The sequence below is a fragment of the Oncorhynchus clarkii genome, chromosome 3 (genome assembly GCF_045791955.1).
Source record: "Oncorhynchus clarkii lewisi isolate Uvic-CL-2024 chromosome 3, UVic_Ocla_1.0, whole genome shotgun sequence".
NCBI classification, from domain to species: domain Eukaryota; kingdom Metazoa; phylum Chordata; class Actinopteri; order Salmoniformes; family Salmonidae; genus Oncorhynchus; species Oncorhynchus clarkii.
In genome coordinates this window covers 53,195,865-53,267,953 of record NC_092149.1, presented here as the reverse complement: position 1 = coordinate 53,267,953, position 72,089 = coordinate 53,195,865, and the positions used below count along the sequence as shown (strand labels likewise).

The 72,089-nt window shown below is 41.3% G+C and overlaps 1 protein-coding gene across 1 annotated transcript; it reads left to right on the top strand.

The window, feature by feature from the left end:
- The first annotated feature begins 18,213 nt into the window (after positions 1–18,213).
- On the top strand, positions 18,214–53,405 carry LOC139406015 (fidgetin-like). Its single transcript, XM_071148477.1, has 2 exons — positions 18,214–18,371; positions 48,392–53,405. The coding sequence occupies exon 2, from the start codon at positions 48,400–48,402 to the stop codon at positions 50,620–50,622; it is 2,223 nt and encodes a 740-aa protein (XP_071004578.1). The 5' UTR covers positions 18,214–18,371; positions 48,392–48,399; the 3' UTR covers positions 50,623–53,405.
- The last annotated feature ends 18,684 nt before the right edge of the window (positions 53,406–72,089 follow it).

Genomic DNA, 72,089 nt, shown 5'->3' with positions numbered 1-72,089 from the left:
TACAGGACCTTCAATTTATAACGACGCACATACTTCCACACCAACCATCAAATCCGCCCGCCAATAGAGCCTAGGGGAGTACGTGAGAATAGTGTCTTCCTACCCTCCCCTAAGATAGGGAGAGTCCTGGGACTGGGAAGTTCTCAGTGTCCCAGCCAAGGTCTCCCCGGATCTGGTTCAGACAGATAGTCTGTTCTCAAAACACTAGACACATTGTTCCCAAAACGTTGATTCTGAATAAAACCACACACAGTATTTTAATATAATCATCGAATGAGTCTAACACTTACACACGTATTATAATAATCTAATGATTCAAATTAATTTCATACAATCACATAGTATCAGACCTATGGTTTCAGGACTGTAACATTCTAATAATTTATTAAAACACATTTCCTTATCAGAACCAGCCAGAGTAGGGATGCTTGTCAGGTGGGTGCTGGGCAGCAATCGGTTGAAGAGCATGCATTTAGTTTAACTAGCATTTAAAATGAGTTGGGTGGCCCTGAAGGAGTGTTGCATGGCTTTGAAGCTCGTTTGGAGGTTTGTTAACACAGTGTCCAAAGAAGGGCCAGATGTATACAGAATGGTGTCGTCTGTGTAGAGGTGGATCGGAGAATCACCAGCTGCAAGAGCGACATCATTGATATAGACAGAGAAAAGAGTCGGCCCGAGAATTGAACCCTGTGGCACCCCCATAGAGACTGCCAGCTGTCCGGACAACAGGCCCTCAGATTTGAAACACTGAACTCTATCTGAGAAGTAGTTGGTGAACCAGGCGAGGCAGTCATTTGAGAAACCAAGGGAATTGAGTCTGCAGATAAGAATGTGGTGATTGACAGATCAAGATAAAGCCTTTATCTTGGCCAGGTCGCAATTGTAAATGAGAACTTGTTCTCAACTTGCCTACCTGGTTAAATAAAGGTGAAATAAATAAATAAAATAAACAGAGTCGAAAGCCTTGGCCAGGTCGATGAAGACGGCAGCACAGTACTGTCTTTTATCGATGGCAGTTATGATATAGTTTAGGACCTTGAGCATGGCTGCACCCATGACCAGCTCAGAAACCAGATTGCATAGTGGAGAAGGTACGGTAGGATTCGAAATGGTTGGGTTGTTAACTTGGCTTTCAAGGATTTTAGAAAGGCAGGGTAGGATGGATATAGGTCTATAACAGTTTGGGTCTAGAGTGTCTCCCCCTTTGAAAAGGGGGATGACCGCGGCAGCTTTCCAATCTTTAGGGATCTCAGACGATATGAAAGAGAGGTTGAACAGGCTAGTAATAGGGGTTTCAACAATTTCGGCAGATCATATTAGAAAGAGAGGGTCCAGATTGTCTAGCCCAGATGATTTGTAGGGATCCAGATTTTGCAGCTCTTTCAGAACATTTGGGTGAAGGAGAAGCGGGGGACAATATTTCCTAGCCTCAGTGCAGTGGGAAGCTGGGAGGAGGTGCTCTTATTCTCCATGGACTTTACAGTGTCCCAAAACGTTTTGGGATAAGTGCTAAGGATGCAAATTTCTATTTGAAACAGATAGCCTTAGCTTTCCTAACTGACTGTGTATATTGGTTCCTGTCTTCCCTGAAAAGTTGCATATCACGGGGGCTATTCGATGCTAATGCAATATGCCACAGGATGTTTTTTTGCTGGTCAAGAGCAGTCAAGTCTGGGGTGAACCAAGGGCTATATCAATTCTTAGTTTTACATTTTTTGAATGGTGCATGCTTATTTAAGATGGTGAGGAAAGCACTTTTAGAGAGCAATCAGGCATCCTCTACTGAAGTGATGAGGTCAATATCCTTCCAGGATACACGGGCCGGGTCGATTAGAAAGGCCTGCTTGCTGAAGTGTTTTAGGGAGAGTTTGACAGTGATGAGCGGTGGTCGTTTGACCGCGTGCCCATTACGGACGAAGGCAATGAGTGATCGCTGAGATTCTGGTTGAAGACAGCAGAGGTGTATCGGTTGCTAGATCGAATACCTGAGCTGACAAGGTAAAGATCTGTTGTTCCCCTGAACAAGGCAGTTAACCCACTGTTTCTAGGCTGTCATTGTAATTAAGAATTTGTTCTTAACTGACTTGCCTAGTTAAGTCAAGGTTACGGATTTAGGGTTGTACTTGATAGGTTCCTTGATAATTTGTGTGAGATTGATGGCATCTAGCTTAGATTGTAGGACGGCTGGGGTGTTAAGCATATCCCAGTTTAGGTCACCTAACACTGGTCACCATTCACATATGGTGCCTAGGGCACAGCTGGGGGCTGAGGGATGTCTATATTAAGACTTATTTCTGGAAAGGTGGATTTTTAAAAGTAGAAGCTCGAATTGTTTGGGCACAGACCTGGATAGTATGACAGAACTCCGCAGGCTATCTCTGCAGTAGATTGCAACTCCTCCCCCTTTGGCAGCTCTATCTTGTCGGAAAATGTTGTAGTTGGGGATGGACATTTCTGAATTTTTGGTGGTCTTCCTAAGCCAGGATTCAGACACAGCTAGGACATCAGGGTTGGCGAAGTGTGCTAAAGCAGTGAATAAAACAAACTTGGGGAGGCTTCTAACGTTAACATGCATGAAACCAAGGCTTTTACGGTTACAGAAGTCAACAAATGAGAGCGTTGGGAAATAGGTGTGGTGCTGGGGGCTACAGGGCCTGGGTTAACCTCTACATCACCAGAGTAACAGAGGAGGAGTAGGATAAGGGTACGGCTAAAGGCTATAAGAACTGTTTGTCTGGTGCGTTGGGAACAAAGAATAAAAGGAGCAGATTTCTGGGCATGATAGAATAGATTCAGGGCATAATGTACAGACAAGGGTATGGTAGGATGTGAGTACAGTGGAGGTAAACCTAGGCATTGAGTGATGATGTGAGCGGTTGTGTCTCTGGAGGCACCAGTTAAGCCAGGTGAGGTCTCTGCATGTGTGGGGGGTGGGACAAAAGTGCTATCTAAGGCATGTTCGGCGGTGCTGGGGATTCTATTGTGAAATAAAACAATAATAACTAACTGAAACAGCAGTAGACAAGGCATATTGACATTAGGGAGAGGCATGTGTAGCCAAGTGTTCCAATGAGGGGCAATAGGTGAGTTCAGTATTCGCTACTATGCTAGGCGAGCTGGAGACACGGCGATTCAGAAACCTAGCTGGCCGGGGCTAGCAGATGGGTCTTTGGCGACTTCGCAACGGAAGAGCCTGTTGAAACCACATTGGACGATTACTTCGGCAGTCGTGATGGTTCGGCGGGGCTCCGTGTCAGCAATAAAGGGTCCAGGCCAATTGGCAAAATAGGTATTGTAGCCCAAGAATTAGCTGGTAGACATCTTCGGCTAGCCGGGAGATGGACCTAGCTCGAGGATAGCTCAAGGCTAACTAGTGCTTGCTTCAGGACAGAGGCATTAGCCAGCAGTAGCCACTCGGTTGCAGCTAGCTAGCTGCAATGTTCTGGTGTAAAGGCCCAGAGCTTGCGTCAGGAATCCGGTGATGTGGAAGAGAAAAAGCAGTCCGATATGCTCTGGGTTGATATCGCGCTGTGCAGACTGGCAGGTATGGACCAAGCTGAAGCTGGCTGGTGTCCGAGTTAACGGTGAAGACCGCTAGCAGTGTCTAACTGACTACTAGCTAGTAGCTAGTTAGCTGTCTATCTTCTGATGGAGGTTCCAGTTCGAAAGTATAAAAATAGCACATCCATACCACATTGGGTGAGGCGGGTTTCAGGAAAGTATATTCAGTTCATAGATGGAAAGTGAGATTCAAATATATACAAAATATATACAGTAAAAAACAAGGAAATTTTCCCGGGGACAAGATGGGACAAGACAAACACACATCAGACTGCCATGCCATCTTGGATACGATCAACTTGGATTAGCTAACACAATGTGCCATTGGAACTCAGGAGTGATGGTTGCTGATAATGGGCCTCTGTACGCCTACGTAGATATTCGATTACAAAAAAATCTGCCTGTTCCAGCTACAATAGTCATTTACAACAATAACAATGTCTGCACTGTATTTCTGATCAATCTTATGTTATTTTATAGTGGACAAAAAATGTGCTTTACTTTCAAAAACAAGGACATTTCTAAGTGACCCCAAACTTTTAAACAGTAGTGTACGTGATCATCATGTATTGTCAATGATGTAACTATCTGACTTCACATCACATCCCTCATTTCTTGCTGAGGAATCATTTCTTCTTTAGCATCTATAGTGCTAAATACTTGGAAATCATTCATAGAAATAACACATTTCTGTTTCTGCTTTCTGAGACCAATATCCTTACTATTATGTAGAATTAATACTATGAATATTTATTTCATTGGTCATAACTGTGAGTAGTGTAATATAATGCTTCACTGTTTGCAAATACAGTAGGTTGGTCTTTATTTGTATTCATCAAGTAAATTAGTTGACCATACACAGTGGCTAAGCTGAAAGGCATTCATGTTGATTTGATTACATAACAGACCTAAAACTTGTTCAGTAATTCAAGTCAATGCCATCCAGCTTTGTCCATAAGAATGCTATGAATAAATTAACACAATCAATTCCTTGCATCCAGCAATGTCTCATATACATACAGTATTCCCATGCCTGAATATATTAAGTTACTTTAATCATTTGAATGCAGGAGAAGTAGAAAAACCACATGGACTCATCATGGTGGGTTTCTTTCTATTATGGGCAGAGCACTTTAGTGTGATGGGCAAAGTGTGGCTCCATCACAATGGAGCTACTAAAGCTGATGAAAGGCCCAGACATTAATTGAATGACCTTGGCATCACGAGTTTTAATGAGGAGATCCACTTCAACGTAAAAGGCATACAGCGGGAGAAAATTGTATTTTAGTGGGCAGTTCAACATCTCTGTCTTTGACCATGTCTCTCTGAACACTGACCATTGTTGGCCTAAATAACATGAAACAGTTAACGTTGGTGACCTTCTTCACAGCCCTGCTCCTATGGAGTTTTAAATAAATTACATCACACTTTGTAGGTCAAAAGATATGTAAGTGATGTCCTTCCACTTTGGGAAAAACTTTCATTTTGTGGAAATTACTGACTATAGCGTGTCTGAAGGCATGCCTTCATAATGTATCTCAAGATGTCCTGTGATGTCTTGAAAAGTCTGTTTCAAAGGGTCTCAACTCAAGATGTCTAAACTTGATGTCTCAATACATTTTGTGACATCGAAGGTGAGGAAGGTGATGGCTGAGTATGTACAGTATATTGCTCAGATTTTGTTGGTCTGCTGATAATGTACATGTAAGGTAAACAATTAAACATATACTATATATATACACAAAAGTATGTGGACACCCCATCAAATAAGTGGATTCGGCTATTTCAACCATTCCCAGTGCTGACAAGTGTATAAAATTGAGCACACAGACATGCAATCTCCATAGACAAACATTGGCAGTAGAATGGCCTTACTGAAGAGCTCAGTGACTTTCAATGTGGCACTTTCATAGGATGCTACCTTTCCAACAAGTCAGTTCGTCAAATTTCTATCCTGCTAGAGTTGCCCTGCTCAACTGTAAGTGCTCTTATTGTGAAGTGGAAACATCTAGGGGCAACAACTGCTCAGCTGCAAAATGGTAGGCCGCACAAGCTCACATTACGAGACCGCCAAGTACTGAAGAGCCTAGCACGTAAAAAAGCAACACTCACTGCAGAGTTCCAAACTGCCTTTGGAAGCAACGTCAGCACACAAGCCTAAGATCACCATGCGCAAGAGTTGGCTGGAGTGGTGTAAAGCTCACAGCCATTGGACCTAGGAGCAGTGGAAATGCATACTCTGGAGTGATGAATCCCGCTTCACCATCTGGCAGTCCGACTGACGAATCTGGGTTTGGCGGATGCCAGGAGAACGCTACCTGCCCCAATGCAGTGGCAACTGTAAAGTTTGGTGGAGGAGGAATAATGGTCTGCGGCTGTTTTTCATGGTTCGGGCTAGGCCTCTTAGTTCCAGTGAAGGGAAATCTTGACGCTACAGCATACAATGACATTTTAGAAGATTCTGTGCTTCCAACTTTCTGGCAACTGTTTGGGGAAGGCCCTTTCCTGTTTCAGCATGACAATATCCCAGTGAACAAAGCGTGGTCTGTACAGAAATGGTTTGTTAAGATCGGTGTGGAATAACTTAACTGGTCTGCACAGAGCCCTGACCTCAACCCCAATGAACAACTTTGGGATCAATTGGAACGCCGACTTCGAGCCAGGCCTGATGTCACAACAAAGATAAGAAAAGCTACATGTACAATCTGTCTGATCAAGGTGGAGGTCTATGGCTTACGTGCCATCCCTGTAAAGATAGACATTTAAAACATACTTTATTTAGTGTCCTACTCTACAGCTCGGGATAGCTTGTTTGTTTAATTATAATTTGTGTATTCCCTTTCCATTTTTTTCTCACTTTTGAAACATCTAACCAACAACGTAGCTTGGCACACCTTTATTTGGGGAGTTTCTCCCATTCTTCTCTGCAGATCCTCTCAAGCTCTGTCAGGTTGGATGGGGAGCGTCACTGCTATTTCCAGGTCTCTCCATAGATGTTAGATCGGGTCCAAGTCCGGGTCCTGGCTGGGCCACTCAAGGACATTCAGAGACTTGTCCCGATGCCACTCCTGTGTTGTCTTGACTGTGTGCTTAGGGTCGTTGTCCTGTTGGAAGGTAAAGTTTTGCCCCGGTCTGAGGTCCTGACAGCTCTGGAGCAGGTTTTCATCAAGAATCTCTCTGCACTTTGCCCTGTATATCGTTCACTCAATACTGACTAGTCTCCCAGTCAGTACCGCTGACAAACATCCCCACAGCATGATGCTGCCCCCACCATGCTTCACCGTAGGGATAGTATTGGTCAGAGGATGAGCGGTGTCTGGTTTCCTCCAGACATGACACTTGGCATTCAGGCCAAAGAGTTTCATCTTGTTTTCACCAGACAAGAAAATCTTGTTTCTCCTGGTCAGAGTCCTTTAGGTGACTTTTGGCAAACTCCAAGCGGGCTGTCATGTGCTTTTTACTGAGGAGTGGCATCTGTCTGGCCACTCTACCATAAAGGCCTGATTGGTGGAGTGCTGCAGAGATGGTTGTCTTTCTAGAAGGTCCTCCCATCTCCACAGAGTTAACTATGGAGCTCTGTCAGGGTGAGTATCGGCCTTTCTCTTAACAAGGCCCTTCTCCCCCCATTGCTCAGTTTGGCCGGGTGGCCAGCTCTAGGAAAAGTCTTGGTAGTTCCAATCTTCTTCCATTTAAGAGTGATGGAGGCCATTGTGTTCTTGGGGACCATCAATGCCGCAGACATTTTTTGGTACCCTTCCCCGGATGTGTGCCTCGACACAATCGTGTCTCGGAGCACTACAGACAATTCCTTCGACATCATGGCTTGGTTTTTGCTATGACATGCACTGTTAACTGTGGGACCATATATAGACAGGTGCGTGCCTTTCCAAATCATGTCCAATCAACTGAATTTACCACAGGTGGACTCCAATCAAGTTGTAGAAACATCTCAAGGATTATCAATGGAAACAGGATAAACCTGAGCTCAATTCTGGGTCTGTATCCAAAATAGAAATAAGGTTTTCTGTTGTTTTTAATTTTTAATACATTTTCAAAAATGTCTAAAAACGTGTCTTCATTGTGGGGTATTGTGTGTAGGTTGATGAAGGAAAACAAATATTTAATAAATTTTAGAATAAGGCTGTAACATAACAAAATGCAGAAAAAAATGAAGGGGTCTGAATACTTTCAGAATGCACTGTATGCAATAGTATCATTACTGTTTAACTCACAAGAGCGACTGTGTCAGTGCTAGGGTTGCACATTTTGGGGAATATTCAGAGGTTAATTTCCGTGAGAATTAACGGGAATATATTGGAATTAACAGAAATATATGCAAATTAATATTAATACCATTTATTAATACCATTTAACTTCTTCAGGATCGGTGTCACGGACAGAAGAACTAATGTAGGCTAATGTAATTAGCATGAGGTTATAAGTAACAAGACAATTTCCCAGGACATAGACATAGCTGATATTAGCAGAAAGCTTAAATTATTGTTAATCTAACCAATTTACAGTAGCTATCACAGTGAAAGAATGCCTTGCTATTGTTTGAGGAGAGTGCACAATTTTGAACATGAAAATATATTAATAAACAAATTAGACACATATGCGCAGTCTTGATACATTTTGAACAGAAATGCAATGGTTCATTGGATCAGCCTAAAACTTTGCAAATACACTACACAAAATCTAAATTGCACCTGGGCTGGAATAATACAATATGGTTTTTCTCTTGCATTTTAAAGATGATGGTACTAAAGAAATACAAAAGAACAGTTGTTCTTTTCTTTGTATTATCTTTTACCAAATCTATTGTGTTATATTATCCTACATTCCTTTCACATTTCCACAAACTACAAAGTGTTTCCTTTCAAGTGGTACCAATAATATGCATATCCTTGCTTCAGGGCCTGAGCTACAGGCAGTTAGATTTGGGTATGTCATTTTAGGCTAAAGTTGAAAAAAAGGGGTGGATCATTAATAGGTAGATGTGGATGTTTTTTGCATTGGATATATTTACAATATCATACAGAAACATAAACCTTTTACATTATCATAAGTATACATAATTGCAAATGATTAAATCCTTCCAATAGAAATGTACAAACAAACAATTTAGTTACGAATTGAACTTCAATTAAATGAGTTGACTCTTCACATGGGATGATTTCACTGGACAAAAAAGTAAGGGAATATTGAATGATCCCCAATGATCCATTGCATCTCCCAAAAACGTTTTCAACATACATCAGTAAAATTATAGTCTAGAAACTAAAGCTTTGGTTGTCTTCCTCTCAGGCTTCCATGTCTTCTCCCTGGACCTCCTCAATGTCCACCTCTTGAACATCAGACTCTGAGGCCTCATCTTCACTGTCACTTTCCAACCTTGTTGAGGATGGCTCATTGTCAGGCTCAAAAAGCCTCAAATTTGCCCAGACTGCCACCAATTTTTCAATCCTTGTATGGGTCAGCCTTTTTGCGTGCTTTGGTGTGTGTGTTCTCAAATAAGGACCAGTTGCGCTCTGACGCGGCTGATGTTGGTGGGATTTGGAGGATGATGGAGGCAACAGGGGAAAGAGCCTCAGATCTACAAAGTCCCTTCCACCAGGTTGCTGATGAGATATGTTGGCACGACTGCCATATTGCATCTCCATCCAAAAGCCCTTGCTTGGAAGTGTACTTCGCCAGACAGGCAAGAACCTTGCCCTCATCCAGGCCAAGGTGGCGAGACATGGTAGTGATGACACCATAGGCCTTGTTGATCTCTGCACCAGACAGGATGCTCTTGCAAGCATACTTGGGATCCAACATGTACACTGCGGCGTGTATGGGCTTCAGGCAGAAGTCTTCACGCTTTTTGATATATTTCAGAACTGCAGTTTCCTCTGCTTGGAGCAACAGTGAAGTAGGCAGGGCAGTACGGATTTATTCTCTTACATCTGCAAGCAGAGTCCGAACATTAGACAGGATGGCATTGTCTCCCTCAATCCGTACAATGGCTACTGCTATAGTTTTCAGGAGTTTCATGCTGCTTACCACTCTCCCAAAATACATCATCCAGGAGGATCCTCTTGATGGGGCTGTCCATATTGGCAGACTGTGATATGACCATTTCTTGGAGAGACTCCTTCCCATCCAGGAGACTGCCAAACATGATGACACCACGCCAATGGGTGTTGCTGGGCAGCTTCAATGTGGTGCTCTTATTCTTCTCACTTTGCTTGGTGAGGTAGATTGCTGCTATAACTTGATGACCCTTTACATACCTAATCATTTCCTTGGCTCTCTTGTAGAGTGTATCCATTGTTTTCAGTGCCATGATGACCTTGAGGAGCAGATTCAATGCATGAGCAGCACAGCCAATGGGTGTGATGTGAGGGTAGGACTCCTCCACTTTAGACCATGCAGCCTTCATGTTCGCAGCATTGTCTGTCACCAGTGCAAATACCTTCTGTGGTCCAAGGTCATTGACGACTGCCTTCAGCTCATCTGCAATGTAGAGACCGGTATGTCTGTTGTCCCTTGTGTCTGTGCTCTTGTAGAATACTGGTTGAGGGGTGGAGATGATGTAGTTAATTATTCCTTGCCCACAAACTTTTGACCATGTCACGACTTCCGCCGAAGTCGGTTCCTCTCCTTGTTCGGGCGGCGTTCGGTGGTCGACCTCACCGGCCTTCTAGCCATCGCCGATCCACTTTTCATTTTCCATTTGTTTTGTCTTTGTCTTACACACCTGCTTTCAATCCCCCAATTACCTGTTCATTATTTAACCCTATGTTCCTCCATGTTTGTTTGTGAGTGATTGTTTCTATGTAGGAATGTCCGTTATTGTGGGCTCTGTTTTTGTATTACATTTATTATATGTTGAGTAAAATATATTTATTTACTGCTGTCCTGCGCCTGACTCCTATACACCAGCTACACAAAGACCTCCTGACAGACCACCCATCAGAGATGATTGCAATACAGTCTGCTTTCTCTATGATTTGCTTGACCTTCACTTGAACTCTGAACTCTACATCCAGCAAAAGAGTAGATAACGCATGTCTGGTTGGTGGGGCGTATGCTGGGCAAAGAACATTCAGAAATGTAGTTTATGTGTCGGGGGGCTTGGGTCAGTTTGTTATATCTGGAGTACTTCTCCTGTCCTATTCGGTGTCCTGTGTGAATCTAAGTGTGCGTTCTCTAATTCTCTCCTTCTCTCTTTCTTTCTCTCTCTCGGAGGACCTGAGCCCTAGGACCATGCCCCAGGACTACCTGACATGATGACTCCTTGCTGTCCCCAGTCCACCTGGCCGTGCTGCTGCTCCAGTTTCAACTGTTCTGCCTTATTATTATTCGACCATGCTGGTCATTTATGAACATTTGAACATCTTGGCCATGTTCTGTTATAATCTCCACCCGGCACAGCCAGAAGAGGACTGGCCACCCCACATAGCCTGGTTCCTCTCTAGGTTTCTTCCTAGGTTTTGGCCTTTCTAGGGAGTTTTTCCTAGCCACCGTGCTTCTACACCTGCATTGCTTGCTGTTTGGGGTTTTAGGCTGGGTTTCTGTACAGCACTTTGAGATATCAGCTGATGTACGAAGGGCTATATAAATAAATTTGATTTGATTTGATTTGAGAAATGTCTTCCAATATGCATTGCCTGTGAGCATCAGAGGTGAACCAGTTGCATACACAGCTCGAGCAAGACCTTCATCAACATTTCTCTGACTACGTTCCTCCTTTGAGTCAAAAACACTTCTGATTCCAGGAGGGCCATGAGCTGTTGCTATTGATAAAGTGCCTGATTCATCATTTTCACCTCGAATAGAAGGAGAGGGACTTTGTCAGAGGTTGCTTGTTGTGAGCACTGAGGGAACTTTATGCACTTAGCCAGATGATTCTGCATCTTTGTTGCATTCTTCACATATGATTTGGCACAGTATTTGCAAATGTACACAGCTTTTCCTTCTACATTAGCTGCAGTGAAATGTCTCCACACATCAGATAGTGTCCTTGGCATTTTCCTGTAAAGAATAGAAAAAAATGTTTTTTTTTTTTTTTACAGATATCCATGTATAGATAAATAGTTAAGCAGTTAGATTAAACAACTCCTTTGTAAGATAAATGTTTTAAAATGAAACATGTATGGAAACAGGTGAATTAACACTCCTCAGTTGGCAAGCTCAAGCAAGCTAAAACCCACTTTGTAGCAAAAACTAACTAACAGAAATTGTTAAAAAGTTAGAAATTATTTAAACACACTTTGCTGTAGGCTGCTATGTACTAGTGAACAAAAAATCATGTATGTCATATAAAATATATTTGCCCCACCCAGAATTGTAATCAAAACTTACCAGAAAGCATGTAGTAGTGTGGGCTCAATAGCATCTCATTAGTGTTCAAGATCTTGAGAATCAGCTGTACATGTGATGGAAGAGTGCACTGTGCATGCAGAGGGTTGCAATTCCATTGCATTGGGGATAGTTTAACCAAAATATACCACAATACCTAGAATTGCCTTATGTGTATCCCACAAAAAAGGTTAACTGCTTTAAGCTAACTTTTTTGATGAATTTAAGCAAAATTCACAAAATTCCCGGGCTTAACTTCCCATGGAAAATGTCCTTGTCAGTGCTCTCAAAATCAAACAGATGGAGCTAGTCTGGAACAGAAGGTATGTAAAGCTGGGCTCACTAGTTGGAATTGTCATTCAATTATTTTTCCAATTGGCCATCTTTGAGTCTTCATAAGTGCTGTTTACCGTGTGTGTGTGTTGGCAACTTATAATGTTGAACCTGACACATACTACTGCTTGTGAAATTCACTTAGTGAATGAATGATTGGATATATTTTAAGAAGATGGCCAGAATGGTCACTGATACTGTTTGATACTATTTTTCAAATCCCAACTACTATCTGGAAATGTACATATTTCAGTTTCAATAATACTTAGCCACAGCGGTGTTCATAGACTGAAAAAAACAGACAAAATAAAAACACTGAAACAGTGACAAAGACCTAATAGTATCTAAATAGGCCTGATGCTTTTGGCTATACAATCTGAAAAGTAAAACAGTATGAAAACAGTATGGGAGATGTACGGTATGTTACAAATATATCGTTATACTGATACTCTGAGAGCATTCTGCTACAGTGTATGTTTAAAAATCTGTCAGAAGCTTTCGAGGCCCAGTTCAGTTTTACTCCTCAGAGCTTAGATATTTCATTGAGTCCATCCAACTGAAGTGCTATTGAATCTAGTGTAAACCATAGGGATTTTGTCCAGCCAAGTAATATTCCTCTCAACCTTGCCGCAGTTACCCTGTCAGTAGATCCATGATTACTGTACCCTGGAGTGGACCGAAAAAAGCGGCGTATTCTAGAGTTTAAACTTGTGGTATAGTCACAACTGCTATTCTTATCTGCATTCCATACAGAAACATGCTGTCCTTTGCAGATCTCTGCAGTGCTTTTTTTTATTAAACCAACCACTAATGTCAATAAGTGAATGCATTACCAGTACCATTGTATCATTCAGATTCATTCATAGTTGATCATTTGGATAAACACTACTTAGGTAAAACATTAAAACAGTGGTGTGGGAGTGGAGATTACCTGATTTTGTTCAAGTGTACATTTGATTGAGGGCCTGATGGCTGCATTGCAGTGGAGCGAGAGCATAGCTACTTGAATATCGAGCACAAACAGTATAATCTCATCACAGTAAAACTCCAAATGTCCCTACAACAAACTTCAGCTGTCATTTACACTAGATAGTTTTTTTGAACAGAAGTTAATGTGAGCTTGTATGTATGCTGGTTTCAAACCTAACAACAGGGGGTTTGGAGAGTGAGCACCAGCTAACTATGCCGGCCATTTCTAAAAATGTAAATTAAGAAGAACAAGTACAGTGATTTCAAGTAGTAAATTGAATGGATTGTGGCGCCCACTGGAATAGTTTGCAGCAGCAAACAACATGTGCTGTATTTAACATTGGTGCACAATGCTGAAAAGTGACAATTGCTTATCTCCATGGAGATCAATAATGGGTACAGGATCACTGTGTAAAGTGTCTGCAGGTTTAATGCAGATAGGATGTCATTATTATTTTCTTTCTCATAATGACGGTCATTATGCACGGACACTGATTGAATTCCATTTGTTACCTGCGTTTGAGCCTGGGTGGAATAATTACCATTTAAGTATCTCCATTAAAATTCATACATGAAATGCTCATGCCCAAACCTCCTGTTAAAAATAACTAAAATATTCTTTGCATGTGAAATGAATTCGATTATTACCCCAGGCCCGTTTTAAAGACCTGATTAAAGAATAAAGTCTAACTGTATGAAATGTGTTTTCCATGTGTTGCTTTTTTTGCTGTCATTTCTCAGAAGATGCACAAAGAACAATAAGAAGAAATCACTGGTAGACATTCGCCATCTTTCTCAGCCTTCTCACTTAATTAAAATGGATCTTCTGGTAAATGTAATCAATATCTAGCACCCAGTCTAAATTGGACATAGCAGTGTTGGATAAACCTAAAGCATATCCCATAAAGATCAGGCGTTCCAACAGTTCTGTGCACGTACCATTAGACCATTTTGACAACAATTGCTGTATATTTGGGAATTGAATGTGGTTCCATTTTGACAACAACTAAAGCCATCAAATTATGCCATCCATTTTATGCTGGTGATACTGGACAAACGATCAATTCAACATTACAATGCTGCACGGGGATGATGACAGGTGAAATAGTTTATTTTAAACATCTTAGAGTCATTGGTCTATACAAATGTGTTTGTTTATCCCTGGGCGCATGCATTCAGCACCAACAAGAACATGTCACTTCTCATTTCCTGTTTTATTGGCGTTCACCCCTGCACATATTTACCCAAGTGGAATTAAGTGTGCTTGTGTAGCAGGTAAATAAGGCATGCACTTCCCTAATACAGCCATCCTGCTGTAGCATTCTGCTGTGGCTGAGCATTGAGGTTGCAGAGGAAAACACGGTGGGGATCTGGTGAGACCCAATCAATCACTGACAGATTACTGGTAAAGCCACTTCCAGACCCATTCAAGAGGGACAAATGTAGAATTGCAACTGAACAACTTCTAGTTTTAAGCCAACAGTGGGTCTTCCTGGTTATTTATCAACGTCATTGCTGGTTAGCAGCACGGCTCGCTGTGCAACTGTAGTTCAACAGCAGATAGAGCCGAGTGGCAGCACAGCTTTGAAAGGAGTGTTTATGCCCTTAGCTGTGGCACTGTCAGCCTTGTGGAATTTACTGTAAATCACATTGCTTTTATTGCAAGATTTAGTAGCTTATCCTCTGTGGGCTCCATTCACTTCAAGCTTGTCCCCATTAGGATTTTAGCCCCAGTCCATAAAGGGACTTGGCTACACATCATGAAATAATGTGAGAAAGCAAACCTTTTATTTTTTTCATTTTTCTGTTATTTTCTACCTGGACTCTTCAGCAGCCATTGAGTTTTATTGTGGAGGTTGCTATAGACTTTTATTCTTTATCAAACCACTTCCTCCTCCCAAACTCTCTTATCAACCCCCCAGAGGGCCACACAAATCACGGTTACTTTATATTTCTATTCATGGACCTTGGTGATTTGCACAAGCTTTATTTGTTAAGATGCACCTTTATTTGTTAAGATGCATTTTGAAATGACACAGCGCAGTGCTTACTCTAAGTATAAGCGGTACAAGAAGGCAGTCAATTAGAGTGATATTAACAACATTTACCTCCCCCCCCCCAAAAAAAAGCTCAAAGGCAGCTAAATATTTCGTTTAAGGAATAATATTTTGTATACAGCCTAGACTTTAAAGTGAAAACTAATCCATCGGTGTTTTGCTAGATAAATGAGATAAGATGTTCTCATCTCTATTAATAGATTGACGTTAAGTTACAGATATCACGCATGTCAAAATCAAAGAGAACAGTCTAAATACAATGAACATAGAACGAGACAATTATCGGATTCCACAAAGCAGGGATCTAGGCTAAAACATTTCCTATTTGTTTAAAATATCTCGAATGACACAATCTCCTTCTTTGAGAGCAGCCGTTGTTTGGCTTTCTCCAAAGCTAGTGTTTCATGGCAGAAATAATAAACCAAGAGCAGCCACTTTGAAGTGATCAGAGGTGACATAAGAGGCTGTAGGCAGAAGGTTAAAAAACAGCCAGTCACATGCTTCTGCAAACCCCTAACCTTGTTCCTGAGGAGATGAACAATTTTACTGTGTGAGACATATCTTGAGCAAACATTCTAGCCACACTACATTCTCATTGCGTCAAAGAGCTACTTCTTGTTACAGGTTGTCTATATTATGTATGAACTATTTCATACATAATATGAACTATTTCAGTACATACTTCATATGTTGTATGAACTATTTCATACATAATATGAACTATTTCAGTACATACTTCATATGTTGTATGAACTATTTCATACATAATATGAACTATTTCAGTACATACTTCATATGTTGTATGAACTATTTCGATATGAATCATGTTGCAATTAACATTTTAGCTGATCATGTTACAGTGGTTCATTAATGCAATGTGTTGTAAAATAACATACAATTGTATCTGAATTGTAACAGCATTATTCCTCAACCTATGTGTTGAAAACACTGTATAATACCACATTTACTGGGTTTTGTGTATCGTATTTTGGGAGAAGGATGCATTTCTTTTCCATTAATGAATTATCTCTGAGGGTAATGAATGTTAATTTGGTCAATCCTAATGAATGATTAACAGTAACAGTCATGCACATGAACAAAGGTGAAAACAGGGAGAGAGAAAAAAAAAACAATAATTCCTGATCAATGTTCCTTTAAGTCTCTTAACTTGATCACCCACCGTAGGAGGTTTCAGATAGACATGAGCTGCATCCCTGATATGTGGGGGAGTCGAGATGATGTGTGTATCTACGTGCTGTAGCAAGAGTTCAGGGAGGCAGCTGAGCAAAATAATTTAGAATGTCCTACCTGCTGACACAAGGACAAAAGGCGCAGACAGAACATTCTCATATGAGGGAGGAGACAATGGACGTGGAAATGCACTGCGGTTGTTTTATCCCTGACCTCTAGAGCACACTGAGGCGATGTCCCAAATGGCACCCTAGTTCCTATATCGTGCACTACCTTTGACCAGAGCCCTATAGCCCTATGGGCCCGGTCAAAAATCAGGCACAATATAGCCTAGTGATAGGGTGCCATTGAGGATGCAAGCATGAGATTGTCAGAGGCTGTTCTTGGGAGCAGACAGAGTCTGGTAGCCATAGCATTAACTGGGCATTGTAACACTCAGGTAGCGCAATCCCAGCACTGATGAGCAGCAGCGTGTTCTCACTTAATTCCAGGGCTGGAAACATCTCAAGCAGGAGATTAGTACCTGATCTGATTACATCTACTGTTCTGTCTGTACTCTCGCTCCTCCTTTGTGTTCACCTTGTATGATCTAAATAGCTTGAAGCAATGAACATGAACAGAGACCAATGTTTGTAGTCTCCTTTCTAGAGACGTTTCTTTATCAGTAAACTATCTATTTATCTTGCTCATCCTTTTCTTTCAAATGAACAATGCCAAATTACCTTGCAAAAACCTTAAGAGATGGAATAAGGAAGGAATGATTGGAAAATTGACAAGCAACACAGAGCAATCAAGGTAGGATATTCTTTCCCACAGGCTGCAAGCTATAGGTATTAGCTTTGCACCGCTGAATCAGTGCAGTTATTACCTTGCAGTGTGTGTGAGCTGGAGCTGTCATTGGTCAGAGCGGCACAGCAGCTGAGGCTGGGCTGCCTATGTGTACGAATTCTCTAAAGAACTCAGGATCTGCTAAAAGTGGCATGGGGAGGTCTGTGGGGAGTGCTCAAGGCTAAATCAATGCATCACGCCAAGGCCCTTGCACATGAATTTGATAGGACATTGTGGGACTAAGGGTGCCAAGATCCAGATCACGTGTCTGACTGGGGCTACTCCTAGCCTGCCATCCCAATGGGCTAGAGAGACAACCTCCTCCTTTCAAGGAGCTGTGGAATGATACAAGAAAGATGGAATTGGGGATCTAATGATCAATGTCATATAATGTAACTAACATCATACTGAATTAAGTATTTAGTGAATACATTTCAGAATCAAGACAAGCAGGGAATATCCAGCATCTATTTCCCCCAAAGATACATTTGACGAGTTTGACAATGCATTACTGTATCCTATGTGTTGTTGTACACCAATAAACATTGTACACAGCAACTTTAATTATAATGAAATGTGTGTAGTATTATTGTATAATTACCCTAACAGATCAGTTTCAGATACTGGAATGCTATATTTTGATCACCAGTGCATTACCTATTTATTGCCTAATCATTATAGCCTTGGTTTTATAGCCATTTCTAATCATACAGGTGAATATATTCGTTCTTCATACTCAAGCTATATATTTCATGTGAAATGTATTGTTCATAATGAAGAGCAAATCAATTACCCAATGTTAACGCAGCCTACCAATATATACTGTCACGTCAATGTTTTTGGAAGCGCTTTGAATTTGCCACCTCTGCTAGAATACATGCGCAGTGCGCCGCATTATGCCTTCTGTAGAGCAGCTGTCCAGTGTTTGGAATTCCAACATGGCAGAGGCTGTGGTCAGTCTTCATTTGACTTGGAATGGTTTCAAATCGCAAACAGCCGCGCTTAACCTGAACACCCATTCATCAAGCATATCCAGTGGATCGATGTTACTCTAATCTTTGAAGCTGCACTGTCATATATACACAGGTAAGAGTTAATGTGTCTCTATTTTCGATATGAACAATTAAAAAGAAGCGAGGCTGCACTACGTAAGAGCAAGCGCTTTACGGTATGCCCCTGGAAGCGTTCTCACGCGTCATGCAGAATTGCAGGTTTAGAATCTCTGTGGTAGTCACATATACAGTTATAACGTATTTAAAATATTTTAGATTGGCATTTACCAAATACAGAAGTACTGCGAGGATGTGAAGTTTATGCCACCGCTGAGAATCACTCAGGCGCTTGAGCATTTAATGATTTCAGAATCAATCATTGTGTCGAGGGCGATACAAATTGTTTCAAAGTAATTTCCAAGTAAATGCATGTATGATAATCTGAAGATAACAAACTTTCCGCGATAACTGCTTGTGTGAGGTTAATAAATACGTACGTTGACATTGCGCTCTTCGTGGTGACAATTGACTGCATGTAATCTATTATTAAAAGTAATGGGACATCATGATGCTTTAATCGCTTCCTCTAATGGGGTTACACAAAAAAATATATATTTTTTTTTTATGTCATCATACGAAGCCTCAACAAGGAACAAGGAGAACTGACATAGGCTTTACACTCGTGGTCATGTGTTTTTCCTCTCCGCATGCTATCCAAGAGATTTTGTTGTTTTTTGTATTTATTTTTTAAATTACATGCATGTAGGTTCAAATGAATACCTGACGAAAGGGCCCACGTTTCAGGCAGTGATATTCGATAACTGAGAGGAAAAGTGAGAAGCAACCTTTGGAATTGCTCCTCGTGAAAATTCCGATTCTGCTGTTTTCCTTTTCCCTTGTTTTTAGGCTTGAAGACATGATCACTAGCACCGGTATTTATGGTATGTTGGACAATTTCACTTATTGATTACATGATAACTGGAAGACATTTTCCGGTGCGTTTATGGTGTATGCATGGCTCGTTTTAATGTTGAAAAGTTAAACACTGGATGAGGTAGCAATTTCAGAAATAGTTTGAAATAGAAATATCATGTTTATCATGTGGTTGCACTTGATCACATTTGGGATTTGCTATAATGTTATTTTAGTGTATGTGTTCAAAATTAAATGTTAACTAACCTACACTAGTATGCTACTACTGATAATGGTAATAATAACAATAGTAGAGGAATAGCATAATACTGAAACTAGCCTGTTAATAATGATATTAGCCTATTATCAGTTTCACATTGTGTAAATTAGAAGTTTGTGTGTAATTTATCTGTCTTTTGCATTCAAAATGCCTGGTTTTCACATACTGTTCCATCTTATCTATTTTTGCATGTGTCCTAAAATGTATGTTCTGATGTATTGTCATATTTAATTCACCATTTATCTTTACATGATGCAAAATGCTTCCCCTATCCACATAAACAAAATGATAGGGAGGGTTTCAGATTAACATAATTTAAAAGTAGTATTTGAGAGTGGGAGATCGGCTCTTATGTCATAGACAAAGTGATTGCCGGATGAGGTATTTCTTCCACGTATGTTACAAGATCTAATGTATTTTCTCTACAGTTTTGCCTGTCTCTGATTGAATTAAACCAACACATTAGACCACTGGCATTAGCTCCAAATTGAATGGTCATGCAACCAGCATAGTCCAGGGGCTGTTTCCTCATTTAAGACATTCATGCTTATGAAAGGGTTTGGGTTATTAACTCTGTTTTTGTGGTGAAATGAAGGGGCCCATCAAATCTTTACTTTTTTACATTTGAGCAGACTCTCCCTTCCAGAGCGATTCACAGGAGCAATTAGGGTTAAGTGCCTTGCCCGACAGATGTTTCACCTAGTCAGCTCAGGGATTCGAACCAGCGATCACTGGCCCAACACTCTTACTAGCTAGGCTACCTGCTGTGTCAACAGTCGACCTATGCACGTGTTACTAATCAGATGTTACTTTGTATATGCCATTTCTGATATGGAGAGTTGATAAATGATAGTTATTTAAAACCAATAAATAACATGTTAGCCTACGGTCTGCCTCACAGACAGCAAAAGGTTCGAATTAGAGGAAACGTTTGTGTGTGAACGTTCAGTACAGGCGTGTATTGTGAAGTAGGCCAATGTGTGAGTTAATCAATAAGGACAATGATCAGCAGCACAACTCCCACATTCTAAAGTGCTGTTTAGGACCCCTCAAATCAGTCTTGTGTTGTGCTGTCTTTTTCCGTTTTTTAACATTATGGGAAACTTTGCTCATTCTTTATTTTAATATCATAACATTCACATTCAGCATTTACACATTATTTGTCTTCACCAGAATTGGTTAACCTATTTCTATAGTCTACAGGGGCACATATTACGATCCGCTGCAATCCACAGCACACTCCACAAGTTTTAGCAGTTGTTTGGGGGGTATTAAATACATTTACTACAGATTCGTACTTCACATTATAATATTGACACATGAGGATACATTCTGTTTCAGAACTTCTTGGTTTAGCTGTATGAAGTTTTGATCCTCCAATTGAACACTTGTTTTCTCAATACAGTAATCCAAAATAGTTTTGTTCACACATCTCATTTGCATTTATATGAGAGGGAATTAAATCATCAACAGAGAGCTGAAGTGTGTTTTCATTCCTCTTCAGGAAAATGTACACCACAACCACTTCCATTATGCTGGAGTGTTTTGCTGTAATGTGTTTTCATAAAAGTGGACATGGCCATACAGTACATGTGTTTTTTTTGTATTTCTCGCTGCTTTTTCACATGCCTGATGGTTTTAGGTGAAACTAACTATTTGCATTCAGCACTCCCTCTCAAGATGTAGCTGTGTGGTTTAAAAAACTGTGAATTGAGCGTTTCTGCTTCCTTTCAACACATGAACATCTTACATTTCACATGTCACTTATGAGTACAGTATTCTTTAATTTGGCTATTAGTAGCTGAGGATAGAATAGAGAAGAATAGATTACTAGGACCTAGTCCCATTAATTACTATGTCCTAACATAGCACCGGCGCCATAGGCTGCTGATAGGAGATTTTCTTTAGTCCTGATTGAACCTTTTTTGGCTTCTCCAGTGTGTGTGGTGAATGCCCTGACAACTCGTGTTTATTTCTCATTTGGTTGCACTTCGGATTGTGGTTGACATGGATCCTCTAGTTGAGTTTTGCACTGCGCTTGATGACAGATGCTGACCACTCCCCTTTTCACCACTCTCTTTTCGCCTTTATGCCTGTGCATGTTGACGTATTAGCAGAGTACTTAATGAGCAAATACTGCAGCGTGATAGATCTTAGCTTTTGACAGCGTGACTACATTCTACTACAGACTTATTGTTTTTCATTGCATCCACATTTCTTGCGACACCCTTCATAATTTGGGGTTTTATATTGGGAAAGATACCGTATGCAACTGTTGCAATTAGGCAAACTACATTTGCAGTGTATATTTTTTGGGAAACATATAGTTAATAACTTTGTCATAAATAATGCAAATGTACATGCACACACTCCTGAATAGTTTAAATACATGTATGGCCATCGGTGTTCTGTGTTGCTTAAACAAATGTATGTCATTTTAAGAATTTTCGTTGTTTCTTGTTTTGAACTTTTCTCGACATTACAACCCTATTGATTTTGGACAGCATGTATACGAATCATAAAGCAACAGTTAAGCATGCTGCTGATGAAAGAAGAGTGAAACTAGATAACGTCCTTGAAGTCCTAAAAAGGCTTAACACAGATAAAGCTGTAAGTCTACACCAGATGTATTTGGCGCATGTGACAAAACATTGATTTGATTTGATAGTACATGCATTTGATCAGAATGGTGCTGAGCCAGTGAAATTGTATTTTTCATTGTCCACGAAAAGGTAGTCTTGACCATTTAGTACAATTCAAATTGTATTCTTCAGCAACCCTTGAGTGAAGAACATAGGATATATATTCTGGATGCTACTCAACAAGATTGGGATGCTAGTCAATACGGTGATCTGTTGTAGCTCAGTTGGTAGAGCATGGTGCTTGTAACACCAGGATAGTGGGTTCCACCAGGATAGTGGGTTCAAATCCCAGATCCACCCATATGTGAAATCTATACATGTGGGGCTGTGTTTTGCTTTGGATAATCATATACCTATAGTTAAGCATACTGCTGCTGAAAGAGATGTGAAACTAGGTAGTGCTTTGGATAAAAGCAACTGCTAAATGGCATACAGTGCCTTCAGAAAGTATCCACACCCCTAGACTTTCTCTACATTTTGTTGGGTTACAGCCTGAATTTAAAATGTATTACATTTAGATTTTTTGGTCACTGGCCTAAACAGAATACCGCATAATGTCAAAGTGGAATTATGTTTTTAGATTTTTTTTGTTGTAATTTAATTAAAAATGAAAAGCTGAAATGTCTTGAGTCAATAAGCATTAATCCCCTGTGTTATGGTAAGTTCAGGAGTAAAAAAATATGTTTAACAAGTCACATATCGCAGAGTGAAAAGAAGGAAGTCTGTACAGAATAAAATATTCCAAAACAGGCATCCTGTTTGCAACGAGGCACTAAAGTCATACTCCAAAATAATTTAGCAAAGCAATTCACTTATTGTCCTGAATACAGAGTGGTATGTTTGGGACAAACACATTACTGAGTACCATTCTCCAAATGTTCAAGTAGAGTGGTGGCTGCATCATGTTATGGGTATACTTGAAATTGTTAAGGACTGGGGAGTATGTCAGGATAAAAAATGATCAGAATGGGGCTAAGCACAGGCAAAATCCTAGAGGAAAACCTGCCTCAGTCTGCTTTCCACCAGACACTGGGAGATTAATTCACCGTTCGGCAGTACAATAACCTAAAACAAACCCATAATCTACACTGGAGTTGCTTACCAAGAAGACGGTGAATGTTCCTGAGTGGCCGAGTTACAGTTTTGACTTAAATCTGCTTGAAAATCTATGGCAAGACTTGAAAACAGTTGTCTATCAATGATCAACAACCTTTTGAAAATAATTATGGGGAAATATTGTTCCATCCAGGTGTGCAAAGCTCTTAGAGACTTACCCACAAAGGTGATTCTAACATGTATTGACTCAGGGATGTGAATACTTATGTAAATTAGATATTTCTGTATTTCATTATCAATAAATTAGCATAACTGTCTAAAAACATGTTTTCACTTTGTCATTATGGGGTATTGTGTGTAGATGGGTGAGAGAAAAATATATATTTAATCAATTTAGAGTTCTGGCTGTAACATAACAACATGTTGAATAAGTCAAGGCGTATGAAAACCTTGTGAAGGAACTTTATATTATTACTATATATGATACTACCACATTCTCTTCTTCTTGGAGCAACAAGTCCTCACAAAACATAGAAGGCACAGAGCCTTATGATATTGACATTTCTGTCCCCTCTCATTACGATATAAACCTCAGAATTCACTGGTCAAACATGTTGGATTTTTTTAGCCACTATTTGAGATACTTTTCACTCTAGCATTTTCTTAACCAACACCATACATGATGATATATCATACATATGCTGTATGCATACACTTTCATAAGTTATGCCGTTGAATTGTAGAATATAGCTGTTTTGAACACACTCATTCCACCTTGTCAGATGCTTGGGAACCCTGTCCTACAATAAATAGCCTCACTGCTTCCGATTAACACCAAGTATAGAGATCGTAGACTACAGACAGTCTGGTAGAACCATAATGAAGCAGTGGGATTTCACCGTTGTTTGTAGATAGTGTACCTTCCTCCCTCAGAGAGCTACAGTATAGGGTGCATTATGATAAGTGAGGGCTCGTATTGGCTTCAGTGGAAGATGTGACCAGAGTCATTTCCTGTGACATGGTGTGTGTATGAATACAGCTGACAGGTTTTTATTGTCCTTTAATAGTGACAATTAAAGTGAGCTTGTGACTAACTTAAGTAACTCCTGTGTAAACACCCCCTGGGAGGTCTGCGGGGCTGTTGTAAATTGATAACACGCTCATCCGTACTGACGGATACATTTGTCAGCAACGGTAACAAATCCCATTCAGTCTCTCCCGTCTCAATTCTAGACAAAGCCTTGTGCAAATGAAACCAGTACAAGGTTGTCATCTTTAAGCAAATATGTTAAGTGTTGTCTTTCGTGCTTTTCGTCTGAAAAGCGAGGGAGAGCCCAAGGGAGTGAGACTCATGCAAATAGAACAAATCCCATCTCTTCTCAGAGCAGCATCCCCCTCTTCTCTCTACCTCTCCCTCTCTCTCTATCTCTCTGTCTCTTTCGTCTCCCTCATGGCAGCTTGCTATGTTATCTTTGTGTGTGTCTCGGTGCGCTGACAATTTCTCCAGTGATCTAAGTTGGGGTGCATTAGAAAGTGGAAACAGCTGTCTGTTGCTATACTGAGAGACGTGTGTGCTCTACTGCAAAGACGAAGGATCATGAATCCTTGACATCATCCCCTCCCACCCCTTCCACCATCTCATTTAGACACAGGGACTGTCTGCTCACTGTGTTTTTTTTGTTTTGTTCTGACTGACAGCATAGCATAGACATTTTCTGAAATGCATGTGGGTCCATTATCAGTAGCTTGTGCTTACACTTCATATCTCCTTCCTTCTGCCCTGTTCTCTTATTTATGAACACTTTCTGGATCTAAAGACAAACGTTTCTATTGAGATCCTTCGTAAACTTAATACACTCACACAGGGATAACACTGGACATTAACTGACTCCGTTATCATACACCTGGTTTTATATCCAATAGATGTGGGTTAGTGTAGGCTACTTCTTATTGGCTATTGTGTTACTTCCATAAACTCATAGTGGTATTCGTTTGGTCTTAAAAGGCACTGGGTCCATTTATTTTGAAGCCCTTGTCTTTTAAGGGGTTTAAACCCCAATTCAGATATATGCTTGACATTTACTGTACGTGTTGTGGAAAGAGCAGCGTTTTTCAAACAGTTGCTTTATTCAACCTTTTCTGAAGATTAGTAGTTGACTGTTGTGTTTTAGTGTATTTAGAGCCAGGTTACCTCTAACCTTACCCTCACCGTAACCCTAGCCATCACCCTTAAAACCATAACCAGTGGCTTTAGAAAACAGTCAAATGAGGAACATTTGCACATAGAATTGTAATATGCATACGTCCTTCCAGAGAATAGTACGAATGATATCCTTTAGGCATGATACCAGGTAGCAGTCATTCATTAACACATCAATTGTTTGACTGACCAACATGTTAGCCTGGTCTTTCATATTGATCTTACTATTCCACAGTATGCTGAGCTTACTTAGTGAACGGTAATAACTTAAAATGATTTCGAAATTCCTACAGCAAAATTCAGGCCATGTATGTCATAGCAGGTAATTTAAATCATTGAAATGTATCGTAACGTTAAAGCCCTTTTCTTGCCATTTGAAACAATGAAATGTAGGGTTTTTGTTTCATCTCGTTCACATAAGCCTGTCTCTGTCTCTCTGCACTCATAAAGAGTGGAGGCAGCACAGAGCCTATTGGGGGATTGGTTAGAATAGACAATCCCCAGGTGTACAAAACTAGGTTTTAGCAGTAATGCTTTTAACCTGGACTTGTAGGAGATTCGTATGCATTCATAGATTTGCTTCAGTAATGATCATACCCCCAGTGGCAGTGAGAGAGACATTTTTCCTAAATCACTGAGGTCCTCATTACACTGTTTACATTTTAATTAGACATGCAAAAACTTTTGATTTCTAATGGCCATAATGATTGGAGATTTTCTCCTCTTTAGTTCAAGGGAGGCAGAGGCTCCATGCGGATCATACAGTTATACTGTAATGGCAGGAGGAGCCGTTCCTCTGATGACAGTTCACCATGCTAGGAAATATATTTTTAAAGGCCCAGTGCAGTCAACATTTGATTTTTGTATCATATTGTACAACATCTGATGAGACTAACATTGTAAAAGTCAGATTGTTTTCAATCAGTTTTAGTTCCTGATAGTTGCTGGTGGAAAGTAAAATCTACACAGGACCTAATCAGCAGGTTTGCATTGGGCGGGAGTTTTTTTGGCTTTCCATGGTGACATCACCATGCGGTAATATACCAATAACAAAAAGAGATCCAAATCTCTCTGCCAATAACAGCTAGTTTTCGGTTTCCACCTCCCTACTCAGACCATGCCTAGAGCTGGCCCTGAGTGCTCTCTTAAACATGTTTGGGTTAGGCAAATTATTGTCAAATTGTTATCATATCAAGAAATATTCAAACAAGTTTGATATTTTTAAAATTACAGTACATTCTTATGTGTTAAAAGTTTTGCTCTTGCAAGGACTTGTTTTTGTGACTGGATGTGGCTCCCTAAAGCCGATCTTGCCATGTGAGGTAGCCGATGGGAATGGCAGGAAATGTCAGACACTCAAGGATTCTATTCAACAAATTCTACAATTTAATGATTTTCAAAATTAGGGACATTTCAAAAATTGTTAGAGTTTATCATTCTGTTCTTGAATATGTAGCTTAACATTGAACATCCTTGGGGAAAAAGTGAGGCGCTTTTTCCTGCTTCAAGGTGTTTCCTTGCATAATGCTTTTAGAGTTTTCTGTAGCATTTGAAGTACCTCACAAGAGGATAAGAGAATATGTTACTGTATTGAAATTCCACTTGTCTTCTCACAAAACACATGCCTAATCATTTGAGCGAGGCCACCATCCTTTGTAGCCTCCAAGCCCATGTATTCAACAAGTCTGGAACAGAACACATACTCGACTCAAGATTCAGGTCAAAGCTTCCAATGAACATTTTGTCTCTTTTTAGAGCTAGGGTAAATCTAAGATCACGCAATAGTTAACATTCTTTTATTTACTATAAAATGCTCCTTGAGTGTTTGAAATGCATTGTATTATTCCAAGTTCATATTATTTGCTAGTCTCTTCATCTTGGTTAACTTTGTGTTGGATTGCAATTGGGAACATGGAAGGAGTCTGCATGTGCTGTAATTCAGCCTCCATAATCATAATTTGTAAAATGCCAGGTTGATTTCTTTTAATTAGAGATTTTGCCACAAAAGACATTAGTAGCTGTACAGCTTCTTACTGACTATACCAGAATAGATTCACATAATGACACAGTAATTGTGTAATTACTGTATTGAAATGAATGTCTCAATAAAGTTATACATTAATATTCAAGAGACTAGGCATGCGTTTCCGTGAATCTGAAAGTCAATGTTTTAGCTGCTTTTCTGTCTTGGAAATTCCTTCTGGAATGATGAATAGAGTCATCACTTTGACTGGTTAATTGTCTCAAATTGATATTTTGATGTTTCACTAAAGAACACATAAAAGAAGTCAAATCTTAATTAGGAAGATGATCACAGGGAGACGCGCTATCAGTGGTGCTCGCTAACTTCACAGTGATTCATTCATCCTCGGCGGAATTGTGTGGCTGACAGGTTGGCTGGGTGCCATGGACTGGCAGAGAGAACCTTGAGTGCCGGGGAGAGGATGGGTCTGAGAGGCCTGTCTGCAGGAGAGGAGAGCGGGTGAGGAGAGAGGAGAGGGAAAGAGAGGGGCTGGTACACTGCCATGGAGGTTTAAGGCATCAGGCTGCGGCGGGCAGGCTGTGTGTCTGCGGTGTCAGTGACGTGATGATATCAACCAGTGCAGGGGTGAGTGAGTGCTACTGGCCATGGCGGGTGGGTGGGTGGGTGGGGAGTGGGGGCTAGACTACGTAGTGTGATTATCTCATCCTGCCTTCTGCACTGGAGCGCGCCACTTTAGAGAGAGACAAACGGCAGACAACCCTGGCTCATCCTAGTCTTTTTCCAAGGCAAATTTTCTACGTCCTGGTTTTCTATTCGAGTTTAGACTAGGCTGCCTAGTTAAACAAAGTACACAATGAAGCAAATGCTTGTGTCTAAAGTTAGTGTTTTGAAACGGAAAAGATTAGCCTCGAGAACAAAGTGGTGCGTCGCTCTCCGTTGTTTTCATAAAAGCAGAAACGTTTCGCATGAGCAGATGCGAAAAGCAGCCTATTTGTTGCCTGTTGATTGATATTGCTTATTTGGTAGACCAGGTGCAGCAATATATTACTGAACAGTATAATGATCATCCTCAAAAGACTGGAGATGTATTTTATTGGTTAGGATATTGCAAACATCATCCCTCTTACTAACCACCTTCTTCAACCCAAGAAAATAGTGTAAGATGACCCTATTTCTAGCCACAAAGGCACAATATGTTTGGTTTCAAATGAGCTTAAAATGAGTTTCCACAAAGTTCATTTCAGCTCCTGCACAATACAAACACTCACTGTTGCACAGGGATGTTTGTTTTTATACAACGGGTGGGTCTAATCCTGAATGCTGATTGGTTAACACGGTTTGTAAATACTGTACACATAGAATGAATAATGCCCCACTGTGAAACCTTTGACCCTATCTATGTCCTGTGCTCAAATTGTGTGGACTAGGTGTGGATAGACGCAAAGCCATGTGTGATCAGATATCTAAAGTTACTTGGAATACCATGAGTCCTTTGTCTCTCTCAGCCACAAGCAGACTATCCCATTGGAAACGGATAGCCATGGAAAGGCTTGTTTTGCGTGTGGCCTATTTGACGTTCCCTCTTAGTGTCCACATGGAATTAGATTAATTTAAACCAGGGGAAAAAAATAGTCCTCATAAAGAGTTCAGCATCATCCTGGAGCTTTATGAGGGCCGACACCTCTTTTGTGTTCATTATCGGGAAATCACCTCAGGGAGTAGTGTTGACTTTGCATGGTCTAAAATAGCTGTTACAGAGCACTGTTCCATGCTCTCTGGTTCACTTAGATTCCTGGGCTCGGGGGAGGGAGGTGGAAATACCCAATCAACGTTTTGCTGAGAAACCTTAAACATTGTGTTAATTCTGTCTGTTTCGAAAAGGGAATCAAGTCAGCTGAAGCCTATATTGGCGGTCTATCCTTCTCTAGTATGTTCTGACCTTTATTCTAGTTAAGCTGGTGCCTGGAGGAAAGTATGGACTCTGAGGAGACTTCGGTACAAACGAATGCCCCCTTTCGGAGAGTGGTTACCCATATTATATTGATCTCATGTTCTCTGATATTGTTCATATTTTGTGTTTGAGGGAGGAACATGATATCGAGTCTGGTTAGTTGACGAACCATCGAATTACTGTAACTGACCAGTTGTCAGTGATTGGCACCCCAAAGTCAGCAGTACATACCGTATTGCTAAATCAAAAATGTTCACTTCCAGTCCCGGCGCTCGATTGTCCTTCCTCTTTAGCCAAGGTGATATTATTCAAGTACTTACCACTCACTTAACTTCGCTACCGTTTTCAAGACTAAGTATGACCCAGGTTTCTTTGTTTTGAAATGTGATATTTAAAGGTAACAAAGGGAAAAAGTGTTCATTATTTTGGAATAAAACAGGAATTAGTCACCAAAGAGGGTTCTTACTCAATAACTATTTCTATCCAAAATATTATAATTTATTAGATTTTTATCAGCACACTTGGCCCATGTAGATTTAGCTCTATGCCAAACCCTGACTGAATCTGCACGCCCACATATTTAACCGTATCCCCAGAGCCCTCAGCCACCCCTGTTGTTTCCATTATTCACTCCAAAAGTTTTATGTAGTATGGGAGGCTAGGGGGGGGCAATATTTTTTTGGTCTGACTAACTGTATCTAGAGCAAAGTCGCTGTTTTATGCAAAATGTGCTCTGCCTTGGGAGGCAGCGGTTGCATGTAGGAGGAGTGAGTGCTTGGACAGGGGATGAGGCATGTATGGTGGCAGGCTGTGTGTGCCTGTCAATCTGTCACCCAGGCCTAATATTCATCCCTAGAGATACCTGGGGGAGACCCCACCAGCACCCGGTCTGCCTCAGCTGCCGGCCACGCGGTGACAACAGCTTCCCACAGAGAGGGGGAAGTGTCATTGTATATATGTAAACTAGTGACAGATGACCGGAGACATGTGGTCCGTGGACACTAGGGCTGAAAGTAAACAAGACTGCTTGTTTGCCTCTCTCTCCCCTTATCCCTCTCTGTTCTGGACTCAAGAGACAAAACATCAAGCTCCACAACCATGGTGGAATACGTTGACAACAAAGTCAAAGATATGAATAAAAAAGGATGCAAATAATTTGGCATGAAAGGGGCATACTACATGTGGAAGCTTGTGTTTCTTTTTGCTAATAATTGCAAAGGAGTGAAGATTTTGTGTGTAGGCCTTCAGGCAGCTTTTCTAGGTCACAGAGGTTATGAAGGTCAGTGTTACACTCCCAGCAGCCTTACTTCAACCCTCACTCTGGAAGTAGAACATGCAACGTCACATCGAGCCAGAAAGGATGTGGATTCCAGGCCTCAGTGGCCAGAGGCTGCACATGTGGAATCTGCTCGGGTATTTGACCTGAGTGTTTGAAACTTGGAATGCTCCCTGTGGGTTGTTGTTATTTCATGCATACCCAAATGAACAGCTCGGTGATAGCCTTGTGCAGAGCGTTCGCGTATTGTAGAGACTTACTGTTGACTATTCATCAAGGGGACTCGTAAGCCTACCAGCCAAAAGCAGATTTGCTAAACATTATGCACACTAGCTGCAAGAGAGCCAAAATGGAATGAATACATCAGAAACGTGTTATGAGGGAAATAGTATCTGTAAAACATTGCCCTTTTTTGTAGGCTAGTCATCAGGATACAACAGACTATTCTCACCATAACAAGTTTTCCGTCTGAACAACAGAAGATGGGCTTTTAAGACTGTTTATTGCCCAGTGAGTGCTGGGTCAGGGATGATGGTAAATACGGAAGGGGGTAGTGGACATAAATCTTCTTGATAAAGCAATAAGGCCCGAGAGGCCATGGTATCTCATGAAAATGGGTATTGCTACGGGGCGTTGTTAGACACTGAGTAACATTAACAATATACTGTATCACGGCCCCCAGTGCATTGTCGCTTTATTAAAACACGTCCACCCACATTTCCCTGAAAGAAAGGTGATCAAAATGTTTCACGAAGATCCTGCCGCAAATCACTGTTCAGTTGCTAAGCAACGGCACTAACAATACACCACCGTAGGACCGGCAGTATGTAGGAGCGCAGAGTTTAAACAATGGCTCATGAAACCCCATCATTTCCCCATGAATACAACCTCATTGCCCACTACCGTTCTCACAAACGTCATTGTAGAAAGAGTAACTAGCAAGCTTCAATTTTGCTGTCACCATTTGTATTTGTGGCAAAATCAAATGAAACAGCGGCAAACTGTTCCTAACTTTCTCAATACTCCCTCAAGTAACTTATTTACAATAAGGTCAACTTCCAGTGCTGTTTTACTGGTCAGCTTAATATTATGGTTTGGAATTAATCACCATGAATTCATGAGGAGACATCTGTTGCAACCAACATGGACATGACAGAGAGGGACGGGGAGCAGTGTTAATTGTCTTTTTGCATGAACTTTTTCTGCATTTGATCATTCTTAAAATATGATTGCACCACATGAAGGCTTAGGCTCACTTAGACTCGGGGGCCATGTGTCTTTACTGTATGAGCGAAGCATCTGATGTTACTGTCTGTGTCTGCCGGTGGGGGGAAAAAAATCCATCAGCTCTGATGAGATCCTGCACCTTAGAGCATACCCATGCCAACCTATTTATTTTAAGCCCAAAGTCTGCTATTGTGCTATTTTTAGTTCCACACAATTCAAAAGAGACAATTCACATTTGAGCAATGGGTGGGTGACCTTAGGTTGTGTATATCGATTGGGATTTGTTTCTTAATAGAATTGGGTCTAATTAATTCGATTTTAATTGGGAGAAAGCGGAACATGCAAATGCGGCACATTCTGATTCAATCGTTATTTAAACTGCGTAAAAAAAAATCAGCGTCTACTTAATGGAATATCGTTGTTCTTTGTTGCGCTTTGTATTGTGCTTTAAGTAGTGATCAGAACAGGTAATTCTGGTGTGGTGGAACAATATATATCTAATGGGTTAAGGATAAATAAGACATTAGAAAGACACCTGTTTTACAACTGCCTTGTCTTTTAATTATCACCGGTGACCATCATTCCCTGCACCATGTCTGTTTAAAGCCCAAATGCAGGGATGTTAGAAATGATCTTTCGCCTCAGTCATTTCACAATTTGTAAAGGAATGTTTTGGAATAATTCATTCTACTGGGCTTCTTGGCTCATTTCCTCAAAATCACTGTCCTCTTAGCGGGCCGCCCCCTCCCTGTCATCAGCACCGCCCACACTGGTTTGCACTGGGCCTCACTAGACACCATGTCAATGCTCCATCCACCACCAGTGACCACCAGCAACCCAATCAGCAGTTTACTGCCAATGGCCTCCATTTCTGCCCATTAGGCTGACCAATGACCAATGTTAACCAGTGAAGCGTATTGTAAATGTGTACTACGCTAGTGTGTTGATGCCCCTCTGGTTCCTGTTACAGTAACTCACCCACTGGGTAAAAACAGGTTGAAACAACATTGTTTCCATGTCATTTTAACCCAAAAATGAATGTGATAATGTTGAATTCATGTGGAAAACTGATTGGATTTGCAAAAAGTCATCAACTTAAAGGGCATTTTGTCTTTTTTTTCAATCAACTTTGAACCTATATGCAATGATATGGTGATTTTTGTCTGTTTGTTGATTTCACGTTGAATTCACGTTGGTTGACAACTCACCCAAATGCAAATCAAAAGTAGATGTTGAAAAGACGTCTGTGCCCAGTGGGCAGAGATCCCAGTCCCATGGTTTAAAGGATCCCCCGTTCTTTCCTGAGATCATACTATCAATCCTACAATATTCTGGATTCTCTTGAGATTTTGCAGAAAGCTTTTGGCAAAAAAAACCACCCCAATCTGTATTGATTGGCCACTTGATTAATGTAGCGTTCTAGCGATGACAAGTCATGGAAGAGGAACAGCCCTGAAGTGCATCATTCATTTTTGGCCCGACGTTTAGTTCCGAGGGAGGCACAGTGTGCCCCGTTAAAGTCAAATGTTGTTGATACCGCTTATCGCTGCATGGTTGTCAGTTTGCAAGCTGCTTGTTGTCTCCCATTTGCTCAACTCAGCTTTTGTCTTCTCAATTGCATTAGTTTAGAGATGTCTTTTGTCTCGGGTTGCCAATCAATACTGAGATGACAGCTGAATCCAGGCAGTGAGAACTCATACACAGATAAATAGATCGGGTCTGAATCAGGAAGTCCTAAGGACCATCCAGCACAATGGGACTGCCAAGACTTACTTACTGAGGCTATGATGATTTCTCCACGAAACTTCTGACTAGCTTTGTTAGAAACTTTCACTTTTAACTTTATTGTCTCTCCACTAAATAGCCGTGATATATTCTCGGCTGTGGGGCTTTAACTATATCCACAATAAAACACCAGAGCAGATTGAAAATTACGTAAATGATAGGAGGTTTAAAAAAACAACAACAACTGTGAACTGAGTGATACATAGAACACGTAGTAATCCGATTCTATGGAAGTGTAACTGTACTGCCCTCGCCACAGAGCACTTTACTGGGCAGTGTGTGCCGGTGGGCGAACCAATCTCCCAGACAGCTCTCTCCTTGTAAAAGTTCCCCTTTATAGTTTCCCTACTTCACTTCAGTAACTTTATTACAGTATAGCTGAGAGATTTCTATTTCATATTGACCTAAGATTGCTTCAGTTGTCTCATTTCACCTTTTGTCTGGCTTGTGTTGGAGAAATGACCTTCCTCCACACCGGCAGTCGATAGTGACCATACAGTAGAATGCTTCAGGGAAAGTTAGTTACGGCGACAGACCAAGTTCCTTTCTTGGTTCGTTTAATCAAACAGTTTCAATTAGTCGTCTATTGAAAACCGTAATTGTTCTACAGATAGGAGGTAATTGAATAAAACAATGGCCTGTCGTCTTTTGTGTGAAAGACAACCATTGTATTGTTACTTTTATTGCTGGCCTGTCTCTATCAGTGTCTGTACAAAGGCCTCTTGATATATGCACTTTCTGTCATTTCCGCATGAGTTTGATAGAAGTGACTCCCCCTACAAGTGAACTGTACCGAGTTGTGTCATTCGTGGGCCTGGTTATGTTGGATTTATTTTTCCTTCGTAGAAGATAGGATCTATTCCCGCGTTCTTAAACTACGTGGATGCCTTTGCGGAAGAGCTGAGTTCACTTTCGGGAGAACAACGAAAAAACTATTCCTCTAGTAGAGGACAGGTGAGTTAGCAATGTTTTGTACCACACAGTGTGGATGGAGTTGTGCAGCACAGAGAAAGGGAGATGCTGACCAGGGGTTGTTCCTTTAGTCTTCAGAGTGTGTTTGTGTTTGCAGAGCACCTAGCAGAGAACTAGCACACCCCAGACTGGCCCTAGAGCGAGGAGACGACCTGAAATGTAGACATCCACTGATGAAATGTCTGTCACAATAGCCTTCAGAAAGTATTCACACCCCTGGACTTTTTCTACATTTTTGTTGTGTTACAGTTTGAATTTAAAAATGTATACAATTTTGATTTCTTGTCACTGGCCTACACCCAATACCCCATAATGTCAAAGTGGAATCATGTTTTTCGATTTTTTTAGAAATTCATTAAGAATGAAAAGCTGAAATGTCTTGAGTCAATAAGTATTCAATCCCTTTGTTATGGCAAGCCTAAATAAGTTCAGGAGTCAAATTTGCTTAACAAGTCACATAATAAGTTGCATCGACTCACTCTGTGTGCAATACTAATGTTTAAGATGATTTCTGAATGACTACCTCATCTCTGTACCCCACAGTCGAGCAGTGAATTTCAAACACAGATTCAACCACATAGGCCCGGGAGGTTTTCCAATGCCTCTCAAAGAAGGGCACCTATTGGTAGATGGATAAAAATAAGCAGACATTGAATATCCCTTTGAGCATGGTGAAGTTATTAATTACACTTTGGATGCAAGTGTCCTTCCTAACTCAGTTGCCGGAAAGGAATGAAACAGCTCAGGTATTTCACCATGAGGCCAATGGTGACTTTAATCCAGTTACAGAGCTCAATGGCTGTGATAGGAGAAAACTGAGGATGAATCAACAACATTGTAGTTACTCCACAATACTAATCTAAATAGAAGGAAGCCTGTACAGAATTAAGATATTCAAAACATGTATCCTGTTTTCACAATGCACTAAACTAATACTGCAATAAATGTGGCAAAGCAATTCACTTTTTGTCCTGAATACAAAGTGTTATGTTTGGGGCAAATCCAATCCAATACATTATTGAGTACCATTCTCCATATTTTCAAGCATAGTGGTGGCTGTATCATGTTATGGGTATGCTTGAAATCGTTAAGGACTGGGGAGTTTTTCAGGATAAAAAAATAACTGTAATGGAGCTAAGCACAGGAAAAACATTAGAGGAAAACCTGGTTCAGTCTACTTTCCACCAGCCACTGGGAGATGAATTCACTGTTCAGCAGGACAATAACCTGAAACACAAGGCCAAATCTACACTGGAGTTTCTTACCAAGAAGCCAGTGAATGTTCCTGAGTGACCAAGATACAGTTTTAACCTAAATCTGCTTGAAAATCTATGGCAAGACATGCAAACGGTTGATTAGCAATGCTCAACAACCAATTTGACAGAGCTTGATGAATTTTGAAAAGAATAATGGTCAAATGTTACACAGTCCAGGTGTAGAAAGCTCTTAGAGACTTACCCAGAAAGACTCTAACATGTAATGGCTCAGGGGGTTGAATACTTATCTAATCAAGATATATTAGTGTTTTATATTTCATAAATGTTTTACAAATATTAGAACTTTCCCCCCACTTTGACATTACAGAGTATTTTGTGTAGATTGTTGACAAAAGTAACAATTCAATCCATTTTAATCCCACTTTGTAACGCAACAAAATGTTGAATAAGTCAAGGGGTATGAATACTTTCTGAAGGCACTGTATATGGACACTGGGGAAGAGCTTCATTATTATTATTATTTTTTTAAAGTTTGAATAGCACAAGTAGATGAGTAGTTTGTTAGTCTGCCAAGACTGTTCTGGCCCATTTCCTTTACCAGTCGTCCTAGGCTTTCGGTAGAGTTAGTCAGGGGCCTTGAAACAGAGCAGTGTCGATGCCTGTGGATGGTGGTGGTCAAACCTATCATTGTCGACCCAGTGCCTTGTAAACAAAAATCCATACACTCTTTCCTGCAGATTGGTGTTTTACATCAACATTGCGTTGGCAGGAATCAGATTATTAGCAGTTTTAGTCCGTTGTAAAGTCTAGTGGGCGGAAGTGTGAAGTAATCACAGTAGTGAATCGGACCAGTGAACAAGGAAATGTGTTCATTTCCAATGGGGCCGGCCTATTGGTTTGTGAATCAAATGACCGGCTCCTCGTGTCATTAAACCGCTGAGATGCGGTAAAAATCTGATAAGTGATAGATGTGTTAAACAACCCAGAATACTTTCCTCCTCCTCATGTTTTTTCTCTTTATTGAAGACATCCTTATGGGGATAGGACTTTTGGGACTGGGAATGGGGACGCCGGTGAGAGTGTAGATTTTGGTCAATGAGCCTTAGTGTAGCAAGGTCGCCGTCCACAGCTCCTCTCTTTTGAAGTGTGTAAGAGATCCCTGGGGAGGGATGGAGTACCCATCCTTGAACAGAGTTTGCGGGGACTTGCAAAACCCCTGCTTACATATATTTTTTTTGAATGTTCTCTACGGTTAAGCAGAGCACATTTGAAACAATAACTAGTATTCTATAATTCTTCAGCTTCGCCATTTGAATTGTATCATACTGTTAAGCCTGATTGTATTATTTTCCATACAAGAACATTGGATTGTTCTCAGTTTCTGTGTTGAGGGCTGTTGATTTGCATGTCTGAGGATTTAACTGTACTTAAGACTTGTAATGGAAAAGGTTGCCTTGCGTGTCTCTTGGCCTCAATAGTCATGGTTTAATGAGCATCGCTTGGACAGAACAATGACGGCTCAGAAACACTTTCAACCCCATGATTTTGTATTACGGTTCATCAGAACATGGCAAATACAAGACACTTGTTTCTTTCAAAACCATATACATTGAAACTAATTGTCATTGCATAATTCAGAGTAGAAGTACTGTTCACATTTGGCACGTTGAACCATCCTCTGCTCTCATACCATTTGAACAACCCATTTGATGCCTCTAAGCTCCGGTGAGTTTGTTTACAAATGACAGATCAATATGTTATTATTATACTCTCTGTAGTTCAGATGTCAGCCAAGATAAGTTTCTCCTGAGAATCCCCAATAGTATCCAAGGATAGAGAGTTGCTCAAGTTGTTTTCTTATTCAGTCAGGGACACTAATATATCAATGGCTCAGTATAAAAGTAAACTGAACATGTTATATAATCATAGAATTGTGGTATATGTGAAGAAAGTATTCTTATCTTGGGAATGAGGAGTAAACCTTTTTCGACAATATGAAAATGTGTTGACACGTGTGTTTATTAAAAGTATCGACTGATCTGTGAGTTTGAGAGTCCGCGCTAGCTCCATAGAAGTTCAGTCATGATGCGACAACAAGCAGACACTTGTGTTGAAGTACGGTGGGGTTCTGCCCTGCAATGTTCAGAGGAGATAGTTTGATGTTGTAGTTTTGATGTGTTCAACTTTCAGTAGAAATCTAACACATGCTTTTTACTTGTTCGTGTAAATTACTTTACAATATTGTCTAATTTAAGGGCATACTCGATTGCCATTGTGGATAGAATCATATGGATCCCCGTGCAAGTTTCACTCAAATGAATTATTATAACAATCTACGCAGGCAGATAAAACAGGACAAGAGGTATTATGTGTAGGGATTTGCATAATGATGATGATTCATTGCTGAGCTTCAGCATTTCTGTATAGCATTTGATGTTGAGGTCGAAATGTGTGCAGTACTTTATGGGCATGCATATAAAGTGTGGAAATAAGAAGCTTTGTTAAAAAAATAAAAAAAAGACAATCATCGGCCAATGAGAATGCAACGGTAGAAGAGTTGAATAGAGATGGAGATTGGCGCAATACATGCTTGTGTTTCCTTGTTTTTGTCCGAGAGAGAGAGAGAGAGGGAGGGAGAGAGAGAGAGAGAGAGAGAGAGAGAGGGAGGGAGAGAGAGAGAGAGAGAGAGAGAGAGAGAGAGAGAGAGAGAGAGAGAGAGAGGGAGGGAGAGAGAGAGAGAGAGAGAGAGAGAGAGGGAGGGAGAGAGAGAGAGAGAGAGAGAGAGAGGGAGGGAGAGAGAGAGAGAGAGAGAGAGAGAGAGAGAGAGAGAGAGAGGGAGGGAGAGAGAGAGAGAGAGAGGGAAAGAGAGAGAGAGAGAGAGATTCCAGACATCTAGCAGTGTCTGTTGTCTCTACCCACAGGATTAGGCTGCTTTGTGCTCATGATACTTTTAAGAACCGCCCCAAGTCAGGCTGCAGAAAATGGAACATTTTGACATGAAGCCGTTTCAATTATTATGATGTGGCTATAGTTTTCAGTCAAGCCAAAAGGACTGTGTAACGTGTGCATGTGTGCGTGCGTGCGCGCGCCCGCGTGGGTTTCTGTTAGATCTTAAACTGCCCTTTTTTTGGGGTTGGGAGTCTCAGTTTGCTGGTTTTCATTGATCTGCATTGATCTGGTTTTATTTTATTTAAATGTTCAATAGGTGATTGTGTTAGTTGAGTTTACATGTACAGTGTGTCTTCCGTGTTCCAAATTTGCTGTGAAAAATGACTCACTTTGGGACTTCAAATCTGGTAAAGACCTTTAGATAGTAATTATGGAGCCTCTTGGTCCCAAGCCTCTACTAGACCAACCTTGAAATAAGTCACTTGAAAATGATTATTGCAACCATTATAAGATAATGGATAGTCATTACACTCCTGCTGTCATGTATCTTGAAACATGATGCATCCATTGTACTTACCGGCCTCTTAATATCAGAACATACTGTTTGCAATGATTTATAGTTACTACAATATAATGTGCATTGTGTCTTGGTTGTTGGCTCAATAATTAGCACATTTGATCTGATAAATGACCAAGCAGGAGGTGAAAGGCATTTTTTGTATCTCTATTAATGTCAGTGGGGGAAAAAAACTGACTGGATCTGTTGTTTTGAAGAGAGATTCATTTCCGCAATAATAATTCAAGCCTAGCCATTTCTATTTCTCTCCTGCCTTGTCTGAGTTTATGACTTCATTCTTCCGTCTCCACCTGGGATAAAAGGTATACAATTCATTGTTGGCTATATCAACTCTCTTAAATAATCCACGGTGCCATTATTGTCGGCAACCCATTTCAATTAAACCACAGACGATGACAATTTGTTTCACAGAATTGAGGTAATATCCCATATTTCCGTATCCCGAAGCACTGTAAAACAAGTCCCTGTGTCGTCCATCTAACGCAATCCGCCGAAAATAAGCACCTGTGCCTGATGGCAGCCTGGGTGTAAACAAAAGCAGTTGGATACAAGTTGGATACAACGGAAGTATATCTGGAGACTTGGAAACCTGTTTGCATTTACTGTATAGTGTAGCAGGCCCACGTGTAGCAGGGTAAATGCCACAGTGAGACACTCGCCTCTATTCCCTCGGGGATATATTGTCGGAGGTAAGAGTGCTTTTGCTTCCAGGGAAAGGGAACAGGCACATTGTATCACTGAAGGAGCCGGCTGCTTTGAAAGGAATAATCTGTGTTTACTAGATTGAAATGATTACAGCTCTGTGACAGCGGGCCTGCCTCTGTGTCTCTGAGAATGGCATCATGAATATTACTGTGATTACAAAGAGTGGCCTTGTCACAGGAAATTGACTGTTTGATTGACAGGCCAACTACATTAATGTAATAATGATAAGTGCACTGTAGATTTACACTCATATCCTGATTGCCTTGGAGTCGTCTGGAATCTGTTAGCTAGCTTCCATTCTCTTAATCGGTGCGAAAGTAACCACAATTAACCACAACACCACTATGATGTTGACTGCTGTCTCTGACCATATTCAAAGGTAATTACTTGATTAATCGTGGTTTGAACATTTAATTCGATGACCATACCCTGGAGATAAGGTGACAAAGTCAGTTTGTTGCACTTTTGAATCCTGAAAGGTTTATTAGTTGTTATGAGCGTACGGTTCATTTGAATCATCAGATAGCAGAAAATGCTCCGCACCAGCAACGGACAACAGAGCACATTGCAAACTCTCCTCTGTCAAATTTATTGGCGGTGCAGTCTGGGTTAGAAGTGGATGTGTTGAAACAATGAAAAAGACAAGGACTGAGGAAGGCATATCTTTACTAAACAAGGGGTTAAATGGTGCCATGCGGTCTAAAGATTCGTCGGAATTACTGCCACATGGACCACTAAATTGAGTTTAGATGTTCTTAGCTTTATATGTGAGATGAATGGGCTTCGGTTGCCAATACCGATTATTACTACATATTGCGTTAGAATTCTCTCTCCCTTCAAAATAGCTCGAGTGAATTTGAATATGAATGAGCTTGTTTTTATTTATACATGTAATTAATGTCTGTCGACAGTATTTTGCACGCTTGTCATATCGAGTGGTCTGTGTTTGCAATATAAAAGCAAAAGCTCTCGTAATTATGTTTACATCCACAGATGAAAATCCCAGGGCTGTAATGATCAGTAATTATAAAATATTTTTTTCAGCGTGTCTACTGCCTCAGCTGTGACTATATATTGTGTGCTGCGGAGTGCAGAGTTTGTGCAGCTTAATTATGACATTGTACACGACTAAATGTACCAGTCTGCTTCAGCCCTGCAAAACACTTCCAGTGCATAATCACGCTCAAGTCTGACTTTAAAGAGCTCATTACAGTTAGTTTTCTAAAGGACGGCTTATTAAACACAGTTACCTAATAAGCATCTTTGGTGGTGCAAATTGCTGGAAATGTTAATGAGTCTGATTAGGCCACGTTTCAATTACGACAGCTAGCTGTTACCTCAGCCCTCCCCCACCCCAAAAGAGCTAGGGAGAGGAGTCCAGCTCTTTATGCTTGGGAACCTCCTAGAAGGCATTGCCCTCTCTCTCTCATTCTCCTATCTCCCTTTTTCTCTCTCACTCTCACGCACACACACACACACACACGCACGCACGCACGCACGCACGCACGCACGCACGCACGCACTCACGCACTCACACACACACACACACACACACACACACACACACACACACACACACACACACACATGCACGCACACACCTACGCACATACACATACAACTCGCACACAAAAAAAGGAGAATAAAAAACGCTCTGCCACCTCTGTGCTTCCTTTCAGCAGCCCAGTAATGAATAGAGAATTGTGCAAGCGGCAGTCCAATTTGCGCACTGGGAAATTGGATGGACAAAGCGGAGATCCAGTCCTGTTTGCTTAAAAAATGGCCAAGGCTACCAAGATTAATAGTTCTCAAAAAGGTCAGTGTCTCTGTTTCATCGGAGATGATCACAGTAGCAGAAATTAAACATCATGCAATATCAATGCTTTGTCCTTCGTGATGTCTTTTATTAACATTACGAGTGTCAGATTCAATACAAAAATCGTCATACGTAACTGTCACTAGGGACAAAGAGATTTGGAGGGTGCCATCTTGAAATTTGACCAACAGAGGAGACTGCTAAAACAAAGAGTTTTGTGAGTTGCTAATCAGTGGAAGTCTGAAAACATTCCACTAACGGAAACAGTCAATAATTATACCATTTGCAAGACAGAGAAAGGAAGCGGTGGATGTTGTTGTATTTGTATTTCTATAAAGACGGGATAATGGATGGTGTTCTAACGCAATGTGGACGTAGAAACTCATTATGCAAATCTAAATTATACTGTATGTCTCTGGGCTAAAACAACATCAGGCATGAACCTGGGAATGTTAATTTACTAACCGAAAGGTTGCTGGATCGAATCCCCGAGCTGACAATGTAAAAAATCTGTCGTTATGCCCCTGAACAAGGCAGTTAGGCCACTCTTCCCTGGTTGGCTGTCGTTGTAACTAATTAACTGACTTGCCTAGGTAAATAAAACACAGTTGTCCATGCTAATGTCTCCCATGATGTGTGTAATCACATTTCATGTGGTTATTGGTTCAGATTGAAGTCTTTCAAGTGTCCTCATATGCCCTGACTGAAAGTCATTGCTAGGCAATGATACAATTTTCTAACCGAACCAAGTTTTTTTATAGTTTGTCACACACGTTTCAAAGTGAAGTGTTCTGTCCCTTTCTACAGAGAGAGGGATGGCTCTCCGCCCTCATCCACAGTTCACTAGATGTTCACTTACTCGCTGTATTTAAATCATTTGGCTTTTTTTTTTGCTGGCTTTCCATTTCATTAAGCCACTTATGTGAAGGGATCTGATATGAACATTTTTGCAAGGAGCGCCTCTTGGATTTTAAAGAGTATTTCAAGGAAAAATATATTTCTGCACTATGTACAGTTATTTGTACAATGGTGATATTGACAATGATACAGTGGTGGGAAAAGTACCCAATTGTCATACTTGAGTAAAAGTAAAGATGCCTTAATAGGAAATGACTCAAGTAAAAGTGAAAGTCACCCAGTAGAATTCAACTTGAGTAAAAGTCTATAAGTATTTGGTTTTGTATATACTTAAGTATCAAAAGTAAATGTCATTGCTAAAATATACTTACGTATTGAAAGTAAAAGTACAAGTATGAATCATTTCCTATTCCTTATATTAAGCAAACCAGACCTCGTCATTTTCTTGTTTTATGGGGTTTACAGATAGCCAGGGGCACACGAACACTTAGACATAATTTACAAGCGGAGCATGTGTTTAGTAAGTCCGTCAGATCAGCGGCAGTAGGGATGACCAGGGATGTTCTCTTGATAAGTCTGGGAATTAGAACATTTTCCTGTTCTGCTAAGCATTCAAAATGTAACTTTTGGGTACTTTTGAGTACTTTTGGGTGTCAGGGACAATGTATGGAGTAAAAATTACATAATTTTATTTAGGAATGTAGTGAAGTTAGAAAAATATATAAATTGTAAAGTACAGATACCCCAAAAAACTACTTACATTTGAAGTCGGAAGTTTACATACACCTTAGCCAAGTACCTTTAAACTCAGTTTTTCACAATTCCTGACATTAAATCCTAGTAAAAATCCCTGTCTTAGGTCAGTTAGGATCACCACTTTATTTTAAGAATGTGAAATGTCGGAATAATAGTAGGGAGAATTATTTATTTCAGCTTTTATTTCTTTCATCGCTTTCCCAGTGGGTCAGAAGTTTAATACATTTAATTAGTATCTGGTAGCATTGCCTTTAAATTGTTTAACTTGGGTCAAACGTTTCGGGGAGCCTTCCACAAGCTTCCCACAATAAATTGGGTGAATTTTGGCCCATTCCTCCTGACAGAGCTGGTGTAACTGAGTCAGGTTTGTAGACCTCCTTGCTCGTGCACACTTTTTCAGCTCTGCCCACTAATGTTCTATAGGATTGAGGTCAGGGCTTTGTGATGGCCACTCCAATACCTTGGCTTTGTTGTCCTTAAGCCATTTTGCCACAACTTTGGAAGTATGCTTGGAGTCATTGTCCATTTGGGAGACCCATTTGCGACCAAGCTTTAGCTTCCTGACTGATGTCTTGAGATGTTGCTTCAATATATCCACGTAATTTTCCTTCCTCATCATGCCATCTGTTTTGTGAAGTGCACCAGTCCCTCCTGCAGCAAAGCACCCCCACAACATGATGCTGCCACCCCTGTGTTTCACAGTTGAGATGGTGTTCTCCGGCTTGCAATCCTCCCCCATTTTCCTCCAAAGATAATGATGGTGATTATGGCCAAACAGTTCTAGTTTTGTTTCATCAGACCAGAGGACATTATTCCAAAAAGTATGATCTTTGTCGCCATGTGCAGTTGCAAACCAGTCTGGCTTTTCTATGGCGGTTTTGGCTCAGTGGCTTCTTCCTTGCTGAGCGGGCTTTCAGGTTATGTCGATATAGGACTCGATTTACTGTTGTTTCCTCCAGCATCTTCACAAGGTCCTTTGCTGTTGTTCTGGGATTGATTTGCACTTTTCGCACCAAAGTACGTTCATCTCTTGGAGACAGAACACGTCTCCTTCCTGAGCAGTAAGACGGCTGCGTGGTCCCATGGTGTTTATACTTGCATACTATTGTTTGTACAGATGGACGTGGTACCTTCAGGCATTTGGAAATTGCTCCCAAGGATGAAACAGACTTGTAAAGGTCTACAAATGTCTTTTCTGAGGTCTTGGCTGATGTCTTTTGATTTTCCTATGATGTCAAGCAAAGAGGCACTGAGTTTGAAGGTAGGCCTTGAAATACATCCACAGATACACCTCCAATTGACTCAAATTATGTCAATTAGCTTATCAGAAGCTTCCAAAGCCATGACATCATTTTCTGGAATTTTCCAAGCTGTTTAAAGGCGCAGTCAACTTAGTGTATGTAAACTTCTGACCCACTGGAATTGTGATACAGTGAATTATAATTGAAATAATCTGTTAAACAATTGTTGGAAAAATGACTTGTGTCATGCACAAAGTAGATGAACTAACCGACTTGCCAAAACCATAGTTTGTTAACAAGATATTTGTGGAGTGGTTGAAAAACGAGTTTTAATGACTCCAACCTAAGTGTATGTAACCTTCCGACTTCAACTGTAAGTAGTACTTTCAAGTATTTTTACTTAAGTATCTTACACCACTGCAATGATGTATGTTAAATGTGATAGACAACAATTGTTGAAGACTGTCTCTGGTGCCCAAATATGTATTCTATCCAATGTATTTGCTTATGCAAAACCATAACTTTATATTGTTAAGTGTACTGATAATGTAACCAAAGCCGTTCAAAGCAGAGCCGGAATATTGTTTGAGGCCCTTATACACTTGAATGTGTTGTTCCAGAAAAAAATGTCCCACTTGAAATATCTTACTTTTTTGTATTGCAGCCTCACCACCCACATGCATCAAGAGGACTACTAAGAGGTCTAATAACCTAGAACATAAAGGATGAGTAATGCTAGAAATATCAAAAGGTCTAAAAGGTACTGACATCAGTGAAAGTAACTTTTTGAATTCCCAAGACAGCTACAGTACAAACAGTCCCCTGGAACACCAACAGCACTGAGTGCACAAAACATTAGGAACACCTTCCTAATATTGAGTTGCACCCCCTTTTGCCATCAGAACAGCCTCAATGTATTGGGGCATGGACTCTCCAAGGTGTCGAAAGCGTTCCACAGGGATGCTTGCCCATGCTGACTCCAGTCTTTCCCGAAAGTTGTGTCATCGGCTGGATGTCCTTTGGGTTGCGGACCATTCTTGATACACACGGAACTGTTGAGCGTGAAAAACCCAGCAGCGTTGCAGTTGTATGGTAATACGTTCTAGCCTGGCACCTACTACCAGACCTCGTTCAAAGGCACTTCAATATTTTGTCTTGGCCGTTCACCCTCTCAATGGCACACTTGGGAACACATGGACAACCCATGTCTCAATTGTCTCAAGTTACATCAATAAGGGATCATAGGTGTCACCTGGATTCCCCTGGTCAGTCTATGTCATGGAAAGAGCAGATGTTAATAAGTATTCTTTGGAGTATCTGTAGTTTACTCATTTATATTTTGGGCAACTTTTACTTTTACTTGACTACATTCCTTTAGAAAATATTGTACTTTTTACTCCCTACATTTTCCATGACACCCAGAAGTACTTGTTACATTTGGAATGCTATACAGGACAGGAAAAGTGTCCAATTCACGCACTTATCAAGAGAACATCCCTGGTCATCCCTACTGCCTCTGATCTGACGGACTTACTTTTACCTTTGATACATATTTAGAACCAAATACTTTTAGACTTTTACTCAAGTTGTATTTTACTGTGTGACTTCCACTTTTACTTGAGTAACTTTCTATTGAGGTATCTATACTTTTACTCAAGTATGACAATTAGGTACTTATTCAACCACTGGATTTGCCCCAAAAATAGCATTTTGTATTCAAGAAAAAAAGTTAATTTGCTTTGACACATTTTCTGCAGTGTTACTTTAGTGCCTTGTTGCAAACAGGATGCATGTTTGGGAATATTTTATTCTGTACAGGCTTTCTTCTTTTCACTCTGTCAATTAGGTTAGTATTGTTGAGTAGCTACAATGTTGATCCATCCTCAGTTTTCTCCTATAACAACCATTGAACTCTAACTGTTTTAAAGTCACCATTGGCCTCATTGTGAAATCCCTGAGCGGTTTTCTTCCTCTCCGGCAACTGAGTTAGGAAGGACATGTATCTTTGCAGTGACTGGGTGTATTGATACACCATCCGAAGTGTAATTAATAACTTCACTATCCTCAAAGGGATATTCAATGTCTGCTTTTTATTTTTGACCCTTCCTTGCGAGTCATTGTAAAACCTCCCTTGTCTTTGTGGTTGAATCTGTGTTTGAAATTCACTGCTCGACTGATAGACCTTACACATAATTGTATGTTAAACACTATTATTCCACACAGAGTGAGTCCATGCAACTTACGATTACTAAAGGGTTGAATACTTACTGACTTAAGACATTTCAGCTTTACATTTTGAATTCATTTGTAACTTTTTGAAAAACAGCATTTCACTTTGACACAATGGGGTATTGTTTGTAGGCGAGTGAGCAAAAATCTCAACTTAATCCATTTTAAATTCAGGCTGTAACACAACAAAATGTGAGAAAAGTCAAGGGGTGTGAATACTTTCTGAAGGCCCCGTGTATTCTTCTCTGTTTCAAATGCTACTGACTTGTTGTGTCTCTCAGACCAGTGTCTTGTTTTATAGGTTGTGTTGCCTGTGAATAGAGTTCCAGCTAGTCTGACAGGGATTTTTTTCCCCCGCCTTGTCCTTTTCTTAATCATTAGCCTGGATGGCTGACAGCCATGTGAGCCATAGCATGGATCTCTTTTGACTAAAACCTTGTAAATTAACACAATTAGCGCAGCATCATCCTGCTAATTAGCTCCTGGTGCCTGGTACGGCGGCTGGGCAAGCGGCTGGGAGGGAGTCATGGGGGAATCCACGTTCTCGCCTGTTTACTAGACAAACACTGCGCTGTAATCCGTCGCTGGACGCTCTCTGTCGGTTTCCTAAAGCCTTGGGTAGGGATGGGCTACTGGGCAATTTCATAGGATGCTGATGCGCGTGTGGCTGGCTAAGGGGTGGATCAATGCAGCAGGAATGGGTGGTTTTGCAATGTGATTCTGTGTTTACTAATGGAGTTTCAATTCGGATTAGCTTTGATAAAACAATGTGTGCATGTGTGTGTGTGTATATGTATGTGTGTGAATGGCTGTGTATCTGTGTTTCTTTTAATACTGTAAACACAATGATCTGTTTCTTTCTTGGGTATATCTGTCTTTGATAATCCCATGCTGAGTCTAAAATGACAGCATATGTAACAGCTTGTGTTTGCAAATTGAGTTTAGGACTAAACTCGACGGTGCCTTTTGAGCCCCGGAGGCAATGAAAAAAGATGGTCTGGGAAGCGAGAAAGACAAGTACAGCATGTTTTTTTCTCTCTCACCATGTAGACTGGGAAGCAGTAGGCAGACACAAGGCCGTTGTAATTCATGCCGGGCAGTGGGGTTTGTGTGATGAAAGCAACAGAGCGCTGCCTGGGAGATTGCTTTGCTGCACTCCTCGAAGCAGATTTGAAACTGTCTCGGAATGCCTTAGATGAGAGTTGGATTATAGACTGACCTGCAATGTCTATGTCATTCGGTTCTGTGCAGGGTGCATTATACTGTGCTAACCAGGTGTTGGGTCCCAAATCCACACACTGCCCATGATGTAATTGCTCAGCAGTGCCTATTTTACAGTAGAGGAAGTTAGTTGTATAATGGTATTGGGATTTGGGATATATTTGTCAGTTCATTCATTGCTACAAAGGCAACTTTTCCACCACGTTAAATGTACCAACTTCTAGACACAACATACTGACAACGCAAGAAAACTCACAATAAATAGCAACTACCTTCTGATGGTATTTTTTGACCCGTCTCTCTTTCTGTCTGGTGTTTAGGCCTAAAGATGCAGTGGACCCCAGAGCATGCACAGTGGGCCGAGCAGCACTTTGATATCTCCTCCACCACACGCTCTCCTGCACACAAAGTGGAGGCCTACCGGGGGCACCTGCAGCGCACCTATCAGTACGCCTGGGCCAACGACGACATCTCTGCACTCACCGCCTCCAACCTGCTGAAGAAATACGCAGAGAAGTACTCTGGGATTTTAGAGGGTCCGAGTGAGCGAGCGCTGCTCTGCTCCTATTCCGATGGCACTCCTGGACTCCTGAATGGACGTAAGTCAGAGAGTGAGTCCTGGCAGGAGGGGATTTACCCAATGAACTGCGCTCCAGATGTTTTATCTGTGAGCAAATCTGGAATGACAGCTGCCCTTCCCCCAACAGACGTATCGGCCAGCATAGGTAGCACCCCAAGGGGGGCCAGCAGCCTGACCGAGCCCAGCTATTCCAGCAGTAACTGTGGGAGTCACACAGCCACCAGTCTACACTCTGGTCTGTCCTCTCAGGAATACGCTACGGGCTACAATGGCTCCTACCTGCACTCTAGTTACAGCGGGCAGACCGCCTCAGGCCTCCCCTCTCCATTGCACAATGCTGGTCTCCTACAACCCCCGCCCCCACCCCCACCACCTCCCCCTACTCTAGTGCCCAGCTACAACGCGGGGTCTCCCAACCTCTCCAACTACAATTATCCTCCGACAGGGTATCCCCCACAGACAGCTGTTGCCCCTAGCTATAGCCCTGGGGGAGCCCCACCTCCCTCTGCCTATCTGCCATCAGGCATCGCAGCTCCCACGCCCCTAACCCCCTCTACACTCCCTGGCTATAGCTACCAGTCCCATAACCATGCACCAATTGCACCAACACCTTTGAATGGCAGCTCAGCCAACTCATTGAAAAGAAAAGCTTTCTACATGACGGGGCATGGAGATATGGACTCCAGCTATAGTAATTTCAACTACAACCAACAGCGCTCCTCACAAAGCCCTATGTACAGAATACCAGACAACAGCATCTCAGACTCAAGCAGAGGGAATGGATTTGACAGGAATGCTGATCCGTCATCTTTAGCATTTAAGCACACAAAGCAGCCAATATCCTCAGATCAGCAAAGAAAATGTTGCAGTCAGTCTGGCCGAGCATTAACCCCTCCCTCCTATGGATCAACCAAAAGCTCTGTGGGAGGCCTGAGATCGGGCGAGTCCTTTGGAAAGTTTGGAACCCCCATAATGAATGAGCACAGTGAAGAGCATAGACAGCTCCTCTCCCATTCCATAGCAGGGTCGGACATTGGCAGCGCTACCTCATCCAGCCACACTGCAGAGGAGCAGCTGAAGAACAGTGATGCCAACCTCGTGGAGTTGGTCACCACAGAGATCCTTCAGCCCGGTCCCCCAGTAGACTGGAATGACATTGCAGGTCTGGAGCTGGCCAAAGCAGCCATCAAAGAAGAGATTCTGTGGCCCATTTTGAGGCCAGACATGTTCAGTGGACTTGCCACATTACCTCGGAGCCTCCTTCTCTTCGGACCTCAGGGAACAGGCAGAACACTGCTGGGCCGCTGCATGGCCAGCCAGCTGGGGGCTGCCTTCCTGCGGCTCAGTGGCTCAGCCCTGGTGACCAAGTGGCTGGGAGAGGGAGAGAAGATTGTCCAGGCCTCCTTCCTGGTAGCCAGGTGTCGCCAGCCCTCAGTGGTGTTCATCAGTGAGGTGGACATGCTGCTTTCGGCCCAGCTCAGCGAGGAGAGCCCAGTGAATAGGATCAAGAGCGAGCTCCTCATGCAGCTGGACAGTGTGCTGACCTCAGCCGAGGACCACGTCCTAGTGGTCTGCTCCTCCAGCAAGCCTGAGGAGATCCAAGAGTCCCTGAGGAGGTACTTCACCAAACGGCTTCTCATCCCCCTACCTGACAGCACAGCACGACACCAGATAATCAGCCAACTGCTCTCACAGCACAACTATTGCCTCAGTGACAAAGAGCTGTCACTGCTGGTCCAGCGGACGGAGGGCTTTTCGGGACTGGACGTGGCCCGGCTGTGCCATGAGGCAGTAGTAGGACCGATACATGGCATCCCAGCTTCTGACCTCTCAGCCATCCATCCCAGCCAGATGAGACCAGTCTCTTACCAAGACTTTGACAATGTATTTAGCAAATTCCAGTCCAACATATCACAAAAAGAACTGGACACATACACCGAATGGAATAAAATGTTTGGTTGCAGTCAATGAAACTGAAGCATTCGAACACGCGGGAAGGAAACCCCTTTCAGAAGGATACCATTTAGAATTCTCAGTAAACAGGAAGTGGACAAGAGAATAATACAGGTCGTGGTGACTTTAACACCTGCAGTACAGTAAAGGCGTAAATGTAGGCCTTAGAGAAGCAGAGGCATGCTTTACACAACACATAGAGAAATGTTATTTTGATGCTTGAAACGGATGAGGCCAAGCATCGCCTACCAAGGTGCAAGTGGGTAGACTTTAACAGGATGGAACCCCTGTGTGTATATATCAGTTTGCTGTTCTGGAGATTTAGTTGCTATCAAGTGCCTGAAGTGGTGCTCTTTTATTTTATAATAGTATCTCTTCGCCTCACAATCTACATTGATGGCATGTGCTAATATAAAAAGCTTTAATATGAGACAAAAACTACAAAATTGCTTTTTTTTCCATTGAAACAGTATTCCTCAACTGTGTCTGTTTTGCTGTGGACAGTAGAAAGTACATGTGTTACTGGTAATCTGAACCCTAATTTATAGACATCATTTATTTTGATGTTCTCTCTTTATGAAACTCAGGAAAGTAATTGTGATATGTACAGTACCTCAAAGATTGTTTCAAAGCACTAAACATTTGGCTTGCGTTTGAATTTGCATTATCAAAAATGGAGGGTTTACGGTACCTGGAAAGGCTAAAAATGAGTATGACATTGAATGTACCAGAGTAATTCTGGAGTATTTGGAAGACAAAAGGAGAAGTGTCGTGTTTTTCTTTGCAATTTCCCAAGTGAAGAATCATATTGTGAATATAGTTTTATTTGATATGTGGCAAAGATGGAGGAATGACGTTTCTTTTATCAACTACAACACATTCGACCGGCCTTCATCGACCGTCCACAGTACATTAAGAGAACACATTTTTAGGATGTAGGTTTTTGCTAAACCTCATCTGTAGGAGAAAGCATAGCATATGTATTTGTCGAATATTGTCAGCAGCTTAAATTTGTATCTCATCTGCAGATAAAACTGTCCGGCCACTTCCTTGGAGGAAACAGACCGTTTCCTCCAAGGTATTTCATTCCATCCCGCTGCTAGTTTATCACAAATGAAAACGAAGGATTATGTATGCCCTAAGTTTTCTACCTCAGTTTATTAGTTTTCTCTGAAAGCAGAATCTAAGGGTAGGGCAAGATGACAGAGCCTATTTCGCTCATTAAACTATGAAGCCTTTTGAGGGAACAAAAAAGCTGCCTTGCTGACAACAAAATCAGCTTAAGTTAGTGTTACGCCAGTGTCGTCCCCATTCATAGACACCTATGTACATGGAGTATTCATTTCTCAGAACATGAGCAGGTTGGTCTTGAAAAGGGGTCTGGGGACGTGTGGCCGTTAGCCCTATCTTTAAGCCCTTGTTCAAGGGTCATTTCTTACAGCAAAGCTATGTTGTTACTAACTATCAGTGTTTAGTAATGTGCCAGAAAAGGGGCAATGGAGACACAAGGCCTGATGAATGCATGAAAAAGCCTTGCATTTGTTTTTTCTTTTTTCTTTCCCCCCCTATAGCAGTATGAAAACTGTCAGAACCTACAGTACCACTGAAATTATTATCAGTACAGCGCAACTGCACTGAGGGATCTTGCGTTTTAGTTCACCCGCATTTCAACGTGATATTTTCCCAATTTGTGTTTCATACGTCTCAGATTGTTTTTGCTCTTACTCAGCTTATTGTGTTTACAATGACAACATATATATTGTTCACCTCCAATGGCGGCACTTACTGAGCAACAGGAGGCTGTAGGATCACTGGCTGTCTATGACTGTTTCATGTTCTAGTGTAGTCTTATGACCAACGTTAACCTGGCAACAGCTGCTTTTTCATGTTACACTATTATAAAGAATAACAGCTGCACAAGAAACAACACTTCAACAAAGCACCTACATTGATGAAGGGCCCCAACGTCTATTTCATTTGATCTTTGTATCCGATTTTGCTATATGGCTTTTATTACCATAGATAGATGGGATAAAAGTCCCCTGAAGTTAAGTGTAGTTAACCAAATGCACTTTTGAAGCTTTGTTTTGTCATACAACAATTTGTTGTCAAGTCTCCACTTGAAGCCAAAGTGAAATCAACAGTTTTATTTTGACATAAGATATTTAAACTGAAACTGGCAATTACTTACTTTAATAGCGAGTTAAGCAATTTTGCTTATGCCAATAGGGCATGTTTATTCATGAATTTAAGGCAAAGCAATTAAACATATTGAAACGAGCTGTTCAACAAGTTATTTATACATTACAATACACTACATTACACTAATTATACGAGCAGTAGAACAGGAAAAACTAAGGGACGAGAGGAAAAACTTCAACTAACATCCAAACAAATACAGTTTCTCAAAGTAATTTTGTTTGGAGGGCAACAATGTAAAGGATAGGCCTTTAAGTACAACAAACTGGCTACGGAAAGGTTGATAAGCACATCTATTCTCCTTCACGTCTGACAACGTTAATCACTTGAATGTTGCTTTCCAGCTTGTATCACTTGTCCCTCTGGGTGGGTTTTTGTTTCCCGAGCTGCTCTAGACGCCGGCTTCATCTTTATGTCGTTCTTATCCGTTATCCTATTTAAACGTTTGTTCTTTATAACCATTTCTACCTCATTGCTACATATTGTACATGTAGTACTTACGTTCTGTCTTTTTTGAATGTCATGCATTTGTACAAAAATAAAGAAACAAAAACAACGACGGCAACAACAACAACAACAAAAAAACGCTAAAAGAAAAAAAATGGACCAAAAAATGAACAGCTTACCTCCGAAAGACAGTCCTTACACCAGAACAGTATTATCAGCAGAACTGAGAAGACACATTAGTGAGTGTGAAGTTGACGCTGATGCATACATGAGATACTGACTTCTGTGGGATATATAGGTACTCATAATGCCACATTTCTGCAAGTATATTGTGGGCTGTATAGGTCTTTCTCTAGGGTCTCCAATGCAAATTCCGTTTTTAAACTAGAATGTACTTTGCTTTAATATTTTGTGAACTGTTGTAGTGCGCATGTTAATGTGTCTTTGTGTGCACTTACAATTCAATGTGTAAGTGTGTTGGGTTAACATATTTAGATATGTGAAATTACAAATTTATACATTTCATACATATGTACAGGAAATAAACTTGCACATATGTGTACTCAATGTACATTTGCTATTGATATATACATATTAAAATGCACCACATACAGTACAGTACATGTTTATATGTGTGTATGTATTGCCATACCTACAGTAAACGTCAATGTATTTTCATCTATTCCAAGGTACAGTACAAAAAAAAAAGACATAAAATATTGAATAAAGATGTTTTTTTCTGGAAACCAAATGTGTTTTCTTTTGTCTCCACTCTCATTGGTTAGACTCGATTGATTAGATGTGCGGACGTGTCCATGTTCGCGATGTGTGTTGACAATTTCAGTTCTGACATTGATAATGTTAGCCAAGAGACATGACATTTGGAAACGTCAGTTATTTATTGTATAACACCCATACAATGCACAACACGCGATGCTCTCTTGAGGCAATTCGTCTCTATTTATTTTCAAGGTTTCTGTGTCTTAATAGAAAATTGCCTCGACTGTGTAATTGTAATCCTTCCATTAACCAAATGTGTTGTTTTTCAGTCATTAAAATGTTATGATCACAGGAAAGGAGAGGGATTATACAATCACACCCCTCGGTTCGTAGCTCCACACTGCCACTGATTCTCTTTATGTAAATTGCACATTTATGCGTCGATTTTCGGTGTATTTTTTTGTTGATGGTATCATTATATAGTTGATGGTATGTGCGTAGGAAGCTGCTGTACAATTAACATTAAGGGAAAAAAAGTCACAGTGCATTTTTGTGCCCCGTGCTGTTTCATTTGTAATGCTGTGCCTCTTTTTCTCTGCAGTGGGCACATGAAAACAAGCCGCGCTAATGGACGCATTTCAACCGGATTTTCCTCCATTTATACAGGAAACAAACCTGGGCCTAATCAGAACAATGGCGCTTATCAAAAGCAGAAAAAAAAGTTACATTTGTGTATTAGCTGTTTCCGTGTGTTGACATTTCCAATTGATGTCTTTAGTACTAATTATGGACAGAGAGAACAAGCACACCTCAAATAAAAGTCTGAATTCAAACTTTTACCGACAGTTGTATGGTCTATTGTGGTAGTAAATATGTGTGAAATGTTACTGCCTAGATCAGGGATGGGCAACTGGCAGCCCGCGGATCATTTCTTCCTTCATTTTTGGGGGTTTTACTCGTCGGGGTCTCAACTTAACTCTTGAGAGTCAGAATAGTAGAACACACAAGGTGCCCTTTCCAAATGTGGTTGCGCTTCAGCAGTTTTTCTCTTGTTATGTCAGTCAATGAGTGTCACTCAATTAGCCCACGTCGGCTAAAACATTTCTTATATGCAAGTTAGTCTAGCCAGCTATCGGGGAATCTCCCCATTGATTTTGTTAATCACTCTCACTCAGATATCATATTAAACACGTCGAACGTTTCTCTCCACCCTATGGCAAAATGTGTGGAATTGCAGGAAGCTAGCTGTAAAACTGCTCATTTTTCTTACCCGCCCCATTGAAAAATTAGTGCATTTGTAAAAATAAAAATAAATAAAAATGTGTTAGAAAATTGCTAAATCTTTTCTCTACCCCATGGCAAAATGTGGAGAATTTTGGGGGGACAAAAAGGCTAGGGCCAGCTCTGATTACATACGTGGGTATGGATGTGGGTACTGCGGCCCCACACCGATCAAAGCGGATCATCCTTAACCTAGATGATGTGGGAAATTATTGCTACCTACCTGTTCTGTTGACCACCATGATTGTCTTTTGTGTTCAAGAAAGTCTTGAAGATGAGTTTCCAATTTGACAACATAGAACCCTATGCTTCTGTACTCACAGTGCTACTGCAGCTCTTTATTGGGGTGAAAACGATCATCCCGTTTATAATGCATCATTCTCTATGTTAAGTCACAACCTATTGGCTACACATTTTCCTTGGGCAACTGTGCTAAACTAAGTCAATGTGGAATCTCCCACTTTGCCTATCTTGACATGGGTAAGTGTCAATATTGCTACAATAAACATTTAGTATCAGACCAATGTCCTCCATACTGTAGCTAGGCAATTGCTTGTTAATTCTTCTTTACGAATAGTAATTATAGTAGTAATAATTGAGTATTTAAAAAAAGGTATATTATTTTCCACCGCAATTTTTTCACAACTTAATCAATCTAAATAATGGTGAGTTTCTTTCTCCTGTTTGTCACCCACTGTGCTTCTCGAGCCATTCCCCTGTCTGATGCAACACTAGCACCTGGTTAGCAAATATAGTTTCCTGTTCATCTGCTGCTGTACCTCTAATGTTGCCATTCATCAGATGAATGGTTTCTTTCAATCATTATTGATCCGTTTACTCATTCACATGTTGGTAGACACTCTTTATTTATTTTTTAAAATAACCTTTTGTTTTCATTTTTGACATATACTGTGCAGTATATCTCACCTACCTCCTTTTATCAGACATTTGAACAGACATTTTGCCTTCTGCTCTTTTGTCCCCCCCCCCCTCCATAATTTTTTTTTTCAACCAGAGCATTTGATGAGGAAAGAAACTCAATGCTGATAAGAGGGGAATAAAGTTGTGTCAAACAAATTACACTCAAGTTATTAGTGGCTATTTTGTAAATATCAAAGATCCACTTGTCCCAGTGTTCAGTGGTTCATTTGCATTCTGATGAAACTGAAGTGGATGTGTGTGAACTCCGGGGTTATCTTCGGTGCTGCAGCGCTGAGCAGCCGAATCAGACAGCCCAGCAACCACATGGCTCGAGAGGATGAGCCACGGACCTCTCTCAAATCACTTCCTTCATAACAATTAAAATATGCAAAGTGATAATTTTCCTTAAGTAGCCTTAAATGTGCAATCTATTTAAATGTGAGGGAAATTGCCTAAAGCTTTTGGTGTGTGTGGGGGGGGGATGAATAAATTATGCAAATAACATAAAGGACTCTTGAAAGCCTAATTTTTTTGTAATAAGCATACTGTTTCATTTAATATTTTGCCTCTTATTAAAAATGACAGTTCTTTTGCACTGTCTGATGGCTATATCTGACACAAGCCCGTGGAAATGACTGCTAGACTATAAATGCAAAAAATCATTTTGGTAGCTTTTACATGATGGTTACATTCACAAAGTAATTATGCGCTGGAGAGTCCAGAAATAAGGTTTAATTACACAGTAATCGTCTCTGATGGACACTGGGAAGTGTGAGCACTGCCAGACTGCAATCCATCAATGCCAAACCCCTGGCCACTTTTAATTCCTCCTCATTTGCATCATAACCTCCGCACCAAGTTGCACAAATGCTGTTAAATGTTAATAGGACCTGTCTTTCTACTCAAAATGAATGCTTAAACCATTTCATCGCTCCCCCCTCGCTCTAGTTCTCTCCACCCTCCCTCTCCAACATCCACAGTCCGTATCTCCTCTCTCTTTTTCCATTCTCACGAGCCCCCCCCCCCCCCCCCCCCCACATAACTAGCTCCTCTTCAGGAAGAGCGTTCAGCAGATGAGACAGTGCATGGTCACTGCTGTGCTAATTGGGAGCAGCATGTAAAGTTTTATCTCTCAAGTGCTAACAAACCGTACAGACAGTTCCAATGATGGGTCTGCGTTTTCTGTGTGTTTGTGTGTGTGTGTGTGTGTGTGTAGTAAGTGTTGTCCACAATGTGGTGTCGTGTGTGAGTTGGCCCTGAAGTCATATTTAATCCCTATCCTAAGGGACCAGGCAAAATTACATTTGTATTAATTGAAAATTGTAAGTGGTGTTGTGTGTGCAGCAGACAGATTACTGTTCCTCTTTAGAGCTCTGTGTGGTTGATTAGAACTAGACTGTCTCATTATCGGTGTCTCAACCGTGCATTAAAATAACACCCTTTGTTTTACTAGGGATTACCTAGTGTGTGTACTCTATACAGCTTTGCTTTCCTTGAGGTGGTATTAAACACAGTAGTCTACTGTACCACGACAAACACAGACTATACGTTTTTTCATAGTCCGTATACACTGAGTGTGAAAAACACCTTCCTAATATTGAGTTACACCCCCTTTCTCCTTCAGAACAGCCTCAATTTGTCGGGGCACGGACCACAATGTGTCGAAAGTGTTCCACAGGGATGCTGGCCCATGTTGACTCCAATGCTTACCCACAGTTGTGTCAAGTTGACTGGATGTCCTTTGGGTGGTGGACCACTCTTGATACACACAGGATACTGTAGAGCATGAAAAACCCAGCAGCGTTGCAGTTTTTGACTTAAACCGGTGCGCCTGGCACCTACTACCATACCCTGTTCAAAGGCACTTCAATCTTTGACTTGCCCATTCACCCTCTGAATGACACACATACACAATCCATGTGTCAATAGTCTCAAGTCTTAAAAATCCTTATTTAACCTGTCACCTCCCCTTCATCTACACTGATTGGTGGATTTAACAGGTGACATCAACAAGGGATCATAGCTTTCACCTGGATTCACCTGGTCAGTCAATGTCATGGAAAGAGCAGAAGATCCTAATGTTTTGTACACTCAGTGTACATGAATATTATTGGCTAATAATGTCAGACATTTCCTACAGATATATATATATACACGTATTATCTTTAGGACATGTTTATATATATATATATATAAACATGTCCTAAAGATAATATGTGTATTTCCTCAGATTTTAAAACCAGAATAAGATTAAGTTTGTTTTGCCAATACAAGTAGAGCAAATCATGATTTGAGAAAGTAATCAGATGAGAAGAAACAAAACGCATCAGTGATCAGAAATACCGAGGTCATTTTTGGCGACAGCAAAAACTGAGGATGATCACTTTGTAAAAAAAAAAAAAAACATGAATAATTTAATAATAACGGTATAAGGAAACATGCTTTTTGCAATGCGTTAAATTAGATTTGAAACCTAAACTTTTGAGAGGGCCACACGTTCACTGTTTCTTAACTCCAACAAAGGAAAATAATGTATTTACACATTTTCAATTCAACCCAGCATTTATATGTATTCAAACAATTCCCAAACCAATCGATACAGCCCAGCTGCTTCTACTGTATGATCTGTGAGTTGAGCTGAGCCCTTGGAGCTATAGAACTCTATAGCCCGGGTCTCTTCTGACTCCAGGCTAGATGGAGAGAGAATCACAGAGTCTTGATGAGACTTTGAGACTTTGATAGCCTCCAACTTGCCTGCCACTGCCCACCTCCAATTAACAGTCAGCTGAGCCGCAACCAGTTAAGGATCCACAACTTTTCCCTCTCCATCTGCCCATCACCAAGGAGGATAACTGTCTGACTAGGGGTCCAGGGGTCAGCAAAGCCAGGTTTAGCAGCCCGGGATAGGGGAAAGTGAGGGGAATCTCAACGTATCACCTGTAGTTTATCTAAGCTACAGGTGACACTCGGGTCGCCCCCAGGTGGTGAAGATAGGAAACAACATCTCCACCCCGCTGATCCTCAACACTGGGGCTCCACAAGGGTGCGTGCTCAGCCCCCTCCTGTACTCCCTGTTCACCCATGACTGCGTGGCCATGCACACCTCCAACTCAATCAGCAAGTTTGCAGACAACACAACAGTAGTGGGCTTGATTACCAACAACGACGAGACAGCCTAGAGGGAGGAGGTGAGGGCACTCGGAGTGTGGTGTCAGGAAAACAACCTCTCACTCAACGTCAACAAAACAAAGGAGATTATCGTGGACTTCAGGAAACAGCAGATGGAGCAACCCCTAACCACATCGATGGGACAGCATAGGAGAAGGCATAACGTTTTAAGTTCCTTGGCATACCGTCTGCGTGCCCATCACAGACACTGAAATAGTCCACCCACACAGACAGTGTGGTAAAGAAGGCCCAACAGCGCCTCTTCAACCTCAGGAGACTGAAGAAATTTGTCTTGTCACCTAAAACCCTCACAAACCTTTACAGATGCACAATTGAGAGCATGCTGTCGGACTGTATCAGAGCCTGGTACGGCAACTGCACCGCCCACAACCGCAAGGCTCTCCAGAGGATGGTGCGGACTGCACAACGCATCACCGGGGGCAAACTACCTGCCCTCCAGGACACCTACAGCACCTGATGTCACAGGAAGGCCAAAAAGATAATCAACAGCAACAACCACACGAGCCACTGCCTGTTCACCCCGCTACCATCCAGAAGGTGAGATCAGTACAGGTACATCAAATCTGGGACCGAGAGACTGAAAAACAGCTTCTAGCTCAAGGCCATCAGACTGTTAAACAGCCATCAATAGCACAGAGAGGCTGCTGCATACATACGAACGTGAAATCATTGGCCACTTTAATAAATGGAACACTAACTTTAATAATGACACTTTGATCATGTTTACATATCTTGCAATACTCATACTCATGTATATGTTGTATTTTATACCATCTATTGCATCTTGCATCTTGCAATATATACATATACATATTCTAATTCCATCCCTTGACTTAGATTTGTGTGTATTAGGTAGTTGTTGTGGAATTGTTCGATTGCATGTTAGATGTTACTGCACTGTCGGAACTAGAAGCACAAGCATTTCGCTACACTCGCAATAACATCTGCTAACCATGTGTATGGGTCCAATACAATTTGATTTGATTTGATCTAAGCTCTGCTGAGGGTCAGTCTTTTTTCTCTGGCTGCAGGAATGGGAATGTCCCTGTTTCCCTGGTTCGATAACAAGCAGGTGATCATACCCATCCAAACGCAAATGTCTAGAGGTCAGCTCCCACCACCTGCCATTTCCTATATACAGTATTTCCTATACTTATAGGATATTCTGGGTTTGGACGCCATGATATAGCCTAAATGTATACCTATATACACCTATATAATACCCCAGATCATCATCCTTCACTGGCTCCACATTTCCACAAAGTGCCTAAAGTGTCATGTAGTTACCCTTTACTGTGGTGAAATGTGGCTCTGAAGAGAGATTTAATGATGTGGTGATCAGAGAGGATACCTGCACTGCTGCTCCTATGCAATAAATAGCCTCATTAATGTCAGCAAGAATAAGCCATTATTTAAAAGCAATGTTTTAATCATTAATTTTGGGCTATCAGAGTAATGACATCATATTCATGTTCTAATTTGGTGGCAATTACCTTTTTTTTTGGGGGGGGGGGGGTTGAATATCCAAGTAACATTTTAATTAACAACAATAAATTAAGATGTTAAACCGGAGTGGCACGGAATTCTGACTGTTTGATTTCTCGTTAATATCTTAATTACTATTTGGGAATCCCTAATTGACTTATTCTCAGAGCTGTTATTTACTGTAGGTCATCACAAATATAGTTTTACACAAAAGATAATATTTTCCTTCCAGCTGAAATACCACGGGCTGAACTGACCAGCTCTTGGCTCTAGGACCCGGGCTTCTCTTTAGTCTGTCTTAACCCTTGACTGAGAACAAGTGGTGCTAATGGGGAGCAAAGACAGAGGAGAACATGTCCAATAACCACACATCCTGTATCCAAGGCGATCATTGGAAACACAGAGCGTCACTCTTTCAATTTCATCCTTTTTCCACCGGCAAGCCTCCCCTTTCTAATGTCATTATCTGCACCAGATCTGCTGGCTCTTTTGACAGGGGCTATGTTATCCAGGCACTGGGGAAATGCAAATTGATTTCATATCTGCAATGGCATTTTTAAGGCTTCGAATGTCACACGTACTGTCAATTCCAAGACCTGGATATGAAAATCATAGGGAAATGTCAGATGCATGGGAGGACTCCGTGTCCTGGGGTTTGTGTTTAACTGTGATCATCAGCTAGTGAAACAATACACTTTGTGATGTTTCATGGTACAGTCTCCCCGATTCCTTGAATCTCACTAAGAGTGGGTTTCTCACATGCACCATAGTTGACTGGAGTGCCTGCCGACAGACATCCAGACTTATAGTACATAGTAATATAGTACATTTGTTGTTGTGGTTCATCCAATTAAGTTGCTATGAAATTACTTTTTTGTCAAAGGATATTACACTAAGTGACAGATACATCGGGAGCTATTCAATGAGAGATGTTCAATTAAAACTGGTTTTCAGGTTGGTTCAACTTCATAATAATTTGCAAATGCTCTGTCGAGGCGTCTGTATGTTATGGTATAATGAACTGCACTCATTTTAATTCCGAACTGGCAAGTACTATGTGTATGTTTTATAAATAGGAGGCAGTGACTTTTTTAAAGGTGCCGACCATCCCTTGCAAGCACTTTTGAGTTAAGGGATACTGCAGAGTTCGTCTCAAAGGATCTGATAGCAGTGGAAGGAAAACAGAGGGTAACGAAATAGTGGAAAGCAGATGGCTAACGATGAAGGTCAAATCCGATTGAGAAGTTTGTCAAAATGTGATGACATAAGCAATCTGTAAACTGTTATTGCGCCATGCTTGAGGTGCAGAGAAACATATTGAAATTACAAAAAACACTGCAGCTGCCATCATACTGCCAGGAATGATTGCCCCGAGTGTTTTTTCTTTGTTGCCTCTCTCTCTCACTCCCCTCTACTCCCTCCCTCGCTCTCTTGCACACGCATGGCTGACTGCCAGATGTGAAGAGAAGCATATCTGGATTTAATGATATTACAAACGGCTTTCTTTATGCTCAATAATAACTCAATTATGATTGATACAAAACTGTCAACGTTTTATCTGATTCAAATGGACTTGTCTGTCATCCTGTATTGAGTCATCAACTTCCATTGGTTATGAGGCTCGTTTGCATTATCTAATCATCTGTCTCGATGGGATGTCTCGGAGGCTGATCAGATAGCACTTTTGAACAGTGGTGCAACAACCGTGACACCAGAATCATTCTGTGGAGATTGAGAGGGTCACATTGTGACTCCTACTTATGGCAATGTCTGTGCTTTCTTGGTACATAAACCATTGACTCTACTCAATCCCTCAGCACAGCCACATTTGTATTGATTAAAGCCAATTCCACGTCTCCGTCTGGTGTGTTTTCCACAGAATAAAGAGACGCTGTATATTCTCCCCTGTCCAAATTTTAGGGCTCTCTATCAAGGCCAGTCTGAGCCACACAAGTCCTACAGTATGTGAAAAAATAATCGAGCACCAGATCACTAGAATACATTGCTCTAATTTCAAAAGCTGCATTGGGATCCTGTCAGTGAATTGATTTACTGTAATCGTTGAAATCAGTCTCAATAATCTGCATTTGCAGAAACAAATCTTTTTTTTGTTTTTAAATGCAGAACCCACGTAGGGAATCCAACAACATGGCTAGCCTGTTGACTTTGCTATCATTATATTTGTGTGTCAAAGTATTATATCATATGTTATTCATAGAGCTTCGTGTCTCTTAAAACAAATGTATTTGTGATATTGTAAGCATGGTTGAGCTTTAGTCATTTTTTCAAAGACTGTCAAATGAAGGGCCAGTGGAGACTAGTTTATGTTATGGTATGGCCCCCTGCAGTAGTGCATTGGCCAATTTCCTATACAATCACTGTGATGAAAACGCAAAGGAGGTGTCAGTTGAGGAGTGTTAAGCAGGCATAGAGCCTTTGAACCCTGGTTTCATTCATCTGCCTGACATCAGGGAGTCTAGGTTTGGCGTGACTGGAAAAAGGTTTTATTTTTTAAAATTCTCCAGGCAGAACCACAAATTAAGCTCACTTCTATTTGACCCGAAGATGAGACCCAGCCCAGAAGTGAGAAGCTCTAGTCCTCCCAGCTCAATTTCAGTGTACAGCGCAGGAGTGAAAAGGTGAAAGGGATAAAAGGTAAGTACTTTACTGTATTTACGTGTTTATCTTACGATTTTTATTGACAAAAGTCATGAAGGATTAGAAAAAAGAGTATTGAACCCCAACTGTAGGACAGAGGCATTAATGTATCGCTCAAACAGAGGTCTTTTCATTTCAGATTTTGGTGTCCCTGTCTTGGACGCTGCTATTAGATAGACACATAACAAATGCTTTTTCAAATGAATACTGGCATTCACTCAAATCTTACTCGCGAATTCAACTGTGAAAAACGTGTCCAAACTGGGATATATATTTCCATACTACTCAGCTGTTTATTGATCAGTAAACTGGATGTTTTACTCTGGGTTTTTTGCTGCATTCTCACACTTAAACTGAGAGGAGTGAAGAGGAGGGTGGATATGTTCTTGCTTGAGTAAGGGTACGAGAAATGTGGCATTTCAATCTATAAATGCAAATACCTCTTCCCCTCATTTGTGATGATAATGTTTGGATGTAAGTTGATTTTGAGGGAGAACAAAACACATTTTTTTATTTTTTTTAAAGCTGGTGGGTAGAATATATTGATTGAGGATTCTTGCAGCTTGCAGGTAATAAATATTCATCATGGAATATGATTTTGAAATTTGAAGTGGGGATGGATCTGTTTCCTGGCACTTATATTTAAACTTTATTTTCTGTTTCAATAAGACCAGATAGTTTGTCCAATGCGTTTCTTCTGATGACAAACCGGGTGCATTTAAGAAGTTACATCTGGAAAACGCAGTGGACGTCTCTTTCATGACAAGCAATCAGCCCCTAGTAAGACACTTCTCATCCTGACAGATTCTCAGGGAGAGATTATCTGAAGCTATTCTGAGCACATTCAAAGGCAAGGGACCGTGCACTCCCCTTGCGAGTTCATTATCATTCGCAGGTCATCCCAGGCCCAGCGAATCTGGAACACAGATGAATTAGTGAGAATTTAAAAGTCTCTGTGGTCTGAACCCTCTCCAAATCTCCTCCAAGATGAAAGCTACATAGCCATGGCTTGTGCACCGTCGCTCCCCTCGCCTGAGCCCCCTGTGGAAGTCCTCTGTCTACAGACCTAACCCTAACCCTCCTCTCCCCCACCCTCCTGAAATGACACAGGCAGTTAATGTTGCCTAACATCTCCTGACCGCGGGGTCTGTCGTGAGGGAGAAAGTTGTGCAAGGCTGCAGGACTGAGTGTGCTTAATTACAGTGCTAGCTGTGGTGCCGGCACCAAGGCATCAATGATCTCTCTGCAGGCAGGCCTAGCTGCCTCTCAACTCAGCCTCTCTGCAGCTATCAAGGATCTCTGTATTGCCTGTCTGCCAGTGACTGTGTCAACCTGAGCTGTGTTATTTCACTCTAGTATTTGAACAGGAATTTATCAGTTACATGATTTGATACTTCATACTCCTAAATAAGACAGTGTGTTCTTACCATTAGACATCTCTAATACATGCAATAGGTCACTTAATGGTTTCCTTCAACTAGTAGTGGCACACCCCTAGGTTTTTGGTTTTTCCTCCAGAGATGATACAATATTACAAAAAAAATGTGTAACTTTTAAAATGACATATTTCAAATGGCCATGGAACAGAAAAGGAGCTTACGGATTGACATTGATTTCCACCGGTTTCAAAACACGGACATGGCTACAGTACAATTCCCCACTTTGTTGTGCTCACATGTAGCTGGTTATCAAAGCCTTATTTTTCCCTCACAAAGTCTCTGAAATATAGTAATGGTCTGTCTGTGCGGAGTATTTATACTCTTCCCTGCCTGCCTGCCAGGCCTTTGTAACAGACTGCAGAGAGAGGCTGCCTCTCTCCATAAGCTCATTCAGCATCCCACCCTGCCCTTGTGCTGGACATCAAATGACCAGCCGACCCCCTGAGGAGCTCTCAAGTTTCTTCATTTCAGCAGCCGCTCTGCTCTCCCCGTGGTCCCTCCCCTGGTCAGCAGCCCCTCGGCTCGGGGACAGAGAGAGGACATCTGCTTGTCAGAGGATAAGGGACAGACTGGCCCGCTGTCCGTCTGTCACAGGATCGGATTGGGCAGGTCATCTCTCCGACTCCTTATTATTCACATAAAAATGTATCTGATATGGGCTTTTGTTTGTGCCTTGTGCCAGACTGTCCAGAAAAAAAAGACAGAGGGTAGCTAGCTACAACCTTGCCAGATTGACCTGGTAGACATAGTTGAGATATGGTTCGGGAGGTCATGACTGCTCTCACATAATATTACGTGTATTTCAAACATGTATCATTTCTATTATAAAAAAAATGATTTTAGTGTCAGCTATGGGCTGGGATATCCCTTGTCAAATATAAAAACAGGAAATCCCTAAATCAAAGCCATATACAGTACTTCACGCTGGAAACAGGTGGTCTCTCTCTCTCTCGTTCTCTCATTCTGCCCCCCTCTCTCTCTCTCGCTCTCTCTCTCTCATTCTGCTCCCCTCTCTCTCTCTCGCTCTCTCTCTTTCTCCATGTCTATTCTGTAATGATTATCTCTATCCAATTACATGGAGATTTTGACATCCCATTCTGTCGACGAAAGACTCTACGATCGATAGAAACATAGCTGCATAAAAATCTATTTCTCCGCAAACAGCAGGAGGGAGATTGAGCCTCCTGGATCAGGATGCCTTTGGCCTTGTCTCCTGTCTCACCTGCTCAGGCGTTTGTTTGATTCCTAAACTTAATATTGGTGTTCTTTCTCTGGAGATTTTCACATCCCCTTTCAAGTGCAAGCAAATGCGTTTGAGGGGGAGGGGCATCTTACAAGAATGACATACGAACGACCAAACTGGTCGCTCATTTTCTTCTTCTCTCTTTAATTACATTTGCAGGGTCCTAAATGGTCCCAACACATTCCCATCGTTGGTATATAACTGTGATAAATGGCGAATCACTGCTTTTGCGTTCTATAGATTACGCAATTAAATGTGATCATGGCTCGTTACATGTCGGGCTGTGGCCGTGGCATAATGATACCTTGTTGTGTCTGACACAAGTACAGAGGGAGACACCAGGGAGGCTGTAAGTGATCCTGCAGGAGTGACTGCTGGCCAGGAGCCATGACCATGTGAGGAGCAGCGAAAGAAAGACCAGTATGAAGAGGCTGCTGCCTGGCCGTGCTAGTTCTGCTGGAGGTGAAAGAGAAAGTATCACACTCTCCTTGTCAGCTGCAAGGGTAATTACTGCTGGCTGAAATTACTCAACATTTGTTTATTAGCTCCCCAGAGCACACTGTAAATAGATGGTCTGTTAGAGTCCGATCGCATTAAAACCCTGCTACCTCCTCGCAGCCAGGCACCACAGCAAATCCCCGGGCTCCTGTTTGCTGTAAGCTAGCCTGCTGCTCACTTATTGAACAGCTAGAACCAAGCAGCCATGTTAAATGTGATTGTTTTCCATTAGCTACATCCTGTCTAATACCTCATTGTGCGTGGCAATTACTGAATTCTGCCATGCAACATCAGATTCATTAGCACACTGTATACTCCTACAACACTAGCAGCCTGCTACTCAAACCTTTTTCTTTTTTTACCCTTTCAGTTTGTTATTCATGAGCTTCGGGTGTTTTAATTCAATATTGATTTCCACCTACACTTGTGCTGTGTGTGTGTGTGTGTGTGTGTGTTTGTGTTTGTGTGCGTGTCCCTCCACGGTTGCTATGCATTTGTGTATGTATGCAGTGATTGAAAAACTTGGGAAGGCCAGATCCATCCCTGCATTCATTGTGTTGGATGGTTCCTGTCAAAGATGACATTCTAAAACACTTGACCCACAAAAATGAATTCTTGGCCGGGGCCCAGTGACAGTGGAGAGCAATTCATTCTCCGAAAATGTGAGGACATAAAAAGCAGGGGCATCCAATAGTCCTGTCAAAGGAAGCGCTAGGGGGTATAAAAAAATAGAAAGGGAGTACGTTAATGTAGAACAAATGTGAATGAAATGTATAAGCAGCTGTAGAGAGACATTCTAGGATTATTAAAGGAAAATTCCAAAGAATGCATCAACAAACAACACAGACCGATACCATTATAACAGAGATATTTTGCTGTGAGATGCATTGAACAGCCATGCTTTGTATACCTGTGACAGGTAGCAGCACACGGCTACCTAGAAACCAGAGTATTAAAATCCCCTCTTTTGTGTGGCATCCTCCATGCCTCTGTCTCTAATGTCCCCCTAATAAAAGCCACCGCTGAGGTGACTGTGCGTAAATAAGATCCGGGAGCTGCTGGACGTCTATCATATCTCTCTGGAGCAACATTACACACACCTAATGGGCACTCTTCGCTTCATTATGAGATTAACTCTCCGCATTTCTGAAGTGATTTCGTCTGTAATGTGACAGAGTCTGGCGGCTTGGCCAGACAACTTGTATGCATGCCGTCCTCCTCCCTCTTTCTCCTCCTCCCTCCTTTTCTCCCTCCCTCTTTTCCTCCCTCCCTTGCTTTGCCATATTGTTATTCTTACGGTGCCTCTGTATCAGGTCTTCCAGGGAGAAGAAATCTGATAATAGTGGATCTCCTTTGAGACACTGCCAACAACGTACATTTGACCGGCGGACCAGATGGCCGTTTACACCCGGGGTCTGTGAGACAAGCAGCAACGCAAACATTAGATGTCATTTTGCATTTTTAAATACATATCACATCCTCCCACCTGCAGAATGTCAAAAGCACACACTCTGATGCCAACGGTCATGGAAAGTGCACGCCTCAATAATGGATTTATTTCTAAATGACATTTGAAAAAGAGCATGTAAATCCCAAAGTTAAATGAGGACAAATAAGTCAAGTTGCCTTTGTAGACTTAATGAACACGGTTGGCTCTTATGTTATTTGGGTTCATTCATTTGGTGTAATGAACAACCTGAGAAACATCAAGGTCTACTGAGATTCTGTCGAATCCAAATATTTATCGCCGTTAATTGTTCCCCATGACAAACTCATTTATATCTTTGGAGGTTGTACATCTTCCATTTTATTTGTGGGTAGGGGAATGTCACTGATAGGGCGTTGGGCCACCACAAGGCGGCAGAACAACTTCAATCTGCCTTGGCATAGATTCTGTACGTGTGTGGAACTCTATTGCAGGGATGCGACACCATTCTTCCACAAGAAATTCCAGCATTTGGTATTTTGTTGATGGTGCTGGAAAACACACACTTCAGAATCTCCCATAAATGTCCTGGTGACTAAGACACACACATACACACACACACACACACACACACACACACACACACACACACACACACACACACACACACACACACACACACACACACACACACACACACACACACACACACACACACACACACACTTTAAGAACCTCTCTTTCAAAGTCACTGAGATCACTTCTTCCAGTCATGGTCAAAATAATGTTCAACTAGGCATTTTGACACATGACCCTAAGCATGATGGGATGTTGATTGCTTAATAAAATCAAGAACCTTTCAATGTACTTTTTATCCCTCATTTACACAAGTGTTCCTTTATTTTTGCAGTTGCCTACAGAATATCTCCTAGCTATATTTCTATATGTGTTATTAACTAGGGCTATAGGTTTATCCTGACCATGTGACCTGACTAGAAACACCCCCAATGGCTCTCGTTATAGCTTATAACTAGGGCCCAGAATTCTTCCTGACCAGGTCACGTGGTCAGGGAACACTCCAGGTCCTAATCATAACCCTCTTCAGCACAGCTAAAAATGCCAAAGGGAGGACAATACACGTTCCATGGCCAGCGCTGCCACCAAGTTAAGACAGAACCTCTGAAATCAAATTCAAGGCAGAAATCTAAAACGTCTCCATCAGCATCTTACATATGGAATATTCTCACAGTCTACAGCTTAAAAAAAACGTGATGGATAAAAAAAAAAAAAGAGGCTCTTGGAGAGAATCAAAGCAGAAGGAAATGAATGGGGAGTATTTCAAATGCAAAAACTCCTCTTCTTTTTCAAAGGCCAATATCAGCGGGGTGGGGGTGGGGGTGGGGGTGGGGGTTAGTCATCTTTGCCGGTGAAGAATTCCATTCATCCCAACAAGGCCCCTGAAAATACAACTGAAGTGCAAGATTCTGACATCTCTAAAAAAAGTGAAATGATAATTGCCTTTAAAGACCAAGGAGGAAAGAGAGAGGAGATGAAAGATAAAGAGTGCGTACTAAAGAGAACATTAGGATGTGGAGAGAGATGCTCAAGCCATGGAGACAGGCCACATAAATAGTCATGAAATGAGAACTTTCTGCCTTGCATTGAAGTTTGAGGAATACTCTGGGAGAGGCCAGCAGGCCAGTCTAAATAATCCTAGACTTAGCGTCCCATTCTGAATCCCATATTAGCTGCCGAGATTTTAATGTAAATATGCCATTACGCCGTTATCATAGTGATCAGACTGCGTGGCTTACAGGTCAGCCCAGCCACTGTTAATTTTGCAGGCAAAAGCTTTTTTTTTCTCTCTCTCTTGAAATGTTAATAACTTTCTATTAGTTAATGTAGCGTGACTAAAATTCAAATTAGACATAATTTATTTTAATATCTGTGACTAGCTTGCCTGATCATTTAGCAATGGTCTCCTGCTGAATACAAGATTCTAAATTGGGGTAATTTGCATTAGATGGTTGAGGCATGCCTTGTCTCACAGTTGTGCCATTGTGAAGTCAAGGATGGTTCATTTTGCTCCTTGAGGTACAAGTATTCAGAATTGAATAATGCCATCCGTCACATTTAATGCATGTAGCAACATTTGTGGGACAGTGCTTCCTGCTATTGTGTTAAACAAGCGAGTGAGCATTAGTCCAGTTTGAACCAATCCAATTTCGCATTGTGGTATATGTTTCAAAAATAAATGTTGGTATATTTATAAACTGCTGGTTGGTGTTGTGAACTCACAAATTAACTCAACTTGCTTTCCAACTTGCCTTCTCTGATGTCATAGAATCTATGGTCGACATAAAAAGACAACTAAGAACACAACTTATCTAATTGGCGACGTGCATTAGAGGAGCGTTACAACGTGACACATTTTACGACGAGCACCTCTTTGACTTGTTTTTGCAAAGTTGTTGAAACCATGTCGGTGGCACTTTAAACGCAGGCTGTGCTGACAGTGGGTGAGCAGGATAGGAGAAGCCCAGCAGATTGGAAACATCTGGGCGATTGTAGGGAGCACTCCCACATCACACAGAGCTCGCTGAGATTTGACAGTGCCCTCTGAAGTGACAGCTCTGACCTCGGCTAGTGTGCATGCGTGCAGCTGCCAGAGACAGGACTGCGTGGCTAAAACACAGTGGTTGGAGCCAGCCGCTCAAGGCACTGATTGGTACTACAGCCAGCCATGGGCTTGATAGGAACATAGTCGACACGCATCATTTCGACAACAGTAAAAATACAAAACCCTTGTTGAAATGTACTTATTATGAAAGAAATAAAAGGAAAACTACTCCTTCAAAAATATTTACGGGGTACAATTAAGAAGAACGAGCCATAAGAATGTGGCGTGTATGTGTGTGGTTGTGTGTATGTCCCTCCTTCCGTTGCTTTTAAACTGAATGCAACAGTCTCCAAGCTGCAGTATTGCTGTATTGGCCAATACACAAGCCACAGTATATATACAATCTGTAATGGCCAATTTTAACATGAAATATGATCGGTGGCTGCAGACCTCATGAGTCCTTAGTTACTTCATACATTATCATGATGCATTACTTACGTTGTCCACCACAACTACCTCCTTCCTAACATACAGCTGTATCAAATCCAAAGACGATGGAGCAGCTGCACACGTTTATGTAGAGGCAGATGTTCTGTGAGAAACCTTAACTAAATAATGGGAACCAAACCGTGCCTTTTTAAATTCTACCTGACAACAGCTCCCCTGCAAGCTTAACCAGACCCACATTGACACGTACTCTGTAACATAACAAGCACACATACCCGTTTTTTTTTTTTTAGAAGCACTCTTCTTGACCTAAGAGACAAAACGTTGCTCTTTTTAAAAGCTAATTTCCTGGAGCTACACATTTTGCCATGGAGCGGAGAGAAAATGTGACCGTTTTAAAGTACATTTCCTGCAGTTCTACACATTATGCCGTGTTCTTATGCTATCTGGGTTATAAAATTTGAACAAACTCAAATGGCGACCCCATTGCTATGACTTAGGATTCCCTGACTATCCAGTTTTATTGGTGGTTGGTAGTTCTCAAAGATGAACTTATTTAAAAAATATATAATGTCATATTTGGTTTTAGTCGTTTAGTCGTTTAGTCGTGTAAACACTGAAAACGTTTTACCAGCCCGAAAAGTATTTGCGGCCACGACTTAGCAGCGGCGGCCCACCTCTGCTAAATTAAAATGGGAAACATTGCATACACAACTTTGCTACATATCTTTCTTTTGAGTAATTGAATGTTGGCATTTAGCCAAAACATAACAACACTGTTTTGTTTGGAGTGCTGGCATAGTTTCTAAATGTCTAAATGTGTTAGGTATTTTTCGAGCTCACATACAGTCTAGTAAAAAAATCCTACAGCACACCTTTTCCTATTGCTCTGTTTTGCATACACTGAAACAT

Excerpts from the sequence above, each read along its gene's own strand:
- LOC139406015 (XM_071148477.1), top strand. The coding sequence starts at position 48,400 with ATGCAGTGGACCCCAGAGCATGCACAGTGGGCCGAGCAGCACTTTGAT.